This window comes from Equus caballus, chromosome 1 (assembly GCF_041296265.1).
Source record: "Equus caballus isolate H_3958 breed thoroughbred chromosome 1, TB-T2T, whole genome shotgun sequence".
NCBI lineage: Eukaryota > Metazoa > Chordata > Mammalia > Perissodactyla > Equidae > Equus > Equus caballus.
In genome coordinates, this window is record NC_091684.1 from 161,270,331 (window position 1) to 161,331,695 (window position 61,365).

General features: G+C 55.4%; 3 protein-coding genes and 1 long non-coding RNA gene across 10 annotated transcripts; 3 read left to right on the top strand and 1 right to left on the bottom strand.

The window, feature by feature from the left end:
* The first annotated feature begins 6,537 nt into the window (after window positions 1-6,537).
* On the top strand, window positions 6,538-15,997 carry CCDC9B (coiled-coil domain containing 9B). 4 transcript variants are annotated; one of them, XM_005603151.4, is made up of 11 exons: window positions 6,538-7,124; window positions 7,971-8,084; window positions 8,369-8,476; window positions 9,073-9,228; window positions 9,320-9,445; window positions 10,089-10,288; window positions 10,601-10,659; window positions 11,238-11,291; window positions 11,392-11,491; window positions 12,091-12,133; window positions 12,198-15,997. In XM_005603151.4, the coding sequence occupies exons 1-11, from the start codon at window positions 6,915-6,917 to the stop codon at window positions 12,246-12,248; spliced, it is 1,221 nt and encodes a 406-aa protein (XP_005603208.3). In that variant the 5' UTR covers window positions 6,538-6,914; the 3' UTR covers window positions 12,249-15,997. The 4 variants fall into 4 exon arrangements, with proteins under 4 accessions (XP_005603208.3, XP_001503604.3, XP_005603207.3 ...); XM_001503554.6 differs by having other exon boundaries at window positions 12,217-15,997; XM_005603150.4 differs by lacking the exon at window positions 7,971-8,084 and having other exon boundaries at window positions 6,840-7,124; window positions 12,217-15,997.
* A 4,736-nt stretch (window positions 15,998-20,733) lies between these two features.
* On the bottom strand, window positions 20,734-23,569 carry INAFM2 (InaF motif containing 2). Its single transcript, XM_023620056.2, has one exon. It carries the CDS (start codon window positions 23,375-23,377, stop codon window positions 22,916-22,918), a length of 462 nt encoding a protein of 153 aa, XP_023475824.1. The 5' UTR covers window positions 23,378-23,569; the 3' UTR covers window positions 20,734-22,915.
* Window positions 23,570-24,951: 1,382 nt separating this feature from the next.
* Window positions 24,952-25,765, top strand: LOC138924879 (uncharacterized). Its single transcript, XR_011440231.1, has 2 exons — window positions 24,952-25,494; window positions 25,586-25,765. It is a non-coding gene; the product is annotated as an uncharacterized lncRNA (long non-coding RNA).
* Window positions 25,766-37,150: 11,385 nt separating this feature from the next.
* PLCB2 (phospholipase C beta 2) lies at window positions 37,151-57,255 on the top strand. 4 transcript variants are annotated; one of them, XR_011440242.1, is made up of 32 exons: window positions 37,151-37,573; window positions 40,901-40,978; window positions 41,568-41,636; window positions 42,270-42,410; window positions 42,547-42,626; window positions 42,712-42,765; window positions 42,872-42,947; window positions 45,740-45,840; window positions 46,000-46,166; window positions 46,257-46,403; window positions 46,580-46,737; window positions 47,014-47,096; window positions 47,368-47,452; window positions 48,055-48,217; window positions 48,357-48,460; window positions 48,592-48,688; window positions 49,737-49,821; window positions 49,959-50,083; window positions 50,605-50,759; window positions 51,276-51,440; window positions 52,030-52,129; window positions 52,681-52,785; window positions 52,948-53,042; window positions 53,181-53,256; window positions 53,503-53,547; window positions 53,651-53,876; window positions 53,956-54,124; window positions 54,240-54,316; window positions 54,409-54,504; window positions 54,974-55,071; window positions 55,711-55,797; window positions 56,162-57,255. XR_011440242.1 is itself a non-coding variant. In XM_001918300.6 (32 exons), exons 1-32 carry the CDS (start codon window positions 37,490-37,492, stop codon window positions 56,363-56,365), a joined length of 3,555 nt encoding a protein of 1,184 aa, XP_001918335.3. In that variant the 5' UTR covers window positions 37,151-37,489; the 3' UTR covers window positions 56,366-57,255. The 4 variants fall into 4 exon arrangements, 2 of the variants coding, with proteins under 2 accessions (XP_001918335.3, XP_023475842.1); XM_001918300.6 differs by having other exon boundaries at window positions 55,014-55,071; XM_023620074.2 differs by lacking the exons at window positions 53,181-53,256; window positions 53,503-53,547; window positions 53,651-53,876; ... (4 more) ...; window positions 55,711-55,797; window positions 56,162-57,255 and having other exon boundaries at window positions 52,923-53,042.
* The last annotated feature ends 4,110 nt before the right edge of the window (window positions 57,256-61,365 follow it).

Here is a 61,365-nt window from a genome sequence, read left to right on the forward strand (position 1 = left end):
ACATTTGCTGTGAGCCTTCTGGGAGCCAGGGCTTGGAGGGCGGGTGGGCTGTGGGGAGGGCAGAAGTCTGGGGGAAGTTTACAAAGGTGCGGCAGCCTATACTGCATGAAAGACACTGCCTGCTCCCCATGGCCTGCCCTCTCCAGCTCTCTAAGCCCCTCCTTTTCCCCCTCAGGGACCCCGACAACATGACCTCCCTATCCCCACCCCCAGCCTTTGGCAGAAAGCTGAAAGGAGAGGCCTATGTCCTCCCAGACCCCTAAGGGGGAGAGTGGGGCTGCAGGGCTGAGGAGTGAGTGGGGGCCAATGCTCTGGGCTCGAGGTTCAGGACCTCACTTCTCCCCATCTCTGGAGTCAGGGTCTGAGCTCGGGGTCCAGGTCATGGCCGGCAGGCCGTGGGAGGTACGGAGGCCTGAGGCAGAAGAGGTAGACCTGTCTTGATGGGGTGGGCGGAGAAGCCAGGGCAGTTTGAATGGCCTGGTGGGGCTGGGAGTTCCTGCAGGAGGTGAGGAGGATGCCCATAACAGTGGCGGGCACGTCGGAGTGAATTTATAGCAGAATCTGAGGTTTGGGGATTCTCCCTTCCCCAATCCTAAGATGTTGCAGGCGAGCAGGGCCTCTGTGTCCCCTCTACCCTTTGGCACTGTGCCTTATGGGTAATAAGCTCTCACTAAGTGCTTGGACTTACTGCCTGGCCGAGAGGTGGTGCTTCCCTACCAGAAAGCCACTGAGTGGAGAGGAAGGGAGCTCAGGGGGCGAGAAGAGACATTTCTGGGGTTACGGGCTGGGCTCAGGGAGAGGAGAGGCCGAAGAGCATCTCCCAGAGTGGTAGTAGAGGCCGTGGGTGGGGGCCTTGGAGAGGGTGCAGACTGACAGTGAAGGCCAGAAGGCAGATGTCCCTCTCTGTGACCCTGTCCCCACCCCCTGTCAGCAAGCCAGCAAGGCCCCCTGCTCCCAGGCTGCCCTGTGGTGTGGGGAGGAGGCAGGCCAGCCAGGCCCCTTTACCTGGGTTGGGTGGACAGGTTTCTCATGGTAGGAGGGCAAAGGTGGCCAAACAGCAGGGCATGGGCCCGAGAGAGTGCCGCAGGGATGGGGTGATTCAGGGCAGGTGCAGTGGGGAGACCCGCACCCCACCATGGAGACTCCTGGGCAGGTCACTGACCCTGATCTTCAAAGAGAAGCCATAACGCCTGCCTTGGTGAATTCTCAGATTTCAAAGCTTGATGTGATCAGGTGACATCACGTTTGCAAGGGCTTTGGCAGTGATAGATCTGAATGCAAGGCATCATTAGTGTTATCGGTATCCCCACTGATGACCTATTTGACTCCCTGGCCTCATCTGTCCTTCCCCTGCTTAGACTGGGATCATCCTGCGGACATATCACCACCTTGGCCTCTGGCGTCGCTCAGAGTATTTCACGGACAAGCTCCTGAGAGCTTCCCTCCCTGCCCCAGCCTCTTGCAACACCCTCCTTCCCTCTAAGGTGGATGTTGCCTAGGACGGAGGAGTTTCCGGAGGCAGCACTTCCAGCGCTAAAATGGGGTCAGTTCCAGGCAAACCAGGACAATTGGTCACCCTCCCCTCCCCCTCCCCCAGGGTGCGTTCTCTCCCCGGTGGTGACCACTGTGTCCCTGGCCTGGGATGTCAGCAGCTCTCTCTTACCCTGGTTGCCCTCTCCTGCCTCGAAGCCTCTAGGCCCGGTGACACCACCCAGAGAGGGGACATGCCACCCCGGCCATTCCAAAGGCCCTTCCCTCTTCTCTAGGAGATGCCTCCTCTCTCTCACCAATTCCTCAGCCTCCTCTTGGGCTTCTGTCCTTCTCTCCACCCCTCAAAACTGTGCCAGACCTTCCTAGCCCTGGAGGGTGCGACCCCACCCACACCTCACCTGCATGAGAGGCCCCTGCCATGATCTTCAAGGGGGACGGCTCGTCGTCCCAAGCCAGGCTTCCAGCCTCTCTGCCTGCCCAGAGGAACGAGCACCCTGGGCACACACAGGCAAGCCCGGCCTGTTCCCTGCATCCACGAGGACCCCCAGGCCTGAGTCCGTGATGCTGTATCGGTTCCTCCCCACTCCACTGTGCCCACCCCATCTCACAGCTAAGGCTCCAGGCCTCCTGAGGCTCTCCTGCTCACTCCTCCCTGGGCCTCCCACTGCCCTGCCTGGCCCAGACCCCTCCCTCCAGGATGGGGACACAGCCACCTACCTGTACACTCTGCCCCCCGCCCTCACCTGGCTGACCTGCTCTGGCTTCAGCTTCCTAAACTACTGCTTGGCCGCCACTGCCCCTGCTGAAAACCTTCAGTGAGCCCCTCTGGACTACTTTACCCCACCCCCGCCCCCAAGTCTGCCCTTCAGTGAGCTTCGAGACTGGTCTTCCTAACCTAATGTTCTCTTGTTGGTAAAAGCCACTGCCACTTCCTGGGCTACTGGCTCTCAAGCTTTCAGGGAATGCCTTCTTACCACCATCCCCTTGAAGATCATCTGGAAAACTCCTTGGTCGGCCTGAGCCCTATGCCAACCAGGCCTCAGGCTACCGTGGCCTGGTGTTGGCAAGTGCCACTGAGGTGGAGCCTGTGTCTTCACTCCTTGTTCCTTCATTGCCTCGGCCAGGTGAAGCACACAGCAGGTGCCCTGCTAATGTCATGGGCAAGCCCTGACAGGTGCAGCTCTGGGCTGGGGGTCAAGGTGGGGGTTCTGGGAAAAACACTGTGAGTCCCCTTTGCACCCTCCATGGGGAAGAGAGCCCCAAACAATGGAGACTTCAGGGGTTCAGTTCCACACCAGGGTTCACCTCCCGCTGCTGGGCCTGGAGCTGGAAAGCTTGATACCTCGGCCCTGGGTGTGCCCTGGAGAGCAGAATGGAGGGGTGGGTCCCCAGACCAGCTCCCCTCTGCTTCCTGCCCTGCCCTGGCGTGTGTGTTCCTGGGAGGGGCACGGCCGGACTTTGCCCTTGGCAGCTGGAGCCTGCCCAGGGTAGGGCCCTCCAGCCCCACCTCATGCCCTGTGAGTCCTCCCCACCCAGGGCCAGGCCTGGCCTGACGTGAGAGGCCTGCACACAGACCTCTAGTCAGAAAGAGTCAGGACAGCAGTTGCTTGAGCCAGGAATGGCCATGGTGGGGATGGGGAGGAGTGGGTTTGTAGGAAAGGAACACTGAGCTTTAAGCCACGCTCTGTCCCCTTCCCGTTCAGAGGGTCACCTGCCCAGCAGCTGGGCTCACAGCAACCCAGCCTTGCTCACCCTCTTCCTGAATACTCATCCACCCACCCAGAGCTGGCAAGTGGCACCAGTCACCTCTAAGAGCTCAGCCCCAGCCAAGAAGAATGGTTCCTGGGCACCAGGATGTGAGCCTGGAACTGGGCCTGGAGGCATCCAGAGGCAGGTGTAGCACAGGGACTGCTTCCAGGATAGCTAGAGAGAGATGGCAGCCAGAGCCTGGGACTTCAGAGGGGACAGGGCCCGGGGGAGGGGAGCAGGTGGGAAGGACTCCCTGGAGGGGCTGGGGCAGGAGCCTGGCCTTGTGGGATTTGCTGGGGAGAGGACAACATGAAGGGAGGCACAGAGGATGCTGAGGGGGTGCCATCTCCCCCACCAGGTCACAAATGGTCCCCATACCCGAGAGGTCTTCGACGTGTTCAGGCCCCAGCGGGCTGGTGGGAGGCAGCCTTTGGGGCCCCTTGAAGGATGTTGTGGTGGTAGCATCTGGAAGGTGGCTATCACAGTCACCTGAGGCAAGAGGAAAACGACTCTGAGCTTTACTTTGGGTCACACCTGGTTCCAGATACAATGTTACCATGTTATTTCAATTCACCTGCCTATGACTCAGTACAGTAGGTACATCTCATTTTACAGATGAGGACCAGAGAGATAAGGCACTTAGCTAGAGTCACACAGCCAATGAGGGGTGAAGTTAATTTGGAATGCACCATTCTGCTCTGCCTCATCTCCTGACAAGGTTGAGGAGCAGGGCAAGGGCTGGAGCGCTTATATTTTATTGATCAGCCATCAGCAGGGACAGCCGTTCTGGCAACAGTGAAGGAGGTCTGAGCAGTGCAGGCTCCAGGGGTGAGGTCTCTGGGGGCTCTGTGAGCCCAGTCTCCGTGTGTGGTCCAGAAGGTCTTTCATCGCTGCAGGGCTCCCTCCTCTTTCCTCCTCAGTGAGAATCCCCAGACTCGCAGCTATCTTGTCCTCGACGCTGGCTCTGGATCTGGGTGCTTCGGCCATCCCAGATGTGGGGCCGTGGCCCAGCTGGGCGGCCGCCTGAGAGGGTGGGGAACCAGCCAGGGAAGAGATGTGACCTGGATCTGTGGCCGAGGCGCTGGGACAAACGGCCCATCCCTGGGCGGAGGGAGGGAGGGCACAGAGTGAAGTATCAGCAGACACAGCGTTGTTGTTGGGGCAGCCGGGGAAAGAGCACTGGGCTGGGAGCCGGCGCCCTGGCTGCTGTCTCATCTCTGCCACAAACAGGCTGTGTAGCCTGGGCAGATGGCGCCACCTCTCTGGGCCTCCTCATCAATAAAATAAGGCTTCCATAACCTGGCAGCTTCTCTAGTCGGGTGGAGTTGGGAGGTGGGGATTCCGGAGAGGAGCTGGGGAGCAGGGGACAAGAAGGGGAAGAGCACGCCCCAAACCAGGCCTTGTAACTCTGCTGCCCCCTAGTGGTAGCATGGAGTAACAGAGAGTCTCACTGTGTGGGGAGCATCTTGCTGGTCGTCCTCCTGCCTGGGGGAACTCCTCTCCAGGTCAGGGGATGGGGTTTCACTCTAGGGGCCTTTACCACTCATCGCCTCAGTCAGGGCTGTGTGTGTTCTGAGTGGAGAGAAAGGCAGTCACAGGCTATGCATAGGATACCCACAGCTATGCACAGGATAGCATGGGTTATTCACTCATGTATTCATTCTGCAAGCACTGAGGGAGCGGCTGTAGTTTGCAAGGGCACTGTGGCAGGCCCTGGGGATCTAGAGGCACTTGGCACACCATTCCTGCCCTCAGAGAGCCTCTGTCCAATGGGGGGTGCAGAAAGGTAAACCACAGACTCTGGAGGAAATAGGAGAACATGGAGGCTGCTCCGAGGCATGACATATTGTGTGAGGAACACTGGGAAGCAACAGGGCCAGCAACTGTGTTGGCTTGCTGACTGTTGGCTTGAACTGGGCATGTAGGCCTCCAGCCTGATGGGCCAGGAGGCCTCTGTGACAAGGTTTTTCTGCAAGTCTACCCGGAAGAGCTGGGTCACCTCCCTATAGGATGGCTGGTTGCTACCTGTGCCTGCTGCTCCCCTGCTGCTGTCCTGCCTCTATCCTGGCTCGGAATGGGAACCAGGGGAAGGGCAGACCTTGCCTCGCCCCTGCAGCCTCCTCTGTCTACGCCCCTCTTCCTCGACCTGGTCTGGGGGCCTGGGTTCCAAAGACGACAGAGAACATGAGGTCCCAGCTGCATCTCCCCATCCCAGGCCGGTGCTCTGTGTACCTCTCAGCTCCAACAACTTGGTGTGGGCCAGGGCATGGGAAGCTCCATGCCACCCCTCCAGGGCCCTGCCCCTGGCCCTTGGAGGTTAGAGGGGAACTCACAGCCTGTGTGGGGCGGCACGTGGAGAGGGTGGGAGAAGGAGCTAGTGTGTGAGGGAGAGAAAGGGAGGCCCAGGGTGAGGAGCCTGGGTGCGTCACTGTTGCTGGGAAAGTAGACGAGTCTGACTCAGTGGGAACATCCGGCAGGAAAGGAAGAGAGAGCGCAGTGGCATTTTCAAGCAGGATGGGAACTCTGGGGTGGTGGAGATCGGGTGTGGGGTCAGGAGTACTATGTGAAGGCCTGGCTGGGAAAGAGGCTAAGTGTGGTGGGGAGGGGAGGGCTGACAGGAAGGCATAGTTCAAGGGGATAGGTCAAGAGGTTGGACTTCTGGCTGCCTGGGCTGGTCTGGGGAGGAGAGAGAGGGCAGCGAGGCTTTCTGCTCCTGAAACAGAAGGGGACAAGTTGTGGCATGGGATTAGGGAAACTGAGGCCTGGTCAATCAGGGATGTGGGGAATGCCGGGACCTCTGGCCTGGAGGTGGGGCCTTGTTACTACTGAAATAGAGCTCAGTTGCTCCTGATACAGAGCCCACCCCACCCCAGCACCCCCCAGAGGTTCTAAGGGTGGGATTGCCTGGCAAGCTGCTCCCCCAGGCAGAGACAGCAGCCTCAGCTGTCCCAGGAAGATTTGGGGAGAGGCTTTCCCGAGAAAGCCTGCTTCCTTTCTTGGGGTCGGAGAGGCTGAAAGGGGCCGCTCTGGAGAGCAAGGCTGGGAAGGGTCCAGACTCAGGAGCCGGAGGAAGGAAGGCTGTTGGCCAGCTCTGAGCTGTAGGGGCACGGGCCCTGAAGGAAGGCCCAGCTCTCCACGCCAAGGGGAGACCCAAACAGCTGAGCCTCCCGGGAGGGACAGTACTTTTAAGTACAGGGTAGACAGTGTTCAACCTAAAGGAATGAATGACTAATGGTGTTATTTTAGGAATGCGGTAGTACTCGGTGGTTTAGGAGAGGTGAGCTTCTTGATCCCTTCAAATTACTTAAACCAGTGCTGACAGGAGAGTGAGGAGAGGCTCATTTGAGGAGCAGGGGACCCTCAGACAGGGAGCCCAGTGGACTGGGCTGTGTCCTGTAGGCCTTTCTCTACTAAAGGGAGGGACGGGAGCCTATGCTGGCTGCCCATCCTCCTGCAGGCAGGCCCAGCGTGGGATCCCGCTGGGAGACAGGATCTGGGAGAAGGCAGGGTCTGGGAGAAGGCAGGGCCTGGGGCAGCCAGGCCCCCTGTGTGGGCTCAACCCACTGGGGAGAAGTCTCTGCCAGTCTGCCTGGGGACACTGGGGCAGGGCACAGAGAGGTGCTGGGCAGGGCCAGCTGGCTGCCAGTGCCCTGGTCCTCGCCCTCTGAAAGTGGATGGGTGGGGGCAGTGGCCGCGGCGTTCCTGGCTGGGAGCCCAGAGGAGTCTTTTGTAATCACAACATGATCTCGTGTGCTGAGCAGCAAAGCCGGCAGGGAGAGGCCGGCAGAGGCCCGGCTCCCGTGGCTCCGGCTTCCCTCCTGCTCTGGTTCCCCTGGGGCTGCTCTGGAATTCTCTCGGTGCCTGCTGTTACCATGCACTCTGCTGTGAGTGGCACTTCGCCTTTGACGGGGGGCTTCTTGGGGGTGGGAGGGGGCTAGGACACTGGCAGCCACACTCTGGGGGCAGCTAGGGACAGCTGGGCCTGGGAGGAAGAGGGCTGTGCTTAGGCGGGTGGGGGAGGTGCGAGGGGCTAGACAGGGGCATTGGCCACAACAGAGGCCCTGCAGCCGGAGAGGGACCTGGAGATCTTGGTGCAGAGGCATGGCTGGCCCAGGTGGTTTCCCCGCTGGGCCTGCTCACGGAGTTGGCTCTCTCCTGCCCCGATTGCCAGCAGCTCATGGCCTGGAGAGGCTGGGCCCCTGGGAGCGACTCTTTCCCACAAGCTGGGCACAGGCCTGAGGAGTGGGGTCCAGGGCCTGGGAGCCCAGGACGGAGCAGAGGCCTCTCTTTTCACTGTGGTTCTGGGCCTGGGAGGCAAACAGCTCCCCCCTCGATCTCCTGAATCCCCTGGCAACTTCCCAGTCACGGCAGGTTCCGCTGCCAGAGCCATTTATAACTCCCATTCCAGGCTCAGCTCGGCAGTGTTGCTCCCCGGAGAGCCGGGGGGAGGGGCAACTCTCTGCTGGGAGCTGTGGGCCTGGGTATGAGGCCCTGACCCGAGCCCTGAGGGGGCAGAGAGATGGGCAGGCAGGCCTAGTGAGGTGGGGGCCTGGGGCTTTCAATGTGCCATCTCCCCGAGTGACCGTCGTCCTTCTGTTTGAGCCTAGCTCTGGGTCTGGGGTTTGCTCCTTGGGTGGTAAGAATATGGTTGGGTGGGTGAATGGGAAAGCTGCGGAACTGGTAAGGGATGGGCCCAGCAGTCAGGAGCTGGGGCCTCCTGCCCTCTGCAGGGGCCTCGGGGGGCCGAGTCCCCAATGGGCAGGCAGGAAGAGAAGGACGCAGAGCTGGATCGGAGGATAGTTGCCCTTCGCAAGAAGAACCAGGCCTTGCTACGCAGGTACCAGGTCAGTGGGCTGTGACGGGGCCTGGAGGACTCACTGGGTTGGCACTCCCTGTCTGGCCCGCAGACCTCTGCATGGTGGTCTCTCCCTGCAGGCTCTGGGCCTGGGGCCAGGGTTAGGGCGGGTGTGGTCCATCTCAAAGGCTCTGTGAGGGTCTTGGGGACTCTGTGATGTGATGGTCTTCCCCCTGGTGTCCCACTGGTGTCTCTCTGTGTAGGCCTGTCGGCGTCTGTGTCTCTGTGCGTCTGGGGGGCCATGGCCTGTGCTGACCCCGGGCCCTCCCACAGGAGATCCAGGAAGACCGTCGGCAGGCAGAGCAGGGGGGCATGGCTGTGACCACACCAGAGCTCCTCCGACCTGATGGCCTCACTGTCACCATCAGCCAGATTCCTGGTGTAAGCCCCACCCGGGAGACAGGGTGGGGTGGAAAGGAGGTGGAGGCCCAGCCTGTGTCGGGGGTGGGGAGCAGCTGTCACTGCTCCTCTGCTTCTCCCACTTACAGTCCTGGGGCGCACCCACCACTCCCAACCCCATGCAGCCCAGGCCACTGTTGTCACCCTATCCCCAAAGGGTCACAGCTGAAAGGCCGCCAAATAAAAGCCTCCTCATACATTTTTCCAGCCCCACAGCCCTGCACCTATGCCCCAAAGCACAGGCTGCTCCAAACCCCAAACCCCAGGGGGACAGAGAAGTTGGGGCTGAATGCCAGGAACAGCGTCTGAGGGACAAAGCCTCATTGTCAGAGTGCTCTGGATTTCCCAGCTCAGAGATGACAGGGCCACTGTGGCATCTTGGGCCCCTAAGTGGCCCCAGGCCCTGGATAATCTAATGCCACTGGCATGTGAACGCCCCGTGGAGTCAGCTCCTCTGTGGGCATTCCAGGGATGGCCAAGGCGGGAGCCCGGCCTGGGGAGCCACTCGAAGGACCCAGCCCCCAGCTCCTGCCCAGCACTGCTGCTGTGGCCTGAGGACACAGCACCTCATTCTGCAGGAGAAGCGGGTCGTCAGCCAGAACTGGGCAAGGAGCACCCTGGGATCCAGAGCAGCCAAGGAGATGCTTGAGGATGAGGAAGTGGAGGACCACGCCGGTACTTTCTGCTTGGGGGAGCAGGTGGAGCTGGCTGTGACCATGGAAAACAAAGCTGAGGTGAGCTGGGTGGGTGGGGGAAGCCCAGGCACGAGGTGGGCAGCCTCTTCTTGCTCTGTACTGCCACACTGCCCATCCTCATCTCCCCCAGGCCAAGCGGATCGTTAGCGAGAAGCTCACCAAAGTGAGGAACCAGGGGATGGAAGGGTCACCTGGAGGGGGCTTGGGCCGGAGCCCCTCCATGCAGATGGCTGGCACCTCAGATTCTGCACGGAAGGTACATCTTCAAGAGGGCATGGGGACATAAATGTGGCGGTCCCCATTTGGAGGAGGCCGAGAAGCTGAGTCACATATGTGCCCCATCTGTGGAGAAATGGCCCAGGCAGCACCTGCAAGAATTCCCACCCCTTCTTCCTTCCACGGGCCAGTCTCCCCGTTGGGTGGGCCAGAGATGTGACCCAGCCCCTTACCCTACCTCAACCTCTGGTGGAAAGCAGGCGGGGACCTTGGCAAGGGCCAGGCCGGTGTCGGGGACTGGCCATGCACCAGGTGTGACCTCTAGGTGGCAGCAGCCCCTAGTCCTGGCTCTTGCTCACAGCTGCTTGGATCCTTTCCACCCTGGGCCTGTCCACACACCCCTGCCACAATCCCATGAAGAGGTGCTATTATTATCCCCATTTTACAGATGAGGAAATGATACACAGAGAGGTTAAGTAACTTGCCCAAAAGACACAGCTAACAAATGGATGGAAACCGTGCTTATGACAAACAGCATGTTAGAGATGGAATGGATCTAATTTTTAGATGGGGACGTCGAAACCTTGAGAGAGGACAGGGTTAGTAGACTCTCTGGATCTCCATTCCAAGCCCAGGGCTCTTTCGGCTTCTACCCCATGGTGTTGAGTGTCTTGTCCTTGCAGGGTGCTCGGGAGCCCCGGAATCCAGGCCTAGTCCCAGGCCCAGCTCCCCGTCGGCCAGTGGGGGGATCCCCAGAGGTGGGCTGGGACTATGCCCAGTGGAAACAGGAGCGGGAACAGATTGACCTGGCCCGCCTCGCCCGGCACAGAGATGCACAGGGTGACTGGCGCCGCCCATGGGACCTGGACAAGGCCAAGCCCACGTGGGTGGCAGGGCTGGGCAGCTTGTTGGGCTGACATGCTTGTGGGGCTTGGGGTTGGACTAACTGTGGGTGCTTCTTGGAGGGCTGCTGGGACCCTCCCCAGGGTGGTGAGGGTCTGTGCGGGTCCTCTGGCTGGGCCCTGGGCTCAAAGCTCTGTGTGGACCCTGGGTCCCCCATCTTTCTTGGCCCACTGTCTCCCTGTGGCCCTCAGTTCTGGGGCTGGCGTCGGGGGTGGTGGTGTTGGTGTAGGTCTTGCTATAGCCTTTGTCCTCCCTGTGCCAGCAGCCTGACTCCCTCGCTCTGTCTCTACAGGCCACAGGACTCCAGCAAGCCTCGAGAAGAGGGCCTGGCCAGGGCAGGCAGCAGCAGGGGTGAGCCAGCACCACCGCACCCCACTCCACTCCTTGGCTTTTTTCACCTCACCTCGTCTTTGTCTCTTTTCTCTATCTCTTGGTTTACCACTTATTTTCAGAGCCGGAAGGAAGCATGGAAGAATGTCTTCCTTCCTCTCCCTCACTATCAGAGGAGGGCATCATGACCTCCATTCCCACCCTCAAACCCACAGCTCCTGCCCCGAGTTCTGACTCCAGAAGGTCTGGGGAGGAGGCTCACAAGGAAGTCTGCCCTGGGGTCCCTTTGAGGTGGTGGTCCCTCCTGGGTGAAAGCTCCGCCCCCCCCCCCCCCCCCCAATAGTAGGAACAGACCTCTGTGAATTGCTGGCCCCTCCTTTCACACAATATGGTGCTGGAGAGGCTCGGCCAGTCACCTGGCCAGGAGTGGCTGAGCGAGCACAGGGACCCAGCCCTCCTGATCCCCCAGGCCAGGACTCCTTTTGGGAGCCAGAAAACCCACAACTGGACTGACAGCATCCTGGTCCTGGAAGAACTGGTGTTCCTGCCTTGGATCCTTTGTCACCCCACCCTTTCCCCATTTCCTTTGCCCCACTTAGGTCCCAGGAGCCACAGGAAGCTGCAGCCACCATCATTGCCCCCTGATGGCAAAGGTGAGTTGGGAGAGAAGGAGCAGCAGGGTCCTGTGAGCTGGTGAAGGAGTGGGCTGCGAAGGCCTTCTTCTCTCCTTGATTTGGGGGCCATCTCTTGCAGGTGGTACTTCTCGGGGTGGACAACCCAGCAGACCCTCGCTGGCGCCGGCCACACGCAGCAAAGCCCGGGGGATGGAGAGGCTGACTGGCAGGGCCCGCAGGTAACTGGTGGCAGGTGGCAAGATCAGGGGAGGCATCTGGGCTCCCTGATTTCCTGCATCTCCCTTGCCCCTGGGAGGTCAGGACCAGGACTAGTCCAGGTGCTTGCTCCAGCCGCCCCCCGCCCCCCCAACCCCGGGGCCTCTGCCTCCTGGTTGACTGCTGCCTGGTGGCAGGTTAATGAGATGCGGGGAGAGGCCATCAGCAAAGGCAGCAGCAGCAAGAGCCCGGTACCCAGGGAGGCCAGCAGTAATTACAGCAGTTACCTTCCCCCGGGAAGTCAGGCGCCTTTCCCAGGCAGTGCAGGAAGGGACACGCCTGGAATCCCCACAGAACTCAAGGTGCTGCAGGCTTGGCCATAAACAACAGCTGGGGACCTGAGATGGGGCTAAGGTGGGTGGTGTTCAGAGGAAATGGTTGGATTTGGGGAGCAAGGTCCACTGGAAGGGAAGCATCCTGGAGCCTCATTCTGGCTCTGATGCTCCTCTGAGACCCTTGGGCTCTAGCTTCTCCCCAGGGAACATGCACCACTGGCTATGGAGCAGGGGATGTGAAGTGGGGTGCAGAGAAGTAGGGCCTGCCACATGCTGTGTTCCTACAGGTGGGAAATGAAGGAGGACAAGGAGGGGCTGGAGAGTCAGGAGGTGAGTACTTGGGCATAGGATGGGGGAGGCTAGGGACATGTTCCCTGAATTCACCAGCCAGCAGGGCCAATCTCTTGTTTCAGGGAAGCCAAAACACCAGAAAGACCCTGAGTGAGAAGGAACATGCACAGACGCAGAGCAGGATGGAGCCGGGCAGACCCACAAGGACCCCGGGAACCAGCCCAGCCCCGGCATCCGCAGAGGGGCCGAAAGGAGAGTCAGGAGCTTCCACAGCCAGTCCTGTCCCTGGCTCTCCACAAAACACTGACTTGGTTCCCCTTGACCTCTCTCTAGGAGGGGCCAGTAGCCCTGGGCCTGGGGAGAGCGTGTGTGTGCTTGATCTAAGGCCTGGCGCCCAGGAGAGCCCTGTGTCCAGACCGGATGGTTCTGAGCAGCCCCTGGGGTGGCATGATGACCCCCAGGCCAAGCCAGAAGTCCAGACTTCCTCTGAGCCACAAAGAGGAGCAGGGCCCCTGGAACCCAGAGAAGATAGGTCTGGCAAGGCTGGGGCCCAGCAGGGTCTGGCGCCCCGAAGCAGGCCCCCCAGAGGAACCAGCCAAAGGGCAAGGGGCACAGGAGGCGTAAGGAGCAGGACAGGGGGTCCTGGTCCTGTGGGAAGATGCTGAGCAGAGCTCCTGGGGGCAGGGGGCCAGGCTGGGGAGAGGAGGAGAGAAGAACACAGCTGAGTCTCCTGTGTGGTGGGCATCTGGTTGCTGGGGGCTGTGGCAGTCTGGCTGAGTGGTTTGGCAAATTTTCTGGTGGAGTGACATTGTGAGGGCAAGTAGCTGTCCCTCCCTGAACCTTATGTGCATATCCATGTGCGCGTGTGTGTTTTCACATGCAGGCACAGCCCCTGGTATATTCCCATGCCACACCTGGTCTCTGAGGCTGGGGAGACCCGTCCTGGGCCTACTGCTGCCCACGACACAAGCGTCCCTGCCATAGTGAGAGAGCACTGCCTGGAAGCACACAGCACCTACCTTGCCCGGCTCCCGTCACCCCCAGGGTCTGACCTCCCTCTCCAGCTGCTGGCTTCCGGTTCCTCAGGTGCAGGCAGCCTCAGCAGCTGACATGGCCAGCCTGGGCCTGGGCCCTTTCCCACACCCCTGCCTTGCACCCAGGTGACTCACAGCCCGAGATGCAAGGGATGGCCAACCCAAGGGAATGTCAGGATCAGCCGGCAGACTCTTGCCTTTCTGGAAGAGGAGGCTGAGGCCACGCAGCTATCAGGGACTGAGCTAGGGACAGCGGAGCAGAGCTCAGGTCTTCTCTGCAAAAGGGAGAGTCCCTGGGAAGGCCTCCTGCTGAAATGTGGTGGGGTTGGGTGGGGAGGGGATAGCCTTCTCTTCACACAGTAGGGAACCTCCTCCCCTACACCCAGGTCAAACATCAAGTGCACCCTGAATGGGGACAAGGGGGCAGCCCTGCCGCCCAGGGCCGTTCCTTGCCGTCTCCTACTTCCTCTTCCTCAGCACCTCCCTGCACCATGATCATGCAGAAGCAAGGACTCAGACACAGACTCAAGAGACAGAGAAGAGCGACTCCAGCTAAGTACGACATCAGGACTTGTCTTTCCTACTTAGTCTCCGTTCCTCCCCTCCCCGGAGGCCCCCGTCTGGTGAATTATCCAGACTCCGCACAAGCTGTGGCTTCCTCTCAATTCAACAAACATTTCCTGAGCACCCACTACCAGCTATGCAGCCGGTGGGCGACGGGGACTTTGCCAGCAAGAGGGAGGGAAGAGACTCAGTCATCCAGCAGATTCAGGCTGCGCAGCAGGAGCTGTTTTTGGCTGTAGGTGCCCGACAGGGGCTGGGGATGGCGGGAGGAGCCCAAAGGGAAGCATCCACCTCTGCTCACAAGGCAAGTGCTCCTCTCTTTCTCCTCATGCGTGCCCTTTGCCTCCAAGCCCTTGCCCGGATCTCCCGGGGTGACCTCCGCTGCTCCCCTCCTCTCTGGCCCTGCCACGGTTGTTGCCTATACTGCTAGTTCCTGGACCACACTTGGAGCAGTAAGAGTTTGGATTAGAATATATGGAGGGCTAGGGGCAAAGACAGACTCTAGACTCTAAGGGCTGTTGCTGGCTATGTAGGGGATGGCGGAGGCACGCGCCTGCTGGGTGGGAGCTTCCTGGCTTCAGAGTTGGGTGGGAAGCTGAGGCTCCTGGCAAGATGCTTGAGAGGCCAGTGAGTGTGTGGTGCCAACTTCCCTTGGTGGGGAGTGAGAAAGCTAGTTGAGAATAGGGTGAGGTGAAGGGGGGTGCAAGAGGTCGGTGTGGGGTTGATTAGAGGATTTGGAATGGCTTTGGAACATTCCTGTGCATATGGGAAGAAGACCCCTGTGAGAAATGAATAGGCCAGGGTGAAAGATTCCAAGCCCAAGTGTTCCTCTTGCCTTCCTGTCACACATATATAGCTTGGGAGCATGGTACCATCCCTGGAATCCATGACTCCCAAAAGATGGGGCTGGGGTACAGCAGGTTCAGGCAGAGCCCCTCAATTCAGATGTCTCCAAAAATAGTTGTGATCAAGAATTTGAATTCATGGGGCCAGCGGGTGGTGTAGTAGTTAAGTTTGCAAGCTGTGCCTCAGTGGCCCAGTGTTCGCCAGTTTGGATCCTGGGCGTGGCCCTACACACCACTCACCAAGCCATGCTGTGGCAGCATCCCACATACAAAGTAGAGGAAGATTGACACAGATGTTAGCTCAGGGCCAATCTTCCTCATATACACACATGCACACAAAGAATTTGAATCCTAAGATTCACAAACTGCTCCCAAACCCCAATGCTGCCAACTGTACAGATGTGCCTTCATTAAAGGGTATATGCCAAGGCATGTTTGACTATGGGATGGGGATGTAGGATTTGGGCAGAGCTCTGATTCAGCCTTTAGAACAGGACCTAAGCAGGAGAGAAAGCTGGGTAGAAGAGCTAGGGAGAAATAGGGTTTCTGTCACTGGGGGTAACATCTAGGAGGACGTTAGGAGAAAGGATGTCATGAGAGTCACTAGGGGTTGGAGAGAGTGGAGACTGGCACAGGGCGTCTCCATTGGAGGAAGATTGTCGTGCACGGCAAGTATCACTTAGCTTTTCTCAACAAAAGGGAGGCCTTCTTCAGGATAAGTGACCCACAGCTACGGTGGCCAACCCTCCTGCTCTAGGATGGAACCAGCTATAGTGCGGGAGGGCGCATAGTTAGACACCCCTCCACAAACCTTGGGGCCAGGGAAGGCTGGTATATCTCTTCCTGCCTCCTCCGTTTAAAGGCCTGGCCAGGAGCCTTCCTCTTGGATGCCCTTCCCTCCAACCGACAGACAAGACTACTCCTCACAGGTGGGAAGTTCTCCATGAGATGCAGCTATTAGGAACCCGGGCACAGAGCTGCAGGGACTGAGAGGGGACAGCACACAGGGCAGTAGGGAGCCGTAGGGAGACGACAGCTTGACCTAAGGCCTCAAAACAAGGAAGGCAGAAGAGGTGCAGGGCATCTCCGTCCTGGGTCCATCTCGCCTCGCAGAGGGGAGCACAGCCCATTGCAAGGGAGGCATGTGTTCTGAGGACAGGCAGCATGGGAGAGTGGAACAAACATGGGCCTTGCCATCTGACAGACTGAATCTGAATCCTAGGTCTGCCATCTGCTAGCTGGGCGACCTTGGTCAATTTTAATCTCAAAAAGCCTCAGTTTCCTTATCTGCAAAATGGGGCTAGTAATACCTACCTACCTTGAAGGGTTGCTGAGAAAATTAAAGATAAGAGTATGCAAAATACAACCAGCCCGCATGGGCACTCTATGAATGGTACCCTGGCGCACAGAAGTGACTCAGTAAAAATTGGTTGAATAAATGAAGTAGCTATTTGGTGTGATCTCTGTCTACTTTGTTTTCTAGCTTTTCCTTTACCTTCTCTTCTAGTCTCATCTTCACTGGAGTCAATACACTCTCAGGGAACAAGGGATGATTTGTAAGTTTATCCAGCCTCCCAGGACGGTGAGCTCCTTCCAGTCCCCCGCGAGAGGCTGGTTGAGTTACAGGCCTCACGAAGATCCCCTGCTCTTACGGGGAGCGTTCTACGCCCTCACCCACGGCCTGCATCACAAGCAAGTCTGAAGCATTTTCCCCTAGCTCTCACAGCTCAGAGTGTCTTCTCTTTGCCTCTGTTTACATCAGGAGGACTCACACCACAGTTTTTGTTTTTCTGATATTTTCCCCAGAAACAAATTTCCTTGTGGAGTTTGTTCCAGGTCTCCCAGAGTTAAGGTTTTTTACACAAAGGAGCAGCATGACTCTGTTTTCTTATGGTCAAGGGACAGGTAATTGGGGATCCCTGGAAGCAGGGGACCCCCAACCATCTAACAAGGCACAAGTTTGGAAGGTGTCACCTCCAGCCCCAGGCCCTGGCCTCAGGGATAGGAATAACAGGAAAAGATGGTACTAGCCCCCCAAAGAACAAAGGAAATAGCAAAAATCCCCATATGGCCACATCTTAATTTGGGGACAAACTCAGGGGGTCAAGAGAAAAGGAGAACCTCAAGACACCACTTCACTTCTGCCTCTTGAGTCATTTATCAGTGTCCACAGACCCTGGCAAGCCTCTCTTTCTGAGCGAGGGTTATCAGGGCTGACAAGGAAGGCCGACACAGGCTGGCCACAACCTCACTGAGCTGGCCCTCGAGGCTGGGAAAGGCAATGAGAGGAGCCCACATAAAGAAGACTGAGGCTGCTTTCTCTCAACGAGTCTGCCGGCCTACATCACAGCCTCTCATTAAGCATCCACTTGACGCCAGGGAAGTGAAATAGTGCAGACCTGGCACCAGAAAGAACAAATGTGGCACCCACTGCTCCTTTTAAGGACTGGCTCGAGAAGCAGCAGGCCCCAGGGCAGGAGGTGAGGCAGACAGATCAGTACCTTTGTGGAAAAGGGAGGGAGGACTCTTTCAGGCCTGCCTCCTTCTTAACAAGCTCTCCAGGGCAAGTTCTTCTGCAATCATCAAACCTGCAACTGTCAAAAATAACCAACAATGTAGGCTTTTTCCCCTTTTCTTACAAAGTCTGGGGACACAGTGTTTCCTCTCTCCTAAGCAGGCTTCAAACAAGAAAGAGGGCCAAAAGTCACCTTGATAACCATCTGTCAGAACAGAAATACCCTAACCCTAAGCTACAGAATCAGAGGGAAAGGCTGGGCCGGTGGTGCTCAAATTTTAGTGTGCATCTGAGACCTGGAAGGCTGGTTAAAACGCAGTGTTGGCCTCCCTCCCCTGAATTTCTCATTCAGCGGGTCTGGGATGGGGCCTAAGACATGGCATTTCTAACAAGTTCTCAGGTGATGCTGATGCTGATGGTCTGGGCACTGGTGTAATGTTTACTACCTGCCCCTTCATGCTACTTTCCATGCATAATTTTCACCCAAAGGGACAGACGTCCCCTTGAAAATATATTACCTCATGTGTATACACTGTACTTTTATTCCCAAGATCTTCAAGCCCTGTCACATCAATCACCTCTGTTTGCTCTCACGAAGTCCCATTCGGTCAGGAGGAAAGAGGGGTTCAAGGGCCATAACTAATGCCTCTGCCGAGTCTGCAGGTCTCCCATCTTCCAGGTCAGGGGTCCCTCCCAAGAGCACCTGCCTCCCCCCGCAGGTCCTGGTGATGCTGTGAGGTGCCTACCGCTCAGAGACTGGCTGCTGCGACTCAACACTGCCCAGACCACCAGCAGGGGGCTGAGGGCAGGTGCCCTCCAGGACACAAATGGGAGGAGACCTCTACTCACGACTCTGAACACTGAGGTAGCAGAGAGAGGCATGTTTAAAAGGAAATCCTTAGTAATCAACATAATTGCTGTTTTGGACAAGTTGGTTTTGGGACTTGTAAAGCTCACTTGGCAGACTGCAGACATTAAATAAATAGTTCTTGAATTAATGGTAGTGGTTTACAGACACTATTCTAAGGAAAGTTAGGATCTTATTGCTGTTTAACTATGAGCTATTGCAAAAACAGACTACTGAAGATAAGAAAACAGGGCGATAAGAAAACAGGGTGATACAAAAGGCAGATTCTTGTTGGCATGCCTGCAAACTCCCTGAGGGCACAAGTGTGACACTTGTCTGGTCCCTTAGTAGTAGCTTCACAAATGTTTATAGAACTGAATGGGGCACAGGGAAACCAGTGTGACCTGGGTCCTCCTTACTGACGAGGTGGCTCACGCGCACGGTGTACCACTGGAGCCATTGCTGATTCTGCACTTAGGACGGAGAGCCTGGTTTGAGTTTGGGTGCGTAGTTAAAAAAAACTTTTTGTTTTTGTATTTTTTAAATCAGCTACTGGAGAGACAAAGAGCACAACACAGGTTTTCTGGCAGCAGAAACCCACAGGCTATGTCAGCAAGTTAAACAGATGTGAGCAAAAAACTGTCGATAGAGCAGGTATTTCTATAGCTCAACATTAGGCCATAGGGCCAGGACAAAGGAGACAATGGATGGGTCATATATTCTATGTTGCCTCCGTGAAGCACCACATGAAACAGAGCTGTGGACTTCCGGCGCCTGGAAAGAACAGGCAGGCCAAGCCCCGGTCCCTCCACTTGGAAATAAAGAAACCAAGGTCACAACGGCCAGGGCAGCTGTGATTTGCAGGGGTTCTCTTTAGCAATCTGTGCCCCCCGAACCAGACGGTGGCCTGTGGATGTGGGTACACAAGTGGATTACGACAGTGACACCACAATGACACTAGGGCCAATTGTATCCGGCACAGTGATCGACCAGGTGATCCACCATTCAGAGCTTAGTGCCAGTCCTGTGAAATGAGCAAAGCCACTGTGGTCCCTCCCTCCACCCAGGGAGACAAAAAAAAAAGTACAGCTGTGGCCCTTTTGTTACTGCATTGCAATTCCAGAAATACCTCCATTCTCTGCAGACAGGAAGGAGAGGACGATTATTACCCCTTCTAAATAGCTGTGGTAGCCCTAAAGCTCGGGACCTGAGCTTTCAGTTCCCCTTAAAGAAACATGTAGGAACAAGTAGATGCTCTCCACTCAGCATTTCAAAACAGGATATAAATACTCCACTGAAGAACACACTATCTTAGAATTCCCTAGTGAAAACTGAAAAACAAGGTAGACAGGAACACTTCCAAAGCTGCGGTCTCATACCACATGGCAATCCAGAGCTGTCAGGAAGGAAAATATTTCTCATACTTAAAACATCAGGGAAACATTTCTTTGCACTTCAGCATCAAGAGGGGAAAGAAATGATATCCACACAATCCTAGTCTAAATGGCTTAGCAAACTCCTGACCCCTCACCCTGCAAGACTTCCCTTTCCAGAGGATTATCTCTTCCTTCCAATTCAGGCTGTCAGGGAATAAACACACAGAATGACTTCTAACATAAGCAAACACCTAGAAGTGATCCTGGCGGTCCAGACGCAGAGCAGCTGAAGGAAACTAATCTCCCTTTGCACAGACCTCTCCTTCCTGACTCAAAACCTGATGGACAATTTTGCAGCTAATTTCTAACCCCTGAAAATAAAGCTCTTCTGACCACTGCTCCCTGCCAACTGGTCCCTGTTCTGGCGGAATAGTGCCCTTCTCACCGGCCAGCAGGCTCCTGCCGCACACGCTGCTCTATGTGCCCAACGTGTGAAGCCGCGTGCAACTGCAGCAGCCACATGTCACTGTCTACAGAAAGGAGGGGCTGACTAGAAGAACCTCAGGAACTCGCACTCCCCTCTGCTCTGCTGTACCAAGCCCTCTCACAGAAAGCCATTGTGTAGGCTGAAGAGGGAAATAAAAGAAGGGCAGACTTTTTCCATGCTCCCCTGCAGACTACAAGGTGATGGAAAAGCACAGCAGCCACCCCCCAACAGCTCAGGAGAAGGGCAGGCCTCAGGGGGGCCCCCTCACTGGCTTCTCACTCGGGTTTGTACTGGGCAGCATTGTCTGATAATGAGCTGAGCTCAATCGCCTGCCATGTATTTTGCAGCATAACTAATCCCTTATATTTGTGCTTTTCACCCACATGTCTTTTATTGTTTGCTTTAGGGGCAGAAAAAGCCTCACCTCTGAAGCAACCTACACCTTCTTGCAGCTGTTTGGCTCTCTCGCTTCCTCCACCATAGACAAAGCTCTGACCAACCACTGCGGGCGCACCAGTGTGGCTTTCCCAGTGTTAGTACTTCTTGAGCTATCTAGGGGCCAATGGTTTAAAGATGAGAACAGTGGAGCTATCAGGAGGCTTTATCCTCACCTCAGCTCTCAGCCAGCTCAGTGTCTGTAATAATTCTTAATATGCATGCTTACTGGTCTCTTAGCTTCCCCAGCTAGGCGTCTGCTCAGAGTTCTGTAAGATTGAACTTTTTTCGACCGTTTTAGTGGCTGATCTAGACATCACTGTTCTTCCGACCCATGATTGCTTCCCGACGAAGATGGATTCCTGCCACCTTCACTAATCAATTCAGTCAAGCCATCAGGCACAGAGAACAGCAGGGCAATTGCTTTTTCCTCCTACACCTATTCATCACCATCCATCCACTGTTTCAGACCATTTCCTCTTCCACCTTCTCCTCCTTCCCCAAGAAGTATGAAAAAGAGAAACGATCAACTTACGTAGAGTTCTTAGAATGTATTTTTGTTCACCTGAAAAATAAAACTTTTAAAAAATATACAGGACTTTTTGAGTACAGGTATATCTTAAATGGCTGAATTATAAATAATGTCTCTGGTCGTGTTCACAGCTAGAGCTGGAGTCAATGTCCCAATTCCAGTGAAGGCTTTAGAGAGGCAGGAGGCCAGCAGCTGGAGCTGTGAGGGGTCTCTCTAGACTCTGTGATCCACTCCAAAGTGGATTAAATAGTCCCAAACACAGGGGTCAGGATGGGGACAGGGGACTGGACTCCCAGATGTTCTCCCACAAGTTCAAAGGATTCTTGGAATAAGAGATCAATTTACAAATTATTAAAATATAGGACTAAAAATTCACACAATAAATATAAATTACAGGCTATTATTGAAGTTATAAAGTGGCATTTTACGTTTCTTCCCCCTAGGCCCCCAACCAAAATTTAAAAAGGCCTCAAAGGCTTCCTAATGACCAAAGTCAAGTCAGCTGCTCAGAAATCTCCTCCAGCCAAGACACCTTGAGGGTGCCACCAGCCTGCCCGCAGCTATGACAGCTCAGCTGCTATCTTGCTCACAGCAGGACATGGCTTAAAACAAGGCTGTTGTCCTGTAAACTTGGATCAGAGCTAACTAGAGTGTAGGCCAGAAAACTGGAGACAAACTGGTTCAGGACTCAGGTGGGTAAGTTTTTGTCTTTTTTGTTTAAAAAAAGTGCCTTATTTCCCAAAAAGGAAACACTAAGGGGTTTGATATCTTGTCGCTACCCACACTCAATTGCCTAAAAGCAAGTGGCAGAAGGAAGTGGACTCCAAATTGATGTATAATTCTTGCTGCCCCAGAGCTATAAATGTGTCACTTCTCTTGATGTTTCTCATCTCAGTAAAAATATAGGCTGCATACAAGTAGCGTTTATCAGGAGAGGTAAACACCCATGGCTGGTCTATTATCTGGCTATCAGAACACAATCCTGAGTTTGAAGCCCACCTTGCAGCCTTTCTGGTTCTATCTAAAACTCAAAACCAGAGGACATTCTCAAAGCTCTGGTTTCGCAACAGATATCACCCTAATCTCAGTGCTACACTGTCACTACAGGCTCAGGAAAGAGGGAAGGTGATGGTGATTATTGGAACAAGACAAGATCTTGAGGAGCAGCAAAATAAAAATAAAAATAAAGATACAACACTTGTGAGCCACTCACTCTACTTACAAAAGCTTGCTCTTCTAAAAGAGCTGTGAGGAGAAGGCCAAGGATGGAAGCACAGAGGCATTCATTGCTCTTTCCCTTCCTTCTGCCCTGGCCCCCATCCAGATACTTTGGGCCGCAACAGGAAGCCTCTTGGGTGGGGACACTAGGGTGGGACGAGGAGGGGATCAGTCCATTCCCCACCCAGCGCAAACGGCTTTTTCTTCTCCTAAGGTTTTCCACTGCCCTTTCAACAAGTCTAAGAATGATTATACTCTTTTGTGTCATAAAACTATCTTTCTGAAATAGGAGGGGGAATAGGGGCAAGAGTGGGTGATGGAAAAAACAGCTTTTGTGCCCTTCCAGCTAGCTGCACTTTGGGGGCCAGCAAATAGCCCCTGCTTGACCCCATCAGTCAGTAGCTACCCAGGGTGTCGGAGAATACATATAGTACTATGTAATTATAGCTTCTAGTGCATATGTCAACAACTATATACAGGGATCTATAAATTAAATGCATCTGTGGCCACTGCAACTAGGTTGACGTACCTGAGCTCCACTACTTTTGGTGCCCTTCTCCTTGCGAGAGCTTCAGCTTATTAAAGAAGAGCCCCTACAGCTCCCTCCTTCCCCTGAGTCTTGGGGGAAAGCCCAAGTCACCCCTGCACGTCGGATACAGAAAAGCGAGCGGCGCAGACGGGTTCAGTGCTGGGATCTCCCACCCCTCCCCCCACGCCCCTTATGGCTCAGGGCCCTGGCGCAGCACTGTCCTCGGAAGACCAAACCCCGAGCCCCTGGAGAATCGTGGTCCCTTGGCTGAAGATCAGGCTGCAGGCCACTCGCCCCCGGGGCGAGCCGACGTTCCTGGGGGGGGGGGGAGGGGGGGGCGTTCACTCCCGTGGGGGTCGCTCCCCGCCGGCTCCTGCTGCAAAGTCCTGCCTCCCGGCTTGCAGAGGACGGCTCCCGGCCGCCCCTGGCGCGGAGGGGTTCAACGACTCCCGGGCGCCGCCGCGGCTTCCTCCTCGTCCTCCTCGGGCCCCCGCGGCTGCTCCAGCGGCCCGGCCAAGGGGCTGTCGGCCGAGGGCTCCGGAGGCATGGGCCGCGCCGCCTGCAGCGGGGGCGCGTCGCGCGGCGCCTCGCGGCGGGACGACCCCGTGGCGTTGGGCCCCGTCGCCGCCGCCCCCGAAGTCCCGGACGGGCCGGTGGCATTGGAGCCGCCGGGGGGCGGGCCGGCGGCTCCCCCCGAGGTCCCGGCGCCCACCGGCTGCCAGATGAGGCTGTAGTAGACGGCGAGCACGATGGCGGCCAGCGACACGGAGAGCACGTAGGCGAACACGGTGGCGAGCCGGACCCACTTCTTGTTGGTCTTGGCCGCCATCTTCGCCTTCTTGTCCCCGGTGTAGGTGGCCGGCTTGCCCCGCTCGGCCGGGGCCGCGTCGCGCTCCTTCATGGGGGGGCCCCGGCCTTTGCCCCGGTGCTCCACGGCCCCGGTTGGAGGGGGCCTGGCGGCCTGCGGGGACTGGGCAACGGGCGGCCCGGCGCCCTCGGTTCCCGGCCGCTCGGCGCTCCGCCGCCGCGCCTCACGCCGCCCGCCCGCAGCCCGCCACCGCGTCGCTGCAGCCGCCGCCGGGGCCTGGACCAGTCACCGCCGCCAGCGCCGCCGCCGCCGCCGGCCCGTCAGCTGCTTCCGCGCCGCCGCCACAGCCACAGCCGCCACAGCCGCCCGGCTCCGCGTCCCCATCCGCCGCCGCCGCCGCCGCCGCCTGCCCGGCCGCCGGCCGCCCGGTCTCCAGTGGCCGCGCGGACAGCGCTCCGCTCCAGCTGGGCTCCCCCGCCTCGCGCGCCGGCTCCAGGGGCGGGGAGAGCGCTGCTGGGGGCTGCCTCTTAAAAGGGCGACGCCGCGGTCCGGAAGCGCCGCGCGGGGAGGCGGGCTTCTATCGTGTGCCGCGAGCCCGCCGGGACGCCCCGTTAAGAGAGAGTTAAAGGAGGCTGGCTCTTAAAAGGGCAACGCCGCCTCCGCCCCGCACGGGCTGCCGCGCTGAGGCTGGGAGCCCCGGGCGCTTCTTTAAAAGGGGAACAGCGTCGTTTGGGGCGGAGTGCGGAACTGGGAGGGGGCGGGGAGAGGCGGTCGGAGCGCGGGGCTGTCAACTCCGGCGTTTCCTCTCTCTGTCCTGACTGTCCGAAGCGACAGGTGGAATAGCAGCAGCGGCTGGGCCCTCAGGCCTCAGTTTACCCCCAGAAGTGGGGGTGATACCACGTTCGTGCTCGCGGCTCGTGACCCGCTCCACGTACCTCCCGAGCGGATCTTTCAGACTCCTTTACGCCTAGCAAGCCCGGTCCACGTCCGGTGTAGGCAGCCAAGGAGCACTGTGGACCTAGCTGGTGGCACCCCTTCTTCCCCCCGCCCCCAAGTTCCACGTGGGCTTCCGGGGCCTGCTGAAATCTCCCCAATTCCCTGTCCTCTTAGAGCCCCGAGTTAGGCTGCCCAGACCTTCTGGAGCTTCCGGGGCAGTACCACGTGCTGAGTTGGTTCTCCAGGCTCGCCTCCCACCTTAGTCCCGAGGTTTGCAACAGGTTCCAGGTCCCGCTTCTTGGGGTTTCCGACTCCCAGGTTTGGGCTTGATTTGGATTCAAGGGGCTACACTGAACGGTGGAGCGGCTCCGAGAGCTTGCCCCCTCTCGTATCCTCTCTGGGCCTCAGAGTCTGGGCGGTTGTTCCCTGCACCCCTTCCCATGTGAGGTGTGTCCTCCCTCGGGTCGGTGCTGAAGACCCCTCTCCAAGGTGCCTTCCCCCTCCTTCCCCGCCCCTCCTTTCTCTCCTCCTCATTCCCTCTCTATGAGGCTTTCTAGAATTTCTGGTTTTCTCCTCCTTGAATTCTACTTCCTGTGTTCCCGGAGTTGGGTGTGTGGACTGCCTGGATATCTCAATGAATGTGGGAGACTGCACCTTCACGAGTGTGTGTGGGGAGAGCACTGTGGTCCTGATGGGGTTCTGTGGGTGAACCACCCCTCCTGCCCCCGCAGGTGCGAGCCTGACTCCTGGCTTCTACTGTGTGGGGCAGGACCCTCTGTGCCCTTCCAATTTCTCCTTCTCCACGGGAATCCTTAGCTGCCAGACACTACCTCTTTATGAAGAAGCTTCTCCCCAGCACTGCTGCCGGGCCACCACAGCCGCACAGAAGTCAAGTGGCTACCAGAGCTGAGTGTGCTGATTGACCTCTGGAATGACAGGGCTGTAACCCAGCCCCTGACTTTCATTCCTGAGGCCCAGGTGTGAGTCTGCCTCCAGCACGGGCCAACTGGATGCTTATTCCCAGGAACAGCCTGCCTTTTTACTTTCTGAGAAATTTCAAGGACATCAGAAGTTTGGAGTGGTTATTGCCTTCTGTGGGCTGATGGGGAAAAGACAACCACTCCTTCCCCATCCTGCTCCCAGGCCGGCCAGAGCCGGACTAGCACTGCAGCCTGCTGGGTTAAAATCCCCGAATTGTCTTTGGATGTTGAACTCTCTTCTCTCCCCTACTCTCTGGCTTTGCTGGCAAGACTGATCATACCAGTTACACCAAGGTGAATTATTCTTACAGATTCCAGGGAAGGCCGACCCAAAGCCTCCTTTAATCCTCTTTCTTGAACACACTCTGTATTTTTTCTGTTGCAGGTTAAACTTCTTTCTTCTTGCTTGGTTCCCAGTGGAGCGGAAAAACAACATGTCACTCTTTTCTATACTAAAGAATAAATGCACTTGAAACTCTTACTCAATTCTTCTCACCCTATATGTCTCCAAACTAAACAGTGCCAGATTCTTTAACCTGTCATCAATAAACCCTATTTATTATCTGGATTTACATAGTGTCTTTTGCCCTAAGAACTCAAAATGCTTTCAGATATAATTGAGCCTGATCTCCCTGGTGCCTGAGCCATTAAGAAACCATTAGTGTATTCCTGTTGCAGGCAACTAAATGGCCCCCTAGTGGCCTGAAAGTGAATATACTTCTCCAAGTGCCTCTCCCCTACTAAGGGTAAGCAGAGTCGGAGAAATCAGAGAATCAGGGCAACTTGGGGACGGAATGGGCCCAAAAGTTCATCTTTTGTAAATACCCCCACGGACCCTACAACCTCCTCCACAACACTCTCCAGCATCAGCTAACACACCCTCCACGATGGTGTACCTTACTGTCTGCTCCCTAAGGCAGCCTTTTCAGGCTTTGGAAAGTTCTGACCAATTAGAACAGCAGCTACATCCACGCCTTTATGATGTACTAGGCACCATACCAAATGCTTACATTCCTTGTTTCATTTGTCCGACAACAATCTATCAGGTAGGTAGTATTTATCTTCATTTCAGAGATGAAGAAACCGCCTCAAGATGGTTAAGCCACTTGCCCAAGGTCCTTTAGCTAGATAGAACTCAAATCTGAGTCCGACTCTAAGGCATTGGGTTCTGATCCCTGTTCTCCTCTGCCTCATAGGTGGAGCTGAACTTAGTCTCTGTAGTGGATGTTGTGGGGTACCACCCAGATCACCCTCAGGATGGAGGCACTCATTCCTCTAGCTGCCAGAGTGCTGGCTAGTGATGGCTCACAGCTGTCACTGTCCCTCAGAATTGCCCTCAGGTGCCAAAGAAGCTGCCTCTCTCTCCTGGCCGACAAGACCAATAAATAGGGCCACGCTGCAGCAAAACGCAGAGAGACATGTGCAGGGGCCTGCTAGGGAAAGAGGAGGACTGTCCTCCCAAGCAGCTGCAAAAGTAGCCAGTAAGTACTGGCAGGAGCCGGGAGAGAATGTATGGGCTGGATCAAGGGGGAGCTGAATATTAAGTTGAATATGGGAGAGTTTACTGATATGGGGAGCACTTGCCCGTGAAACAGGATTTAATACGCTGTCAAGGATCCTGAGAAGAGAAAGGCAGTGGCCCATCAGGTGAAATGGAAATCTCAGAACTACCATGGCAGAGGTAGAGGAAGGGTCCAAAAAGCTCAGAGAAGTGGGCATGCTTTGGCAGGTATTTTACATAAGGTCAGAAAGCCACTTAAGTTCTGCAGGAAGGCCCAGAAGATCCCAGAGGAAAGCAGGGGAATGCACTGGTGAGAAGCTCAGTTTTCGCTGTCCTCTGTAGGCCAGGGCTGAGAGCAAGAGGCCATTCAGAACTGGCTCCCTGAAAGCCATGCGGACGATGGGACCATGAAATAATAGGAGCCAGACGTTGGCACAACTATTGCATGAGCAGCCAGTTGGAGCGGCAGTGGGGGTCCTGACAGTGGACCTATGCAGAGATGGGCAGCCAGTGATGGCATTGCTCAACTTATGCCAGTGGTTCTCAGACTTTTTGTTCTCACGGTCACTTCACACTCTTGAAAATTGACATCTCCAAAGAGCTTTTGTTTATGTGGGTTATATGTATTGACACTTGCCATATTAGAAATAAGATCAAGAAATTTGTAAAATATTTATCCGTTCATTTAAGAAAATTAGCCCTTTATATGTTAACATAAATAGCATATTTTTATGAAAAATAGCTATATATATTTTTTTAAAGATTTTATTTTTTTCATTTTTCTCCCCAAAGCCCCCCAGTACATAGTTGTGTAGTCTTCGTTGTGGGTCCTTCTAGTTGTGGCATGTGGGACACTGCTTCAGCGTGGTTTGATGAGCAGTGCCATGTCCGCACCCAGGATTCGAACCAACGAAACACTGGGCCGCCTGCAGCGGAGCATGCGAACTTAACCACTCGGCCACGGGGCCAGCCCCAGAAAAATAGCTATATTTTATAAAACAAAAAAGTGAGTGCAAGACTGGCTTTTTTCACATTTTTGCAAATCTCTTGAATGTGGCTTTATAGAAGATAGCTGGATTCTCACATCTGCTTCTGTCAGCAATATGTTGTTTTACTTAAAATATATGAAGAAAATCCGGCCTCACTCAGATATGTAGTTGGAAAATTTTAATGATAAAAAATAATAAATAAAATAAAAATTTTAATAGCCTTTTCATATCATTGTGGGTATTTTTCTTCGCTACTACACCAAAACTCAACAAGTAGTATTTTCTTAAATGGTAGTTGTAAAGTAGAATATGAAACTTTGCCAATGAATTTTTTGTACTCAATCACATTAAAGTCTACTGGTCTATGGGGCTGGCCCAGTGGCACAGAGGTTAAGTTCACATGTTCCACTTCAGCAGCCTGGTTCCGGTTCCGGTTCTCCAGTTCCAATCCCAGGTGCAGACATGGCACTGCTTGGCAAGCCATGCTGAGGTAGGCGTCCCACATATAAAGTAGATGAAGATGGACATGGATGTTAGCTCAGGGCCAGTCTTCCTCAGCAAAAAGAAGAGGATTGGCAGCAGATGTTAGCTCAGGGCTAATCTTCCTCAAAAAAAAAAAAGTCTACTGGTCTACCTTGCACTATGAATGGTGAATGGCTGTTCTACCCCTGCATGATTTTGTAACATCCTCCCTTGGTCATTGAATTATACAGATCTTTCAAATATTGATATAATTCATTATACAATATTAAAAATCATATTTGGTAATATCATCAGAGAAAGCTCATGTAGTAGGAATCAGTCAAGGTCATGATAGTGCATATAAGTTTTCTAAAATTCTAATTTTCACTTGAAAGCTCAAAAATTTTTTTTTGCTTTTCTCCCCCAATTCCCCCAGTACACAGTTGTATATTTTAGTTGTGGGTCCTTCTAGTTGTGGCATGTGGGACGCCACCTCAGCATGGCCTGATGAGCCGTGCCGTGTCTGCGCCCAGGATCCAAACTGGCAAAACCTTGGGCCGCCGAAGCGGAGCGTGAAAACTTAACCACCCGGCCACGGGGCCAGCCACCACCCCCCCTTTTTTTTTTCGCTTAAAAGCTCAAATTTTATCATCGGCAATAAATACTATCAATTGTTTTCCTCAAAATGACAGGCTTACTTGGTTTGAATTTGAGAAAACGTGTGCCAGATAACCAAGTCTGAATAACCATAGTTTATCTGTCAGTTATTCTTTCAAATGAAAACGATGTGTCATGAAAAAAGTGACTAGTTTACCTTGTAACTCAATTGCACTAGTGCTTTTCCTTGAGAGCCATTATACTTCTGTGAACAGTACAGTACTTTCCATTTAATCACAGACAATATTAAAAAGACATTTAATTAAGGGTCATGATTTAATAAAATTTAACAATTTTTATTGCTCTGTTAAGGACATTCTTAAACAGAACTGACTCTTTTCTTTTTTTTCTTCCTTCCTTCCTTCCTCATCTCCCTCCTTCCTTCCTTCTCTTCCTTGTTTCTTTCTGTCACAATGAACTACCAGAGCAGGTAGGTGCCACTGCCTTGGTTTGTTAAGGTGCTAGAAGATTTATCCACCATCGATTTTGCACCACCAGTGCAAATGTCAACACAGTTAAAAAAACAAATAACATCTTAGTATTATTATGCTAATATTTTGAACTTGCACAACCCCTGAAATGGTCTCAGGAATCCCTGGAGATCTGCAGATCACACACAGAATTGCTGAGCTGTACAATGAAAAGAAATCAAGAATGAAAGACCAGGAGGTTAACGGCAGTTGCTCCAATAAACAATTATAATGTTTTGTCCAGTTTCCAGACCCAGTTCAATTTTTGGGCCCAGAACTGTTGTTGACTGAAGGAGAGGTCGGGTCCCCAGGAGGAAGTCTTCTGTAATACTATGGCAATACCATAATGATTTCCATACTCCTTCCCCAAAGGGTCATGTGACCATTTACTTGGGTCACTGAACACTGCGGAAAGTAGAATAACCAAACATTTTAAAGTCATGGAGTGTTTGGGTTGATATTGATATCTGGAGACCTGAATCATCATCATGGCCCCCCAATAGAGTGGCCCTAAGTAAAAATACATACAGGCTCATGGGCTGTAGCAAATGGCTTGATTAGTTGGTTAGAGGCCTTGAAAGAGAAACATTGGAAGATTGGGAACAAGAAGGTCTTGGGAAGAGGCACGTGGATGTATCTATGGGAGTGGGCACAAAGTGTGGTCTATATATTACACGTTAATGCCCACCAGAGAGCATCCACCATGGAGGAGACACTAAATAACCAAGTAGATAGAGTGACTTGGCTAGCTGATATTAGCCAGCCTCTGTCATTGACCACTTGTGCTGGCACAATGGCCATATGAATAAAGTGGCCATGTTGGCATAGATGGAGGTGACTTACAGGCATATTGTATACGGTGGCAGGGGTGGGTCCAACAGAATGGGCTCCCACACCAAGGCTGATCTGTTGTTGCTGCCAGATCTCCAATCTGCCACCAACCAATGGCCAAGCAGCCACTTGGTAATGAGTTGACTACATTAGACCTGTTCTACTCGGAAGGGTTGGTGACTCATCTTGACTTGAATCAGCATATATTCTGGATTTGGATTTCTCTTTCCCACTAAAGGCCTCAACCAGCACCACTCTCTGAGGACTTAAAGAATTTGATTCATTGACATGGGATCTCATACAACATCACATCAAACCAAGAGTCCCACTTTATAGCAAAAGAGTAGGCAAATGATCACGGAGTCTTGGGGGCCTATCATATACTTTGCTGTCCCCTGGTGAATAGAGCTGATAGAGTGAAAGAACAGCCTTTCCAAGGTGCAGCTGAAGCACCATTTTAGGGATGATGGGACACCACGCTCCGGGATGAAGAACGCACCCTATTCAACAGCTATAATATGGTGCTCTGGCCCAACAGGTAGAAAACAGAGGTCTAGGAAGCAAGGGGTTGAAGAAGGAGTAACCCCACTTACCATCACTCCTGGTGACCCTTTTGGGGGAATTTGCAGTTCCTGTTCTTACGGTTCCAGGCTCTCTGGGATTAGAGAATCTGGTCCCAGAGGCAGAACACTTCTGCCAGAGAACAGAACAAGAATCCCATAAACTTAAGTGTGGCTGCTTTCTGTCCTTCAGACTCCTTGTGCCAAGAGATCAGCAGGCAAAAAAAGGAGTCACTTCCTGGCAGGAGTACTTGATCTTGATCCTTTGGAGGAGATGGGGCTGTGACTACATAATGGGGTCAGGAAAGAATATGTCTGGCATGCAGGTGACCCACTAGGGTGTCTCTTGGTATTCATTTGCCCCATTTTGATAGTAAGTGAACAAATTCAACAGCATGGTTTGAGAAGGGCATGGTCATTAGGAGCTCAGACCCCTCAGGAAAGAGGATCTGAATGGGTAATGGGCTGGGGGCAATGCTGAATATCAGTTGTGACACCAAGACGCGCTATAGTAGTGGGGGCTATATTTCATCCTATCTACCTTCCTGTAAGTTTCCCAGAGAAAGACATCGCCAGAATTCTGGAGGAGCTCTTCCCAGGTAGAGTGAGCGTACCATATGAAGCAAGTAGGTCTGAGCCTTGCAAAAGGGGTACTGTTGTGGTTGCTATGGTGCACCACCCAGATCCTGCCTTTGAGACCACTAAGCTTATGCTTAAGTTGCCAGGACTGTTGGCTGCTGATGGCTCACAGCTGAGTCTCTCCCTGGGCATTTCCTTCAGCTGCCAAAGGCAGCTGCCTTGCTCGATTTCATGACCCCTCCCTAGGGATCATCTGCCTGGTCAACGTGGGGGTTCAAATCTCCAGCCCTCTTGCCTCAGTTGGGGCCAGATCTGAAGGGTCATCCCAACCTCAGAACTCCCAGTGGAGGCGTCCTTAGTTGTGCCTGCAGTGTTGATCAATTTCTTCCTCCACTCAATCCTGGTTCCTTCACTCCCTCAGATGTGTCATGTTGTTTCTGAGAGGACCTCCCAATAAACTTCCTGCCAGCAATCTCTGTCTCATAATATTTCATGAGAAACCTGACCTAAGGCAGTCACTTGTCACCTCAGACTCTAAATTTGGGACCCCAGAGAACAAGTCTCACACCTCTGAAGGTGGGCCTCCTGGCCACCTGTGTCTTCTATGGCTTGGTTCCCTCCACCAGTCCTCACAGTGTTACGTGCATCCTCCATCCTGGCCCCCCAACCAAATCTCCTCCAGTGTGTGCATTTCCTCAGGGTAAAACACCCTAAATCGAAGGCCCTGAATACATTAGGCATGGTCTGACATGTCAAGAATGAGGACGCGACTGTCTTCCTTGGTTCTAGGTCCTTGGCTGCACATTGGAACCAAGAGTGAAGCTCCTTGGAATTCCATACTCCTCACCTTCCTTCCCTTTTCCTCACCCACCCATCCCAGGTCCTGATTCAGAGGATCTGAGTGCAGCAAGGAATACGCAGTGTTACCACACCTTCCCAGGCAATTCTGACTGATATCAAGATGGAGAATCACTGGGCTCAGTACTCAACTTCAATTCAGCCACCTAAGAGTCTGTCCATTTTTTTGGCAGTCTTTTCATTTGCCTCACGTGGAGCTGGCTGTCAGTGAAAACCCTCAGTTTGATTCACACATGCTTCTGCTAAGCCGCCACCTCCCCACCCTGTCCTTGTACTGTCGGTACCTTGGAGCCAAGCCCGGATGGCTCCGTTAAGCCCTGTCTGTTTTACCTCGTGAGGTCCAGGCTGTTGCTCCAGCAGGTTAGGATGTTCGGGGATCCTGAGTGTGTCTCTCAACATATCCCCTGTCCTCACTGGCCTCCTGCTATTCACAAAGTTGAGGGGCTTGTTCGCTGTGGTTTTGCCCAGGTACTGATGAGAAGTGGTCCAGCGGCTGGCCCGGTGGTACAGCGGTTACGTGTGCACGTTCTGCTTCGGTGGCCCAGGGTTTGCTGGTTGGGATCCTGGGTGTGGATGTGGCACCGCGTGGCAAGCCATGCTGTGGCAGGCATCCCACATATAAAGTAGAGGAGGATAGGCACGGATGTTAGCTCAGGGCCAGTCTTCCTCAGCACAAAGAAGAGGATTGGCAGTAGATGTTAGCTCAGGGCTAATCTTCCTCAAAAAAAAAAAAAAAAAAAAAGAAGTGGTCCAGGACAAGAGTAAGGAGGGGAGCAGTGAATCAATTCTGAGGGCATTCCTTATGTGCAATGCACCATGCCAACCTGGAGAAGGGCATCATCTAACACCCTGTTCTACAGCTCTCATCTCTAGGTTTGTCATCTCTCAGAGGAAAGGCAGGAGATAAGAGTGACAAGTTGGCCCTTCTGATTGGAAAGAGAGAGATTTTTAGAGCTGGAAGGATTCTTAGAAATGACCAAAAGCTTAACACATGATGAGATGAGAGCTGTAGATGGCAGGAAAGAACTGGCTCCTACCCCAACAGGGTGTTCTTGGACACATTAATCATCTTCTCTGCCTCTGTTTATCTGTGAAATGGCCCAGTCCTCATAAGTGTGATGAAAATGAGTTAGATGATGCCCTTCTCCAGGTTGGCATGGTGCATTGCACATAAGGAATGCCCTCAGAATTGATTCACTGCTCCCCTCCTTACTCTTGTCCTGGACCACTTCTTTTTTTTTTTTTTTTTTTTTTGAGGAAGATTAGCCCTCAGCTAACTTGCCAAGATCACACAGCTCACCTTTGCTCCGGTTAAGACTGAAATCTGGGTTTCTTGAGGATGAATCCAGTGTTCCCTCAGCTACACCTCTAGGTAAGTTTGATCCAAAATGGCACTTCAAAGGGAAACACACACAGGATTGATTCTTTTCCACTCTTAAGTCCCAGATATTTCCTTTGATGACTCCAGAAGGGCTTGCCACGGGAGGACAGGCAATGTCTTCCTCCTAGGCTCCTGCAGAGAACTCTTCAATGGCCTCTCCTCTCCTCCCTAAGGGATTAGAATCTCAGCACCTGCTACCCTTGTCCCTGCCTCCATTCACACTCAGCTCTCAGTACGCACAGGGTGGCTGGATCTGGAGCCACGGCTGGACATACAGCTGGACTGATGGACAGCTCCTGGTCCTCACTCTTGCCCTGGCCTCATCAGCTCTGGGGACTGTGGTGGTGCAATCATGGTAGGGGGATGGCACTTGTCCAGGATTTGACCACTTGTGCTCATGACTTCATGAGTTCAGGCCACTTGGGGGACAGCCTGCTTCAAGTCTACAACCAGTAGCACCCCTAACTCCGCCTGCTCTGGGAATGCGGGTCCAGTCCCGATCCACACAAACTGCTGAAACAAACAAAAACCACAACGATCCAGAGAGCAAGTTGGTGAAGGTGTGGAAAGAATAGCTTATGTACTGAGGAGGAAGTAATAATAAGAAACTGCATTTTTTCTGTCAGTGTCTGCTAACAAATAATAATAATAATAATGATACTGATGCGGGGTCGGTGAGCCGAGGAGTCGAAAGAAAGATTTCTTGGACTCTCAAGGTCTGGCAGTGGTGCTCTTTTATTTAGAGAATAGAATAGCATAGGGACAGGACCCATGGGCAGTGAAGAGCTGTTGCTGCTGCTGCATGGGGACAGGACCCATGGGCAGTCAGAGCTCCTGCTGCTGCCCTGAGTTGAGGGTTAGGGTTAAATTTATAAGGCATGGGTACGTGACTTATTTTTACTGGAAAAAGAAAAGATGATGTAAAAAGCCATTAAATGATTTTAGTGCAGATGAGGTCTGGTTATTGTGCGGTCATATAACTTTAGATATGAATCTGGTCATATAGATTGGCATGTAGGTGAGGATGCCCTGGGCTTCTCTCCCTGGGGCAGCCCCAATTCATACCATAAAAATCCACCAGGTCATATAGTTCGGCATGTAGGCCAGGTCACCTTGGGCTTCTCTACCTGGGGCAGCCTTAATCCACATCAATACTATTGAGCTCATGTGCAGGCACTGTATTAATACTTTACATCCAGTATATTATTAAATCCTTACAACATCCCTGTGAGGTGTTCTTATCCCCGTTTTACAAGTGAGAAAGTTGAGGCACAGGAAGGTTAAATATCATAAGATAAACCAGCTGGTAAGTGGCCAGGGTCACAGAGTACTGAGTGTGGCTCTCTGTGTCAGACTAGGAAACAGACACCAGAGGATGCAACGACTGAGCCATCTTCATTCCAAAAGTAAGCTAGCCATTGGCCCAAGATGCACAACAGGCCTCGGAGCTCTTGAACATCAGGAAAGTCATAGCATCAGATAAGAAATCTACCTAATCTGACTTCTCCTGTTTGGCTGGTTACTGGGTTACCGGAAGATCTGAGTTCCACTTCCACCGGTAAACTTCCCTGATGAACAGGCTGAGAAATCAAAGTACGAGGTCCCCGCACGAAGCTGCCAAGCGATTGAGTGTATTTGGGTCCTGCCTCCAGGGCTCCAGGCCCCCAGGAACTCCCTGGGAGGCAGCACCGTGTCGAATGTTAAGCTCTCACTGCAGCTCACCCATGCTAAACCCACCAGCAAACACGACTGCCAATCACAACCGAGACAGACTCACCAGTGACAGCCCTGAGGGTCTGCTTTTCCGGGATCCCCAGCCTTTCCGCAGGAGACACGTGCTATCCAGTGAGCCCAGCAGGGGGCACCCTCGCCCTTCTACCTCCTGCCCTGGGGGGTAAGATTGGCAGACGGCCTGGGGTGCCCTTCCCTCAGCTCAGCCCTCAGACACCGTTTTGCATACCTGGTCTTCATGTGACCTTCCTGATTTTCTCCATATCCACTCTACCATTGTTTATACGGTATTTTTCTTTGTCAATTCACATTTTTAAAAACAGAATTTTTTTTTTTTAAAGCCCATTGCCTGAAGCTTTTCCCAGCTCCCCCAGGGCGTGGATTTCCTGCATTCTGAGGATTGCTCTGCAGGATGTGGGAAGGAGAGTACAGGCCCCACTGAAGCTACAGTTGGGGGTCTCAAGACTTGGGTCCCAGCGATGCCATCACTGGGTAAATTTGGGTGAGGCTTTATTCTGTGGATTCAGAGCCTCAACCTTTAGAGCCGGAGACTGAAAGGACCAGACTAAGGAGCACTGAAATGCCTGCCTTCCTTGTGGCACCCCCATCGGGTGAAATGAGAAGCCTGTACCTTCCCCTCCCCGGGCTGATGAGGCTGACGAGAGGGAGGGACCAGGGCAGCTGCAGGTGACAGGTGCAGGGGCTTTCGGGGTCCGCAGGGATTTCCCTTGCAAAATCCATTCAAAGAGACAGAGAGGGAACCTGATCCCAGGGAGGGAATCGGAACTGCAGAGGCCCCCAGAGGGGCCCAAGGCTGGAGGGATGGGGGAGGAGAGGTGAGAGACAGCAGAGCCTGGAGGGAGCAGAGGGAGCAGAGAGGGCGTGGCAGCATGGAGGAGTCCCCAGCTGTTTTCCAGGCTCAGGCAGGCCTTGCTCCAGGCTCCACCCTAATGATCTTAGAATTGCTTTTCTGGGGGTTATTCTCGTGCTAGGAATCCCCTTAGCTCCGGCCCCCACGGGCCCCCAGACTGGCAGCAGAGGCAGTTCCAGGGCCTGGGTGAAGGTCTCACAGTCGTCCCACAGCGGGTAGCACAAAGGCCCATGGGGGGACCTGGGGCAGAAAGCCAGGCCCTGAGAGGGGAAGGAAGTAGTGGGCAGAGCTCCCTGCTCCCCCAGCTGGATTAAGAAGAGAGATAAGAGGGGCAGGTTGGGCAAGAGGAAGTGGGCTAGCTGAGCTGGGCTGGGACTGAGCTCCCTGGCCCCAGGCAGTGTTGGGGCCACGCACCCTGAGCAGGCACCTAGAGCTGAGGCCTCTCTGAGGGAGAGTGCCAGCAGCCCTCTTGCCCTAAGTATTGTCATCCCAGGCCCTGGGCACAGAGCAGAGGAGAGAAGCCTGGCAGGAGAGTCCAGTGGAGACTGGTGGCCAAGAGTTGCTCAGGGCAGCTGTGTGTGGAGTGGTGGCTGGTCAGTGGAGGTTCCAGGCCTCGGCCAGGCGCAGAGGACCAGCAGGAGAGAGTTAAGTGTGCGGCAGTGACGTGATTGCCTCACTTGCACCTCATTTTCATGGGGAGGAAGCATTGAGAAAGAGGAGCTGGGTGTTCAGCAAACTTTGCTTATTCAAAACACTCAATCCCAGCTGGGCCCTGCCCCACCCTCAGCTCCCACCTCCAGGGTGGTCCCAGCCTCACCAGCCTCTGGGAGACACCCCTGCGCTCTGGACCCCACCTCTATGGAGGTCCCTTCCCCTGGTGAGCTCCTTGCTCCCTCCCCTCAGTCCTGCCTGGGCAACAGTGTCCCCAGCAGGTCCCCCTATTGCTCCTTCTCCAGTCCCCCAGCCGCATCTGACCGGGACTACCCCTGGGACCGAGAGGCCCCTGCTCCAAGGAGACGGGCCGCATGACCCGCCTCTCTGTCCTGAAGAGCACAGAGAAGGAAGCCCCGAGCAGGAAGTGCTGAGGCACGAGGCACAGGGTGAGGGCGGGGGCTTCAAGGAGGGCAGCCTGGGCAGACACAGGAGCAGTGACCACAGCCCCCACTGCAGGCAGGCGGGAGGAGGCTGATTTAAAAGGCAGATGGGCCTCTGGCCGAAGCACTCAACTCTGCAGCCAGCCACTGCCACCTGTGGGCTCTAAGAGCACCCAGACTTCCGGACCTACTGGGGCGGGTGCCATGTGAGCCCAGCTTGGCTCCCCTCCTGCCTGCCCTCCTTCCTTCCCTCATCCTACGAGCCTGTGCCAGCGCAGCTTCTCCAAAGAGGGACGCTTGGTACCATGTCTCTGCTCAACTCTGTCCTGCTGCCCCGCAAGGTGAAAAGTTATCTAAGCCAAGGGGAGCGCTTCATCAAATGGGACGATGTGAGTGGGGCCGGGGCCGTGGGCTGCGGGGGAACTGGGGTGGTGGCCGAACTGCTAAGGGCTTTGCTAGGGTGAGTGGGTTGGTTTATGTCTGCCAGGATCCAGGCGCCGCTGGTATGGCTTGGCCAGGCAGCTGTCACAACTGCCTGGATAAACAAACCTAGGGGTGAGAATGTGTGCCCCCAGCATGTGTCCCTGTCCCTGGGCTGTGGGAGATAAGGCTCTGCGTCTGGATGTGAAAAGAGGGTGAGCTGCCTGGGTGGCCGTAGGAGGATGTTTTTTGGGGTCTGGGTCTGTCCTCCCCAAAGTCCCCAAGAAGAGCAGGGTTTGCTGCTCTAGGGTCTCAACGTTAGTGGGAGGAAAGTGCGCCCCAGAGCTGAGGCAGGGCCAGAAACAGAGGTGTACCAGGCCCCTACACCCAGCACAGACACCTGCTCTTGCCCCAGCAGGATGCCCAGACTGGAATCCTTCATCCTTCCCCATCTGGCCCTGGCCCTGGCCCAGGGAAGCCCTGTTCCCTCTTGGGCTTCTGTGGGGCAGCCACTACAGGGTCCTGGACCCCAAGTGAGAACTGATGGCTTCTGCTCCCAGGGGCCTGGGAGGGAATGGACTGACTTCTGCTTCTGCTAGCTGCTCTCAGCCTGGCTGCCTGACGTCTGCCTGTCTGCAGGGGAAGGGGGAAGTCACTTCTTTGCCCTAGATGTCTGTCTCCGCTCTGTCTGCTCCTTCCCAAACGGGGCCTGCTTCCCAGACTCTGGTCCTCCCAGACCCTAAAAATGTTGTGTTGCTGTGGGCCAGGGATTCTCTTGGGCTGGTGAGGAGAACCATATGGGGCTCCTCCTTCAGGGAGGGGAGGCTGCTGGGCTGGCGCACTGTGAGAGTCAGTTCTGGCTGGTCCCAGGAGGGGAACAGGAAGGCTCTGGTGGGGAGGGGAGAGGGCCCTTAGGGCTGGCTCATGCTCCAGGCAGGTGAGATGAAGAGGGCTCTCAGTCTGTGAATTAAGGCAGCCTGGGGCTCTGGCCCTTCGGTGCTGAGCTAAATTGAGTAATCTTGTTGCCATGACTATGGGGAGGGGGCTTTGGTGAGGAGCTTTCTGCTTTCCTAGGAGTGGTGTGGTTGTGCAGTATGGTGGTGGCACGTCCCAGGAGCCTGTGGAATGAGGGAAGTGGCTCAGAATGAAAAGTGAAGTGGCCTCTCTCAGTTCCTCTGGGAAGTGTGTGTAACCTGACTGGGCGGGGGGTCATTAGGGGTGGGGACATGCTCTGTGACGTTCTCTGCAAGCCAGCACCTGTATACCTGGCTGCCCGTTCCCCTCCCCAAGGCAGAACCCTGCGCCGATCCTGGATCCTGACTTCCAAGAGTAGGAATCTCTCAGGCCTAATCACAGGGCGCATTCACCTGTGAGACGGGCCTCTGCCCCAGGCCACCTCGGGCCTGGTTGGCAGATGACCTGGGTATGTCAAGCCACATTGAAGAAGCATGATACCCAGAACATAATGAACTCTGGGCTTCATTTTGTCTCCCACAGCGCCTTACAATGCATTTGGTGGGAGAAGCTCTCCTCCTGCCTGTGGAAAGAAACTCAGCCAGTCACAGGACATTCCATTTGCTCTTGGGGAACAGACAACCGTATGGTCATTTTTCCTCGCAAAACCCAGTCTTATTTCAGAAACTAGCTGTAATTCAACTCCAACCTTAATTTAGAATGACACCTTCTGCCCTCTTCCCTCTGGGAACAGCCTCCAGTGGGCTGCAGGCCCCCTGGAAAGGCCTGTGGTGGATTCCCTGCTCCTCCTCCAAGGCCTGCAAGGGACGGGGTGCAGGCTGGGAAAGGGGTATGAAAGTTCTAAACTGAACAGGTGCTCTCAGAAACCGGCTCACACACTCTGGGCTTGGCCAAAGGTTAAGGCTTATTCTTCCTCTGGTGCACAGTTTTGAGGATTCTCCCCCTGAGCCAGGGCTCTCTTTCTTAGGGTCCTCCTGCCATCTCTGTGTCAGGAGGTCACACAACTACCTCTTCAGCTCCTGCGAATCCAGTTACCACCTTCAGCTGCCTGTGGCTTTGGACTCTCTGCCCCTCTCTCCCAGAGGCCCACTCAGGACCCCAGCAAATACTCACGTGTCCATTGCCCCACTAGTCTCTGGGGTTTCTGGCTCGTCTAGCACCCTGGTGTCTCAGCCTCCAACAGTCAGCCCGTCTGTCACCTGCTTGGTTTCCTGGGCAGGAGTCACACCCAGACTGCTATGCTCCACAACTGCAGGGGTGGCTGAAGCTCTCCAAGGGCGGCTGAAAGCCCACACTAGGCTGCAGGTGAGGGGTCAGGCAGCCAGCCCTCCCCTGGGGTGGGAAGCGAACGGAGCTCACCACGCAGCTTTCTCCAAAATTAGCCTCCTCACAAGCATTGTCTTCATGCCACCTCTAACCACCCCTCTTCGGAGGACCTTTCTTGGGGCCATTTCCTTTGTAAATTCTGCATGTGGTTTGGTTTGGTGTGCAGCAACGACATGCCTTCTTGGAAACTTCAGGTTTAATATCTTGTTATAGATTCATACAAAGACCGTTAAAATAAAAGGTAGCTCTGAGCTCTGTGAGTGGAGTGGGAACTTAGAGGTGAGTGCATTCATCCCTCACTTGCTCCTTCAGCAACCACGGGGCACAGAGCCCATGGTCTAGGACAGGCTCCTTTCCGGGGAATCCACAAACCCCGGGGGATTTCCCAGATGGGCTTCTGGGTCTCAGAACCAGCCCCCACCCCACTGTCCCAGCATGTTTCAGGAAAGGCTTTTCTGAAGAAGTGAGGCTTCTTGACGGTATTTCAGGTGGAGGAGGGGTGGCTGCTTAGGCTTGGAGGTGGGGCCACACACAGCATCTATGGGACAGTCGATGGACGGGGTGGGGGCTGTCCACGGAGGGGAGGCCCAGGCACGCGGGAAGCCAGGTTGCAGCTGGATTGTGCCGGGCCTTGGACGCAGGCGCAGGAGTTGGGCTCTTGGCTCTCACTGTGTTGAGGCTCCCGGGGGTAGCATGGGGAGAGACATTCTACCCCTTCGGCTGAGTTGCGGCCCTTGAACACAGGGCAGGTCTGGGCCAAGACCCTGTTTGGGGTCTAGAGGGGAAACCCTCTTCTACTCCAGAAATGCCATCTCCAATCCTCTACCCCTCTCCACCCCTGTTCAGAGCTTCAGAGGTTTATGCCCAACCCTTAGCTCTGGAGAACAAAGGCAAATGCCTGTGGCCACCTGGGCTGCCACCTCCTAGCGAGATGGTGAGCTCCAAAACCCTCGCCTGAAGTCTCGGAGCTGGGAGCTGACTCCTTCTCTCTGCAGGAAACCACAACAGCCTCCCCGGTTATCCTCCGCGTGGATCCCAAGGGCTATTACTTATACTGGACGTATCAGAGTAAGGTGAGGCGGCCATACCTACTGGGAACCTGAGCTCCTGCTGATCCATTGAGTCAAAGCAACCTCTTGACTATGTGGGGGTGCAGGGGGGTAGAGGCGTGGAGTATAGAATGACTTGGAAGGGGGACTCTGGGGGATCTCCTGTGGGCGGGGGCTATTTGCTTTGGAAGGGAGGATGCAGTCACTCCAACCGTGGCTGCCTCGGGCCCAGATGCTCCAGCCTTAGCCTGCCTTGGAGAGAGAGCGAGAGAGAAAGGAAAAAGAGCTGCTGCTGAAGGCTGGTTCTCGGGAGGAAGGGAGGTGGAGCCTGGGGAGAGTCCCGGATGGTGGAGGGCTGCCTGCAGGACGCAGTTGCAGCTCCGGGGTAACTTGAGTGGCCAGGGAAGGAACGGATGAGAGGAAGGGAGGAGGGTCACCATGCATAGGGAGAACCTGATCGTTGGGAGGGGAATGTTGGGGTCCGGGCGATCCCACACAGTCTTGGCATCAAGACAGGACAGTTGGCCAAGACGTGAGGGGGTATGGAAGCCCCCTCCTCCCTGCTCTTCGTTCCTGACCTGACTTTTGTGTCATATCCCTCCCTCCCCTCCAGGAGATGGAGTTTCTGGATATCACCAGCATCCGGGACACCCGCTTTGGGAAGTTTGCCAAGATACCCAAGGTGGGCCCAGTAGCAGCCCAGGCTCAGCATGGCCACCAGCTCCACAGGGCTGGAGCAGGAGTCCCTTCCGGGGCGGGGGTGAGAGGGGTGGGGAGCCTGGTCTCTGGAGCAAGGGGAAGGCTGCCTGGGCCAAGGAGGGGGCAGGGCTGCTCCCGGGCTTGCTGGGGCTTCAGTCCTAGGGCACAGCGAGCAGAGATGTTGCACAGCTAGCTCCTGCCCCTGGAGCACCCCAGGCTTTCTGGGAGGTTTGCTTGTACCCCACACTCCCTGATCGGTTTGCCTATATTTGCCTAATGCTGGTAGGAAAATTGCAGGAAGGCATTGATGGGAAGTAGGATTTTCTGACACTGGGAGCTAAGTATCTATCTTCAAATGAAAAATGGCAAACCAAATACGCAGGACTCCCAGGCCCCATGGCCTTGGTAAATCTCTTCCTATGGGCCTCTGCCTCACCGTCCCAGCCCCTGGAGTCAGGGATAGGAAGGTGCTGAGGCCTGTGGCTGTTAAGATGGGGATGGGATTCTGCCCCAGGGGGCCACAGTTCAAGTAGCTGAGAGGGAGGGACAGGGAGAGCCACAGTGGGCAGGGATGGGGGCACACCTCCGATCCTAACCATGTCACCACTTGCTGCAGAGCCAGAAGCTCCGGGATGTCTTCAACATGGACTTTCCTGACAATAACTTCCTGCTGAAGACACTCACTGTGGTGTCCGGACCCGACATGGTGGACCTCACCTTCCACAACTTCGTCTCCTACAAGGAGAACGTGGGCAAGGTGCGCACTGGGGGCGCCTGGCCTGGAGCTTGGCACTGAGATAGCCTGGTCTTCCTGAGAGACAGGCCTGGGCCACGGGGTGGTGGGGGCACCTTCGCGGTCAGGGGCCTGACTGCTGTGCTCTTGGGGCCTGCAGGACTGGGCTGAAGATGTACTGGCTCTGGTCAAGCACCCGCTGACGGCCAATGCCCCCCGCAGCACCTTCCTGGACAAGATGTGAGTGCCTGCCTCCCTGGCCCTAGCGTGTGGGGCTAAGGGTGCCAGCCTTGGGGCGTTGACAGGCTGCTTTCTAACCCACCAGCCTGGTCAAGCTCCAGATGCAGCTCAACTTGGAAGGGAAGATTCCTGTGAAGAAGTGAGTTTCCTCTACTCCCTCCCCGCACTTCTCTCCAGCTCCCCAGAGCCTTCCCTCTCCAGGCCTGACCCCTCTCCTTGTCTGGTGCCTTTCTCTGCTCCTTCAGTCTTTTCCAGATGTTTCCTGCTGACCGCAAGCGGGTGGAAGCTGCCCTCAGTGCCTGCCACCTCCCAAAAGGCAAGGTGAGTGGTTCCCCCGTCCCCAGCCCACCTCAGCATTCTCCTTCTCACCTGAGCTGGCTACAACCAGAGGGCAACTTACCCAGGCCTGGTGCAGGGTGAGGAGGGCAGGAATGACAGCACAGTCCCGGCCAACAGCCCGAAATGCCAGTTAACCCTGGAGCCACTGGTTTCTGATACCAGGCACAGAGACAGAACCAGGACAAGGGGGGCGAGGTGCTGAGTTCAGAGCAGGTTGGTCTGCACCCCCTACCCTTGGTGGTGGTGGGGCAGTGGTCAGTGTCCAGGGCAAGCAGCGGGGTGGGTGCCTTCTCATCTAGCCTTGGAATGGAAGTTGAAAGTGGATGGTTTCAGGTGCAAGCCTGGTGGTGCAGTAGTTAAATTTGCACGTTCTGCTTTGGTAGCCCAGGGTTCGCAGGTTTGAATCCCAGGCGCGGTCCTATGCACCGCTTGTCAAGCCATACTGTGGTAGGAGTCCCACATATAAAGTAGAGGAAGATGGGCATGGATGTTAGCTCAGGGCCAGTCTTTCTCTGCAAAAAAGAGGAGGATTGGCGGCAGATGTTAGCTCAGGGTTAATCTTCCTCAAAAAAAAAATTAAAGAAAAAAAAAGAAAGTGGATGTTTTCAGCCTGGAAGAGTGAGGCAAGGCTGGCAAGACCGGGAGGCAGTCTGCAGGGAGCTGAAGGCTGCAGAGACTAGTTTTGCAGCGGGGGAGGGAGAGGAACAGAACCAAGGGTGAAAGCTGTCAGGACACAGACTTCAGCACGACACGGAAAACATTTTTTCTTTCTTTTTAGTTAATTAATTTTTTATTACAAGTTATATGCGGGCTCACCCCATGAGATGCCTTATGTGAATTACAAAAAGGAGCCCTCTGGGCAGATGCAGCCCTGACCAGGGTTCATGCCTGGCCATGAGAGAGGATCTCAGCCCCCTGACCCCCTCGGCCAGTGCCTTTGTGTAGGGCACCACATGAACCTCACAGAGTCTTTTCTCCTGGTAGGAATTTGGAACATTATAAACAAATAAAACTAAGACCTCATTGAGCACATGTTCACCTGAATCCCGGGAGGAATACTTCCCCGACTGTCACAGCTCTCCATTGCTGCCGAGCCCTTGGTGCAGTCAGTCACAGGGGACGCAAGCATGGGGTTGGACAGAGGGTGGGAATGGGCTCCTGCTGAGGGCCCTACAGCCAGCACTGCTTGCTGCTGTCAGCACACATTCACCCTCCTTTTCTCCTGGCTCCTGAGCTCCCACCTTGGCTAAGCATCCTTGTTTATCAGCTCTCCTTGTGTCCCAGTAGGGGCCACTGACCAGCCTTTGCTTGCAGCTGAGAAGTCCGAGAGCCAGTCTTAGGGAGATCCTGTCTAGCTCTCCCACTGAGACCCTCTGCTGCAAACTAAGATAGATGTCAGCCTTTCTGTATGATCTTGGAAGACATTCCGTGGCTTCTTCTGGGATGGAATGCAAAGGCACAGAATCCCTGAATGCCACTAATCTACTTTCTATTTCTATTTATATAGATTTGCCTCTTCTGGACATTTTGTGTAAATGGAACGATGCAATATATGATCTTTGATGTCAGGCTTCATTCTCTTAGCATAATGTTTTCAAGGTTCATCCATGTCATAGCTTGTATCAGTATTTAATTCCTTTTTATTGCTGAATAATATTCCATCGCGTGGATATGCCACATTTTGCTTATCTGTTTGTCAGTTGATGGACATTTGGGTTGTTTCCACTTTTTGGCTGTTGTGAATAACACTGCTATGAACATTCGTGTACACGATTTTGTCTGGACATATGTTTTCAGTTCTCTTGGGTATATACCTAGGGGTGGAATCATTGGGTCATATGGTAACTCTACATTTAACATTTTGAGGACCTGCCAAACTGTTTTGCCAAGTCACTACACCATTTACCATGCCACCAGCATTGTATGAGAGTTCCAGTTTCTCCATATTCTCACCAACACTTGTTATTGTCTGTCTTTTTCTTATTTTAATCATCCTGTGAAGCAGTATCTCATGGTTCTGATTTGCATTTCTGTAATAACTAATGTTATCGAGCATCTTTTCATGTGCTCATTGGTTATTTGCATACGTTCTTTGGAGAAATGTCTATTCAAATCCATTGCCCATCTTTCAATTGGGTTGTCATTTTCCTGTTAAGTTATCCTTTATTGGATATCTGATTTGCAAATATTTTCTCTCATTCTTTGGGTTGTCTTTTCACTTTCTTCATGGTGTCTTTCAAAGCACGACAGTTTTTAATTTGGATGAACTCCAATTTATCTTTTTTGTTCTTGTTCCCCGTACTTTTTGGTGTCTCCAACTATTATTATTAAATTGTCTATTTCTCTCTTCAATCTTTTCAGTTTTTGCTTCACGCTTCTTGGGGCTCTGTTGTTAGGTGCATTGTTTGTATTCAAAATGCTTCTTTTTGAAAATTTATCCTCCACTTAAAAAAGAAAAAGATAGCCCACTGCTCTGGCAAGCAGCCCCATTTGCTTCTGACCTCTTTTCTCCTGGTTCTGGTCATTCTTTGTTATGATCCAGCCCCAGCCAAGAGACTGGCTGTTGTCCGGATTCAGGGGCAAAGCAAACCAGCTAAGCATGCTCTCTGCTCAGCAACCAGGGCCGTGAAAAGTGGGTGCTTGGGGTGTTCTTGAGGCTCTCCCTGGGCCCTCCCTCTGACCAGGCCCCCTTGTGCAGGGCTGGGCCTGGTTTGTGGTTCTTAACGCTGAGAAGGTGATGGCAGGAGTGTTCGGGTGACTCTCTATCCCCCCAGAATGACGCCATCAATCCTGAGGACTTCCCGGAATCCGTCTACAAGAGTTTCCTCATGAGCCTCTGTCCTCGGCCAGAAATAGATGAGATCTTCACTTCCTAGTGAGCTTCTTGGGCTGGGCTGGGCAGGGGGACAAGGTCATGGCTGCAATTTCCATCCACCATGCTGGCAATTAGGTGGCTTCACTGGAGAAGGGGGTTGTTTGAGCCCCAACCCCAGCCCAGGGAATATAGGCCTGTGCTCCTCTCTCTGGCCTGCAGCCATGCCAAGGCCAAACCCTACATGACCAAGGAGCACCTGGCCAAATTCATCAACCAGAAACAGCGGGATCCCCGCCTCAACTCCTTGCTGTTCCCGCCAGCTCGGCCTGACCAGGTGCAAGGCCTCATCGACAAGTATGAGCCCAGTGGCATCAACGTGCAGAGGGGTGAGGATGAAGGGAACCCCTCACCCTCCACGGGCCTGTCCTGCCCCAGCAGCTGGGCTGCGGCCCTGACAGCAATCCCCTGTCTCCCAGGCCAGTTGTCACCTGAAGGCATGGTGTGGTTTCTCTGTGGGCCGGAGAACAGTTTGCTGGTCCAGGACAAGCTGCTGCTCCACCATGACATGACACAGCCACTCAATCATTACTTCATCAATTCCTCACACAACACCTACCTGACAGGTGGGCCCTGAGAACTCTATTGCTGACCTCTCCTTTTATGGGGGCTGCTCCTGTTCCTTGAATCTCCCGCTGGGGTTGCCCGCGGGCTGCCAAGAGGACAGACTATGATGGAGTGGGTGGGAAGAGCTGACTGCCCTTGCGTGAAGCCGCTGACCTGCCCCCTCCCTCGACCTCAGCCGGTCAGTTCTCAGGCCTTTCCTCGGCTGAGATGTACCGCCAGGTGCTGCTGGCTGGCTGCCGCTGTGTGGAGCTGGACTGCTGGAAGGGGAAGACCCCCGACGAGGAGCCCATTATCACCCATGGCTTCACCATGACCACAGACATCTATTTCAAGGTGAGCCTCAGTGTGTGGAGGCTGGTGGCAGGGGCACTAGGGACGGGCCTGGGCCCCAAGCTTTCTGGGGCTGTAGGGAGTGAAACTAGAAAGGAGGAATGGCTGGGAGGCCTTGGACCATTGTGGGGACTAGAGAGGACCAGAGGAGACAGGGGGCCAACAGTGGCCCTCCAGCTGTATGTGTGTATTGAAACTGGGGGGTGGAGGAGGGTGCCATTGGCGGAGGGGAAGCCTGGAGCCCTGACCCCATCTACACTGAGTGCCTTTCTCCTCCAGGAGGCAATTGAAGCTATTGCAGAAAGTGCCTTTAAGACCTCCGCCTACCCTGTCATCCTGTCATTTGAAAACCACGTGGACTCGTGCGTATCCAGGCCCATTCAGCTACCTTCTCTACTCTGTCCCCGTCTCCTGCACAGCTGCCCTCCCCCCAACTTACCCTAGCCTCCAGCCATGCCCTGCAGCTCTCTACCATGTCTCAACACAATCTCTGTGGGACCCCAGGCTCTCTTGCCTGTGTCCCTGCCTCCCCAACCTCCTAGGCCCCTGATCTGGGTCATCAGAGGGCACAAAAGGATGGACAAAGGGTTGGAGCAGAGCTGCTGAGCCCCACCCTACTTCTGCTCCCTGCAGACCTCGCCAACAGGCCAAGATGGCTGAGTACTGCCGGACGATGTTTGGGGACATGCTGCTCACAGAGCCCCTGGAAAAGTTCCCAGTGAGTAGACTCTGCCCTGGAGCATCTGGGCCTTGGGGCTGGGACCCTGGGGCAGGGTGGAGGCCTGGTTAAGGAGGCAGATATTCTCAGAGGATGCTGGGGTTCATTTGGGAGGATCATGAGGCTGGGATCCTACCAGCTGCCACGTGTCCGGCACTGTGCTAGACTGCAGGGGGACATTAGTGACAAAGATGCAGTCGCAGCCCTCAGGTTGCTTACCCCCTCGTGGGGAGACAGACAAGTAACCAGACCATTACAACCAGTGGTTGCTATGGGAGGAGAGTCCTAATCTGGTCTTGGGGATCAGGGAAGGCTTCCTGGAGGAAGTGATGGCTAAGCCAAAACCTGAGGGAGAAACTGGATCTGTCTTGGTGAGAGTGGGAAAGGGTTCTAGGCAGGTGGCATAGGTGAGAGAGAACATCACTGTCTGAGGAACTGGGATACGCTGGGTCAGGCAGGGGTTTAGTGCACAAGGGGAGGTTGGTGAGAGGCTAGGCTGGAGAAGCAGGCAGGGGGCAGATAGAGCGTGGTTTAGTATGAAGGCACTTAGGCTACACTGTGAAGGTGAGGAGATGGTGCTGACACTCTCTCCTCTCCCACAGTTAAAACCAGGCATCCCCCTGCCCAGCCCTGAGGATCTCCGTGGCAAGATCCTCATCAAGAACAAGAAAAACCTGTTTTCCGGCCCAGCAGACCCCAGCAAGGAGCTGGATGGGGAGGCTGAGGGCAGCCCCCCACCCAGTGATCCTGTGGGTGGGGACACAGGTGAGTCATTCTGGGAAGAGTGGGGATGGCAGTGGGGCATCTGGAATGGGAGAGGGGCTGGACCTGGAGGGGATGTGCCAGGGAGCCGGGCTGGTGTGGGGCCCCCCTGCCCCAGTGCTCACAGCACTGTGTGTGGCAGTGTGGGCTGGTGAGGAAGGGACTGAGCTGGAGGAGGAGGTGGAAGAGGAGGAAGAGTCAGGAAGCCTGGACGAAGAAGAGATGAAGAAGATGCAGTCAGATGAGGTGAGTAGGGACAGCCCCAAGGCCCTTCTGTCTCCACTGTAGAGCTTCCCAGGGTGGGGGGCGGTGTGTGGGGCCACATCCCTAGGCTCTGTACTGTCCTCCTCTTCCCCACCCTCCTTTCTCCTCCCTAGGGTACAGCGGGCCTAGAGGTGACAGCTTACGAGGAGATGTCCAGCCTTGTCAATTATATCCAGCCTACCAAGTTCATTTCCTTTGAGTTTTCTGCCCGTGAGTTAGCATGGGGTAGGACTGGGGGTGTGGGTAAGCTAGAAGTTAGGCTAGATTCAGGAGAAAGCCCTTAAGAAGTGTGTCTTGACACCAGAGCAGCTTGACGGGTGGGAGAAGGGGGGCGGTCTCCCCCTTCCTTGGACTCAGGGCTCTGTCTATAAATACCCAGCAGAGGAGTCAGGCAAAGGGCATACTGAAGTGGCAGTGGCTCCCAGTTTCCCGGCACTGAACTGAGGAACTTGGCACCAAGCAGAATGCTCTGGAATGTGTCCGTGACAGGCAGTTCACTTATGACAGGCCACCTCATCCTGGGTGGCCTGGGGCTCCTGCAGCCTCCTGCAGGTTCTGTGACTCCCAAGCTCAGAAGCCCCGGCCCCAGGGCATGAGAGCTCCTGGGAGGGGGTGGAAGGCAGAGAAACCAGCCAGTGCACATCTTTCCCTCGTACCCCTCCCTTTCTGTGCGCTGCCATGCTGTTTGCCTTCATCTTCTCCATGCATACGCACAGGGCAGTCCTCTCACCCTCTGTGTGTGTCCACAACATGAACACCTCTTTGTGTGTATGCTTGTGCACAGTGTATACCTCTGCAATGTTGCCTCTTCATCCCTGGCCCCATAGCCTGCACCCCGACCTGTGCCCACCCATGGCATGTACTGTCCTTGGTGTGTATCTCTCACCTCGTGCCCCCTGCTCATGTTCAGTCATAGCTTGCCCACTTCACTCTCTGCACATCACAGCATGTTCCTGACCCCCTGGGCTCCTCCTAGCAGGTTCTGCACACTCTCTGTGCCCCCACTCTCCAGGACTGTGGCACACACCCCATCCCGGTGCATATCCACTACATATACCCTTTACCCCCAGCGCACAGTTATCCACATAGATCTGCATGCGCCCCCTGCTGGGGTGGGCCCCCCTAAACCTCAGGCCTCAGTGGAAATGCTAGGTTGGAGGGATCTTTGTGCTGGAGGGAGCTGTCCCAGAGGGGACAGCAGGACTGAGGGAGGGGCCAGCCTGACATGGACTCACTTTCTCCTTTCTCTCCTCTACAGAGAAGAACCAAAGTTATGTCATCTCCTCCTTCACAGAGCTCAAGGCTTATGACCTGCTCTCCAAGGCCCCCGTACAGTTTGTGGAGTATCCTTGAGGCCTCAATAGCCAGGGGTCCTGGTTGGGATGGAGAGATGGGGAAGGCCTGGGGACAGGCTCGCAGGGGGGCTATTGGGTCCTCCTGGTGCATGCAGCCTCGGCCGACCTCCTATACTCTGGGGCAGCTACAACAAGCGCCAGATGAGCCGCATTTACCCCAAGGGCACCCGCATGGACTCCTCCAACTACATGCCCCAGATGTTCTGGAATGCTGGTTGCCAGATGGTCGCCCTCAACTTCCAGACGATGGGTGAGGGCACTCCCAGGCCTCTAAGAACCTTCCCTTGCCCCCTGCCCTCCTACCTTCACTCCATCACTGTGGGGGTCTTTAGAACAGACCAAGGTGTCCCGATGTTTGTTTAGGCTCTGGGAGCACATGCAGGTTTGTGAGCGTTTAGGGGTATAAATGCATTAGCTCATGCCTATAGGATTGCATGTAGACGAGTATGGACGTGAAGATGCCAGGGTGCTGGCATGGGTTCTGGCTGCTGTGCCTGAGTGGGACTGTGGGACCACCTGCTCCACTGGCCTCATCTCCCACTATGAGCCTGAAGTCTGGTGGTGCTTTGCTCCTGCTGACTCCAGGTCGTGGACTCTTCCTGAATGATGAGACACCCTAAGGAACCAGGCAGGAACATGAGCAACCCTCATCCTCACGGTCTGCCCAACCTCCCCATTCACAAGACAGGAAAGGCTGGGAAATGTGGAAATAGAGAGTGGGTGCAGACACAGGGCCAGGCTTCGCTCACTGAGTGCCCTTGCCCCCCCCAGACCTGCCCATGCAGCAGAACATGGCGCTGTTTGAGTTCAATGGCCAGAGTGGCTACCTCCTCAAGCATGAGTTCATGCGCCGGCAGGACAAGCAGTTCAACCCTTTCTCTGTGGATGGCATCGACGTGGTGGTGGCCACCACTCTTTCCATTACGGCAAGGCCCTGAGGCGGACAGGTGGCCGGGAGGGCTGGGGTCTTGAGGAGAAAGACACAAGGGCCCCATTCCTCCATTCCCAACCCCCTCCCCCGATATTCTGAAAACTTCAGCCCCAGCCAGTTTGTGCATAGCAAGTTGCCTTGGAAACTGCCTCCTCCTCAGCACTGGAGGCTGCCTCTTGGTCCCCATGGAAACCAAGGGGAAGGGCTGAGGTTGGGGTGGGGGAGGGGAGAAGAGTGGGCAGAGTAGGGCAGCAGGAGCCCCAGGCCCTGGGGGAGGGTGCTATTCCTTCCTTGCCTGGGTGGGAGGTGGGGAGGCCCACACCTCTTCCTTGAATGCTGGAAGCACACTGGTCACGGAGCTCAGCTGTAGCCCTCAGTGGCCAGAGCTGAATGAGGCTCTTCACAGTACCCGAGAATGGGTGTTTCAGCTAGAGGAGCTGGAGGCCCCAGGTGCTGGGGAGAGCCTGGGCGGGGGAGCTGATGCTGGCCTCCCATGGGCCCCCACCCTCAGGTGATCTCTGGGCAGTTCCTGTCAGAACGCAGTGTGCGCACCTATGTGGAAGTGGAGCTGTTTGGCCTTCCTGGGGACCCCAAGAGGCGCTATCGCACCAAGCTGTCACCCAGTACCAACTCCATCAATCCTGTCTGGAAGGAGGAGCCCTTTGTCTTTGAGAAGGTTTGGGGGGGTGGCTAGGGCAGGGTAGGGGTTGGGGTCTGTCTCTACTTCTTGGCTTCTACTTATAGAAAAGAGGAAATAAAGGGACTTCCTTGATCCCCCTCCTCTCCACACCCTCACCCTGTGCCCTCTGAGTTTCAAGAGTCCAAAAGCCAAGTTGACAGAAATTTACTTGGTGGGCAGGATTTGTCTGTGTGTGCATGTGTGTGCGCGCATGCGTGTTTATGTTGGGACTAGAGGCAGAAATGTGAACTCCCAGACCAGGGTGCGGGGTCCCATGGAATCATGGGGGTCTTTTGCCTCCATTGGATACTCACTGGCGAAGCTCCCAAGGGCCATCTGCGCCAGGATCCCAAGGCCCTGGGCTCTTTATCCAGCCCTCTGCCCTGTGTGAGACCAGCCACGGCCTGAACTGTGAGGGTGGCTCTGTGTGTGGCCTCGCGTGTGCCCTCTGTCCTCACCAAATCTGGGAGCATCTGTCATGTTCTTACACTGACCCTAAGACTTCTGGAGCCGGCGGAGGTGGTGGTGGGGGCAGTGTGGCCGCCCTCTCCCGTCCCCAGTTTGTCTTGTCCTGAACTCTCCGTAGATCTTGATGCCAGAGCTGGCCTCCCTCAGGGTGGCTGTGATGGAGGAAGGCAACAAGTTTCTTGGACACCGCATCATCCCCATCAATGCTCTGAATTCTGGTAAGGATAGGGGTCCTTCTTTGCTCTTCCCAGCAGGCCAGCATCAGGAGCCTGTCCTGGGGGCGGGGGGTGGAGGGCAGCTTTAGGGAGGTGGCCCTGAGACTTTACCTAACCCTCTTATGTTATCAGCCCTAAGGAGTGTGGCAGGAGTAGGACCTCTACAAGAAACGGATGGGGTGGGGCGGGGGTGGGTGGGTGACAGAGGCCCACCTAACAGATTGTCTGTAATTTCCTAGAACTACTGGGGCAGTTTCCCAAGTAGCTGACACTTACTGGGCATTTAAAATGAGTTAAGGGCTTATAACACATTCTCACTTAATCCTAACAATAACCACATGAGGTAGACACTATTCTCCCCATTTCACAACTGAGGAAAGTCTCAGAGATTTAAAGTAACCTGCCCAAGTTCACACAGCCAGGCAGGTGCAGGACCAGACTCAGATCTGGCCTCTCTGACTCTGAAGCCAGAAGTCTGGAGTACTGGGCTGCTCCTGTGCAGTGCTGGGAGGCAACGGGCTCTGGCTTACTGCCCACCCCATCATGCCCAACAGGATACCACCATCTATGCCTGCACAGCGAGAGCAACATGCCCCTCACCATGCCTGCACTCTTTGTCTTCCTGGAGATGAAGGACTATGTACCTGACACCTGGGCAGGTAGGAGGCCCCTGGCATGCTGGGAGCCCCAGGCTGTCCATTGCCCTCCCTCTTCCGCAAGCCAGCCTCCAAAGTGGGGAGGACAGGGTATCCTGGGATGAGGGTGGGGGAGGCTTCCAGGTATATCTCCATACCAGGCCCGTGATGCCTCTGTGCACCCAGATCTCACCGTGGCCCTCGCCAATCCCATCAAGTTCTTTAATGCCCAAGATAAGAAGTCTGTGAAGCTCAAGGAAGCCATGGGAGGTCTGCCTGAGGTCTGTGTTGCCTGGTCCCTTGCTAGGGGCCCCCAGGAGCTTTGCCCTCAAGTGGGAGGATGAGGGAGGGGGCGGAGTCCCCGCCTCAGAGATAGAGAGCTGTTGGAGCCACCTTCCCAACCCGCTCTCCCTGCACAGAAGCCCTTCCTGCCTGCGAATCCAGTTCCCAGCCAGGTCAACGGGGCACTGGCCCTAACGAGCAATGGGTCAGCAGGTATGCACTGCTGGGTCCTCCTACCTATTGGAAGGGGCTCGACCTCTCTGGCCGCACCCATAGGCACATCCCAGCTCTTTCAAAAAACTAAGACTTTGACCAGGGGAGGGAACAACTGCATCTGAAGCCTCAGCGCTGGGAGAGTGCGCTGCGGGGGCCCTTACTGCCACCCCAGGGGGCAAGGAGGAGCCCGGCAGAGCCAAGGGGCGCCCAGGCCCCTGAGAGCCCGTCCTGTGGCTCTTGCAGGAGCTGGGGCCAGGGCCAGGGAGGAGGTCACGAAAGAAGCTGCAGGTAAGTTCTGCTGAGCCCGAGGGATCTTGGGGACGCGCCTGGGGCGAGTCCAGGGCTCCTGGGAGCTCTTGGGCGGTGGCACGCCTCACCTCGGCCCCCGCAGAGCCACGGACCGTCAGCCTGGATGAGCTGCGGGAGCTGAAGGGCTTCGCGAAGCTGCAGCGGCGGCACGAGAAGGAGCTTCGGGAGCTGGAGCGGCGCGGCGTGCGGCGCTGGGAGGAGCTGTTGCAGAGGGGTGCGGTGCAGCGGGCCGGGCTCGGGTCGCCGGGCGCGGGGGGCGGCTGCACGGGCCGCAGGCTCGGCCCGGGCAAGGGCTCCCGCAAGAAGAGGTAAGGGCGGCGGCGGCGCTCGGCCCTCCGGGGCACGGGCGGCCCAGGGCTCAGGGCCTGTCCCCCGTGGCTTCCTCAGGAGCCTGCCAGGTGGAGAGGAGCCCACCGGGGCCGCCCCGGGCGAGGGCCCCGAAGGTGAGGACGCGCACGTGCAAGAGCTGCGGGACAGGCTGGAGTTGGAGCTGCTGCAGCTGGGCGAGGAGCACTACGATTGCATCCTGAAGCGCAAAGAGCAGCACGTGGCTGAGGTGCCAGGGTGGGGGAGGGGAGGAAACACAACGCAACCAACCCCTAACCCATCCCCTAACCCACCCCCGCACGACCAAGGACTGCCTTCTAAACCCATCCTTCCTCTCCCCGCAGCAAATCGCCAAGATGATGGAGCTGGCCAGAGAGAAACATGCGGCAGAGCTGAAGACCCTCAAGGAGACCTCAGAGATGTACGACTGCCTCCCACCCCCGCCTGACTCTCTCATCTCCCGGGAGGGCTTAGGCTCAGCAAAACATTGCCCTGATGCCTTTCTGTCTGCAGTGACATCAAAGAGATGAAGAAAAAGCTGGAGGCCAGGAGGCTGGAACGGATCCAGGCCATGATCAAGATCACCACGGACAAGATGGCCCAGGAGAGGTGAGCCCCAGAGGGGAGGCCCAGGGCTGCAGCACTGAGCAGGAACTGCTGCAAGTAGGAAGGGGCCTCCCTACAAGGGAATCCTGACTTGCTTCCCAGAGATGCACCTGTCCCCTGGCTCTTGAAAGTTAATCTCACTTGTGTCACCTCTGATCAGAGTGTCCTCCTTAGGCAAAACACATGCCAATACTATCTGAGCAGAGAGGAGAATTTAACAGAAAATCAAGCATGCAAAGAGGCAGGTGACACCCTGGAACACCTGCTTCCCACCTGTGCTTTCCCATGCATGCCTTGAAGGACAGTGCGTTTCAGAGAGGAATCCTTTCCATCAGAGGGCCCGGGGCTCAGTGGCCCCTCAGATGCTCCTTGGGTCCCCATGCCTACCCCTCTGGCTGACTCCTGCCCCGATAGCATATTTCTCATTTTGCCTACGCCTTGAGGAGTCTTCATCTCATCCAACTCTTCCCAGGGGTCTCCTGTTCTCTCTGAAACTCTGATCACCCCAACAGGTTGAAGAGAGAGGTTAACAACTCCCACATCCAGGAGGTGGTGCAGGTCATCAAGCAGGTGTGTAAGGGCTGTGTCCTTCCCAAACACACACACACACTCCCTCCCTCTCTCCATAGGAGAGAAGAGGTGGCCCCAGGCCTTTACCTTACTCTTAGGAGATGCGTTGGCCAGAGCATCCCAGTGCAGCTAGGGATGGGAGGAGGCAGCGCAGGAGATGGGGAGCCCCTAGGCGGTGGTTGGGATGCCAGCCTAAAGGGGTCTGTTCTGGCCAGCTGCCCTGGATGGAAACAATATGGGCTAGCTGGCTAGAGGAGGATGAGATTGGGGTGGGTGGGGAAGAGGGAGTGAGGGGGCTTCCTGAGCCTCCAAGGAGTCAGAAGAGGAAGGAAAGCCCTGCTGAGAACAGAGCTGAAGCTCCCCTGGGGATTATTAACAACAGTAACAGAGCTGCCATCCACTGCGTTTTGACCTTATGCAGGCGCTAAGCCAGGTGCTGCATGTGAACCGTCTTGTGTAATCCTTGCCAATCCAGCAAGCCGGGTGCTCTTAGCCTCGTTTCACAAATTTAAAAAAGCTGCTCAAAGGTTAAGGAATTTGTCCAAAGTCTTAGAGCTTGTTAACCGGGATTGTAGCTGGAATCCCGCCCAGGCTACCTGTCTGTGCTGTCCTGATTCCTGGCCTCTTGCTCCCACCCAGATGTCAGAGAACCTGGAGAGGGACCAGGAGAAGCTGGAGGAGAAGCAGGCAGCCTGCCTGGAACAGATCCGGGAGATGGAAAAGAAGGTGACAGGGACTCTACCCTGGTCCCCAGCAGACTTGGCCTAACTCGAGGGTGTAAAGGGGCCCAGGTCCAGGGAGCTGCCAGTCTGAAGGTTGCAGGAGGCGGACTCACCCCTCACCAGTGGGTCACAGGCTCTGGTTCCCATGGGGTCCTGAGGCCCTTTCAAATGAGGCAGCTCTGCAGATCCCTGCTTGGTTGGCACACTATCTCCTCAGAGACTCCCTGCTGGGCTCCACTACCCACCCTGCCTCCTAGTCTTCTGGAGCTCTGAACAGACCGGGCATCTCCTTGTTCCACTGTCCAGGGGAGGGAGAGTGGGCAGGTGGCCCCTCCTGAGCCAGGCAGTGGTCCTTGCTCTCCCCGCAGTTTCAGCAAGAGGCGCTGGCAGAGTACGAGACCAGGATGAAGGGCCTGGAGGCCAAGATGAAGGAGTCGGTGAGAGGCTGCCTCAGGGCCTGTTTCCCCTCAGAGGCAGAGGGCAAGCCTGAGAGGCCCTGTGGGGCCTCCGGGGAGCTGTGTGAGCAGGACCCACTTACAGCAGAGGCAGATACCGAGGAGAGCCGCCTCTGATGCCCTCATCCTGCTGGGACATTCTGCAAGGACGTTCTCCTGTGTCTGGGACGTGGCTCCATCCCCCCAGGAGGAAAGCCCCAGTACTCTAAGGCTGTGGGAAGCTGGGGTCCCTTGGATGCTGGTGCCCCTTCCTCAACAGCAGGGCTAAAGGAGGAGGCAGGAAGGAGCTACGACCGGGCAGGGGTCCATCTGGGGCCTAGAGGTCCTCTCCAAGCTGACTCCCTGCTCCTCATCCTTCTCCTTCACTTCTGATTCAGTGTCACATATTGCTTGAGGGCAAATGAATATGGACTGGGAGGCTGGAAATGGGGTTCTGGCCCCGTTCTGCCTTTCCTAGTGTGCAGCTAGTGGTGCCCCACTCTGGACTCAGTTTCCAAACCTGGAGGGTTAGGCCTGGCCACCTGGAACCTCCATTCTAGCACCTGTAGTTCAAGCAGGACCAAACTCCAAACCCCCTTGCCATAAAGTGGCGGCTCACCAGGCTTCTAGGCCCCATCTCAGGCCTGCCAGAGATGGTCAGCTCCTGGATACGGAGCCTACCACTACCTGCAGGCTCCATGGGGACCGTGGCTCCCAGGATCCCAGCTGAAGCCCCTTCCCTCGCCTCCTGCCTGTGGGGGATGGGAGGCTGACATGGAAAAGCTGCCTCAGCTGTCTGGCCCTCAGGCTGATGAGATGACTGGGGCTGTGGCTGGTGGTGAGGGGAGAAGCATGGCCTTTTGGGTACTCTCCCACCCAGAGCCTGGCTCACCCCTTTTCCTAGGCTTGGACGGGGTACTTCCTAGTATGTACCCCCGCATCAAGGTCAGCATCATTTTCTCTCCTGACTTCACAAGGTTTATTTATTTTTCTCCATCTTACTCCTACTAAAGAATCCTGTTCCGATATTTCCTGCCTAAGCCTGGCCTCTGTTCTACAAAGAAATGCCCCTGAAATGAAGCAGGCTGGGGGAGAAAACCCTTGAGAGCTGAACGCTGGGGTGAGGTCCCTTCCGGAGCCCAGTGGAATGGCCCTGCCTCTGGGCTTAACAAGGATTCACTTCCCCTTCTGTGGCCCTGATGCCACAACCACTGGAAAATGATGTCATCCCTCTTTTCCACTCCCCACCCAGATGTAGCTCTTCCTAGTCTCCACCCTCTGGGCTGGAGCAGAAGAGACTCATGCAAAGGTGGCCCCCACCCTCTTGGGGAGTCACAAAACTTCAGGCTTCCTGGGCCCTTTTAGGCACGCAGAGTGGTCAGATTCTCAGGCCCCTATGGCAGTCATGGTTGACCCCAACACTTGCTGTAGAGGGGCTTCTGGGCAGCCATTCTCTGCACCTATGACATGGTTCCAAATCCCAAATGGGGACAGGCACTGGCTTGGGAGAGGCAGGGCGGGGTTGATTCTGGGAAGAGGTTGTTTTCCCATCAGACATTTATGGCAAATGCCATTAGCCGTGAGCACCTGTGCCTTTGGAAAATAAACAGGAACCACCCCCATCCCTCTGGGGGCCTACCTCTGGGAACCCAGCAGTCCCTGGCTGCAGGGTGAGGCTAGGGGACGTGCTCATTCCTAGGAGTAAGGCCTGTCATTGACCAGCCTGCATACACGCTGGATACAGCTGAGGGTGAGACACCTCCACCCCAGGGCAGTGCCCTGTCTTCAACCGTCCAGCTAGGCACTCAGCAGCCTCATCTTCCCCCCAACCCAGGGGTAGAACCAGGGAAGGATGAGGATCCAGGGTAGAGGAACTCCCTGACCTGGGCATGGGGGCCTAAGCCAGAGCCCGTGCCTAATAGGGCCCACCGGGCAGCCCCCAGCTTTTGCCAATGACTGATCAGGGGAAGGAGACTGCCTTTCCTGCGCCTCAGCCAGGCTGGGCAGAGTCTCTGAGCCCCCAGTCTGGAGCTGGGAAGCCAGGAATGGGGAAGGGGATGCAATCCTGCCTCCTGGAGAGGCTTCTGCAAAGCAGGCTGGGGGATTCCCCTGAGGCCAGGTCAAGATACCCAGCTCCCTGCTTTCTGTCCTCTGGAAAAAGGGCAAGGTGGCCCCTGGGGAAATGGCATCGTCTCTGGGCCCTGGAGTTGAATTAATCTCTGGCTGCAGGTGATGCCAGAGGAAATGATATCCTCCCTCAGGGCTCTGGGGCAGGTGAAGGGCACCTGGGTTCCATTCCTGCTTCGTATCTATGGGGCTGGGGCAAGGTTCCCTATCCACCCATCATGCCTCAGTTTCACCTTTTGCATAAAGGGTCCCTACCCCCTTTCCAATTCCACTGCTGATTCAGATACCAGAGTCCCCTGCTGACTCACCCCGCCCCCTGCACCTCCCCCACCTCAGCTCTCTGGATCTCCCAGCCACGTGCCACCAGGCCCAACCCTGCTGAGCTGGTGCAACGTGACAGGGTGAGGGGGCTGGTGACACTTGAAGAAAGAGGGGACCTGGAAGGGGGGGCAGCTGCAGACAGGGTGACAGACTGCAGACCTGACTCGCCTCTGGGAGGAAGCCCTTTTGCCAGCCTGGGGCCGGTAGGGGGAGAGGCTCCGCAGGTGGGAGAGGAGGGGCGTGCGGAGGGCCTGCCTGCCCCCTGGCTGTCAGGCTCCATCTCCTGTCAGCCTTCAGCTCCCTAAACGACAGCTTCTAATTCCGGCTGTTGGTGCCTCTGCGCTCTGCAGCAAAGTCTCAGCTTTTTTTCAGCTTTGCTATTTCTTTTCTGTTCAGAACATACTGAGCCCACAGGCAAGTCAGAGCAAAGGCTCCAGGGCCTGAGACCTGGCACCATCCCCCCATCCCACTACAGGCCTGGCTGGGTTGGCCATGCCAGCTGGGGCAAATGGAAGCGGCTGCTCCTTGCAAAGAGTACCTGGCTTGGTGCTCTCTGCCAGGCCAGGGCGATGCCCTGACGGGGACCTCCCCCAGCTCCTCTGCTTCCCTGGAGCTGTCTCCATCCACCGCAGAAAAAGGCCGTAAATGAGGCAGACTTGTCTCAAGGAGGAGGGGAAATGGCTCTTTAGGACCAAAGAGGTGCCCATTCCAGGTTCCTCCTGCTTCTCTCTTCCATCTAGGGGGTGTCACTGCCTGGCTTGTCGGACTGGCCTGCCACACATAGGTTCCAGGGGGCCCCCTTCCCCTTCCTCTGGAAACAGAGAAAAAGGGAAAGAAGCAATTTCATGCTGCAGAAAAGGGGAATTGAGTCATGAAGGAAAGAAAAGCCTTTCTTCTGCTATCTGAGTACATAGGGAGAGCATTCTTGCATCCTTACTGGGGTCGGAGAGACTATACCTGGCCCTGGGCGACACCTCAGGAGGTGTCCCCAGGTCTTGGGGGGATTGGGCTTCCTGCTTTCGGGATCACTGTGCGGCTTCCCCACCCCCCCCCCCCCCCCCCCACCTCTCCAGCTTGCTCTTGTGTGAAGCAGGCAGGGCTAGTATTATCGGCTTCATTTTGCAGATGAGAATCTGCAGGCCTGCAGCCACTCTGCTAGTAAATGCCTCCAAGCTGGGACTTAACTCTGATGTCAAATACTGTGCCCTTTCTATGACGCTGTGAGAGAAAACTGGCAGAGTCCTGAGCAGGGGGATTAAAAAATGCAAAAAGATAAAAGGGGGGCTTCCCAGTGTGTGCAGGTACACGTCACATGCTTCCCCCAAGACAGGCGGAAGTGGAGCCCCTGCTCCCTGGCTGGGCCCTGGATGCCCCGGGGACTTCCCTGGAGCCTGGAGAGAGGCAAGAAGCCCAGGGTGCATGACCAGGTGCCAACTTTGCCACTTACCCTCCTGGGCCCAGTGGCTTGTTCCCAGAGGCTGACTTCTCTTCACCCCATACCTTTCCCCAGGCAGCCCCTGCTGCAAAGCTTCTTGTCACTGCTCTGCCCAGGTAGAGGACACCTTTATTCTTCCCTTAATTCCCTGTCTTTCATAGGAAAGGACCCTTTAAAGCAGCGCTCAACACTGTCCCCTAAAGGTGTTTTTCCTGCTTCTATGCCCTTGCCTCAGTAACCCCGTCTGGAATGTCTTCCTTATTTCTTAGCAGCCAGGTCGCACACATCCTTGAAGACCATCTCAGAAACCCTATCCTCAGAAGACCCCAGAGCCCTCCGCTCCCCACGACTCCATCTTTTCCTCTAAGGACTGTCTCGGTTTTGCATTTACCAGAGGCATTCAGCCCTCAGCTGATAACCTCCACTTCTTTGTCCCGGGCTTGTCGTCCTGCTGGTGAGCAGAGGTCTCTTCCATCCAGAATGGAACTTCTGCTTCTGTGTTGCCCACAGCTGGGAACATAATACCTGGCTCATGAAAAGTCTCAGTAAATTCTGTAGTTGTACCTGATTCACTTCGCACTTTGCAAATATCCATTCCAACCCTACTCACCCTCCCACCTCCCTGCGGCTCTGAGGCACCCTGACTCCCCTCCTTCAAGGCCTGCGCCCCCCTCCCCCCCGCCCCGGCCCCCAGCCGCCCCCAGGGGCGTGCAGCCGGCCAGAGGAACGTGAGATGCAGTGGTTTTTCCACACCCTATTGAATCGAGCTCTTTTCTCGTCCTTCCTCTCCGAAGGGGTCAGCTAGTGGCCAAGGTCAGAGCCTTGTGGTCTGGGGGTGGTTTTGTGCTCAAGAGGGAGACCGGACCGTGGGGGAGCCTTGCGTTATGTCCGCGCTCTTCCAGGGTGGCGGCCGGTCCCGAAGCGGCGTGGAGGTGGCGCCGGAGAGTTGGTAAGGCGGCTGCCGTGCTCCCGGATCTTAAGGCGCCCGCTCCACCTGCTTCTCAGCCGCCGGGGGCTGGCACGCGGGCGCGTTGTCGGGGTTGGAGACGTCTGAGATTGGAGAGCACGCTCTCCCCCCACCCCCGCTCGGAGTGAGTGTGTGCGGGAGGAACAATTGTGTGTGAGTGCGTGATTCGCTACACTTCGAGCGGCAGTTCCCAGCCAGACTGAGCGCCCCTCACCCCACGCGCCGCGCAGGTACCCCCTCCCCCAAATGACTCCCCGTCCGTCAGCCTTTCGCCGCCACCCCTAACTC

Coding starts and splice junctions, on each gene's coding strand:
- CCDC9B (XM_001503554.6), top strand. CDS start 6,915: ATGGGTGGGGGCAGTGGCCGCGGCGTTCCTGGCTGGGAGCCCAGAGGA. Junction 10,660..11,237: donor CAGGGCAGGCAGCAGCAGGG/GTGAGCCAGCAC, acceptor TGCCCCACTTAG/GTCCCAGGAGCCACAGGAAG. Junction 11,492..12,090: donor CTGACTGGCAGGGCCCGCAG/GTAACTGGTGGC, acceptor GTGTTCCTACAG/GTGGGAAATGAAGGAGGACA.
- INAFM2 (XM_023620056.2), bottom strand. CDS start 23,377: ATGAAGGAGCGCGACGCGGCCCCGGCCGAGCGGGGCAAGCCGGCCACC.
- PLCB2 (XM_001918300.6), top strand. CDS start 37,490: ATGTCTCTGCTCAACTCTGTCCTGCTGCCCCGCAAGGTGAAAAGTTAT. Junction 48,461..48,591: donor AGAAGATGCAGTCAGATGAG/GTGAGTAGGGAC, acceptor TCTCCTCCCTAG/GGTACAGCGGGCCTAGAGGT. Junction 53,548..53,650: donor GGTCACGAAAGAAGCTGCAG/GTAAGTTCTGCT, acceptor CGGCCCCCGCAG/AGCCACGGACCGTCAGCCTG.